Below are 72,089 nucleotides of genomic sequence, written 5' to 3'. Positions count from 1 at the left end.
CTGCGAATGCAGATGTCACATTTACACGTGAGATGTGGAATGACAATCACCTTTGCGGAAGGTGTGGGAACAGAAGGCCATGAAGTTTGTATCTGTAGATGATATCTATGGGCAGCTAAGGCTCTAAACCACTACCTCAGATACCCTTTAGATATCTCTTTTTTCCTGCACCTTTCATGTATTGCCACTTTGTATTAGTAACAGTTTATTTTGTGGCAAAGGGAAGTCAGGCAGTCATAGCCCAATCTTTTGCAGGATCTAATATAGTCCTGGACAACTGTGCAGCTATGTAGAAGCTCAGTTTTAAAATAAAGAGAACATCATTTCCTTTCCCACTCAAACAACTTTCCTGTCCCCAATTTCTTCAGCTTATTTTTTTCAACTTTTTTTTTTTTTTTTTGCCTCTTAAGTTTTGGATGAAAAAGTTTGTATGGGGTCCTCAAAAACACTTACTTTTCATGAAGCCTGTTCCAGTAGTTCTTGACAGGAAATCACTATTATAGGTATTACTAATACTGTTGGTCCATTACTTTTGGTGCTTGGTGAACATGGAGGCTGGGGATGGCACTGGAATTTATATACGAAGTTAAGTTCTCTTGCTTGTGAAGATGCTCATTGTTATTCTTCCCTCACCTAATTTCAACAGTCTCAATAAGGTTTCTGCTTTATGGTTTATATTCCTAAGGATAATTTAACCTTTTCTGCAAATCAAAGAACAATGCTAAAGGGATAAAATCCAAGAGTGGAATTTAAAATTAAGTCTGAGTGATAGTTATAGTATTCATTTGAGCAGAACCTGCAGAACCCACAAAAATCACAGCTATGTGGCAGTCAGTTCTATGTACATGTTCTTTCACAGCTTTATGTAAGGCAGTAAAATGCACTATTTAAATAACACTGGTAAGGGGAGCATGGGTAGCTTAGTTGGTTGAGCATCTGACTCTTGATTTTGGCTCAGGTCATGATCTCAGGGTCCTGGGATCCAGCCTCCTGTGTTGGGCTCTGTATTCAGCACAGAGCCTGCTTGGGATTTTCTTTCTCCCTCTCTCTTTGCCCCTCCCTCTGCTTGTACTCTCTATCTCTAAAATAAATAAATAAAAATCTTTAAAAAAACCAAATAAATAAATAGCTCTAATAACATTTATGGAGAGCTTGCTTTGGGCCTTGCGCTGTTTCAGGTGCTGGGTTTTAGTGCAAGAAAGATCTAGGTTCTAAATTCAACTTCCCTATTTGCTAGCTATGTGACTGGGGCAGATTTCTAACTTTACTGATCTTCTGTTTATTTCTAAAATGGAGATTACAAGTACTAGCCTAATAGGATTGCTGTATGGATTTAATACATGATGTATTTAAAGTGTTTGGCATAGCACAAACATCCTGCACAAAGTAAACATTTGCTAGTATTTTAATTACTTCCCACAGACTGGCTTCAGTATGTTTTCTTGGTATTCTAGTTCATGACTCAGAAAATCCAGCTAATTTGCTTCACCTTGGTCAAAGGGTAAGTTAATGGTTTTTCATTTTTACACCTTCTTTAAAGCAATTATGTTTACTTTAGATTTCTTTCATTCCCCCAGTTCTTTATATATTCCTTACTGGCTTTGGAATCATGGATCCTCATACCAAGTTGATGAAATTTCCATTTAAAAATGGAAAGAGCTATGTAACTTTTCAAGTGGCTTAAAAAAATACAGCTCTCAATTTTATTACACCAAACACAAAAGAATTACTTCTACTTACTGCTGTGTTTTCGATGAAAGCTATGGTTGCACAGACTTTCATTATATGATTAGTTCATCCTCAAACCTTGTTTCATATTAAAAACTAATGCATTTATATATTGCATATAATTCATATTTTCACATATATATGTATTTGTTAGCTTATTGATTGATTTTTCAGTAAAAGCACATCCAGGCACAATTAGAACAGAAGAGAGGAGATTACCCCTAACCTGAGGTCTCTATTGTCCCTGCCAGAGTGGGCTGTGTAGGCAGAGTAAGTGTCTCATTGAGTGAATCAGAGGGTGCTATTTAGCCGAAGGATACCACTTCATGTTAGGCTTTCTAAGGTCACTGAACACAAAACTACTTTCTGGAAAGGTGTCACATAAAGAGAAGCGAAAATAATTCGAGGGAGAAAACGTTTCCAGAACATTAAGATCTAAAAATGTTGACACCTTCAAAATTTAATTTTTCTAGAGAAAGCAAGTCTTTTAAGGCCAGAAGGTGTACTTACGGTTTGAAGTAAGGACTGAGATAAAAGAGATATGATGGTTGATAAGGGAGAAACTGTCCTGAAAAAACACAATGCCTTGTTAAAATTACTGCCCCCTCGTCACTTGAATATGAATGGTGGAAAGGGTGCAGGATGGGGTGGAGAAGCATGACCTCCAGGAAATATCTATTTACAAACAATATTCTGTAATTGAATTAAAGTACTGCAGTTTCTCTGTGACCTTCATTGACCTTATCACAATGCTTTACATGCCTAGCAGCTAAGGTATCTGGCCGCTAAGTAAGGTCTGGGGCACTTGAGAAGTTTATTTTTATAAATTGAAGGCTAATTACACGGTGATGTGGATGGCTGAGTTAGAACTGATGGTGTCTATTTCATGTAATCCCTATCACCACTCAAGTGAAGCAAAATTGGGTGATAGGAGTGGTTTTACTCAATTTATCTGTTTGTGAGGGTGAACATGGGATCCTAAAAAGCAGATCTCAAGTTCTTGTTATTTAAGAAATTTTATAACCTAATAGGACAACAGGCTACACTATAGAATCATGTTCATAGGTGGTCTGGAATGTATCTTTGTTAAATGAATGACTGAATCAATGAGTGAATGAATGCCATTTCTAGTTGAATGGGAATTGTGTAGTATATTATAATTATGGCATAGTTCTATTTGTTCTTAGTACGCATTAAAGAGTCTTCATAAAGACCAAGATTACATAAGACAGAGTAGGCAGTTGCCCCATTCCTTCCATTGTGAGGCTTTTAAGTAGTGTATCTACAGAAATCAAGAGAAAGGTAAGGTTCTTTAAAACAACTGTCTTAATCAATAATATTTTACCTCTAGAGGTTCATACATTTGAACCTTTAGAATTCATAGTGTTCTCTTTCAAATGGTTTCATTCAGCCTCTAATTTCAATAATGTGCTCAATCGTGTCTAGATAGATATTGAAAAATATTATTAATATATGTGGTTTGTGAAAATCAGCATGGAAAATTATATTGCTGAAATTATAGCTTTGATGAGGAAGAAAAAGTATACAGGAAGACAGTGTTCAAGTATTTGGTCATATAAGGCCTACACAAAGAGGGGAACCCTGTTGACAGAGGGCTCAGGCTTTATCAGTCATTCCAGAATATATGATTTATATAGGTTTAAATGGATTAATAACAGCACACGAACTCTAACTGATCGATAATGAGTGCTGACAGTTTCATATTCAGAATGATTCTGAAGTCACATGTGGGTGTATCCTGAATGTCAATTATAGCTGATTAATTAATGGGAACATGGCAAATGGCACTGTACTTGCTGTCCTTATAACCGTGCTTTCTAAGGGATGAATATTCAGTGTTAACAAAAGGATGACACAACCCCAGGGCAATGCAATTGAAATTGCATAGAAAGGGCAACACAGGAGGCCCAGACCGCTTTTCTAACAGCTTTGACCTGTGTACATCTCCTCAGCAAACAACATTGCAGATGACACCAGCCCCCAGCCATAAGAGGTATTTTCTGTGATGAATTGGTAGCCATCGCTACATTTTTACTTTTTACCTTTTGTATTCAATTGCACAACCCGAGGACAGGGATTTAGCTTTTTATCTGGATGTGTATTGGGATTTGCTATGTGAAACGTCTTCATTATTCTCAAATAACCTTTCCCTTGAATATAGAAACCGTCACCCTCAATAAAACATAGCAGTCCAAAGAGATCAATATTCAGTCTCCTTTCCAGATGTTGTAAAGAAATGAGTGAGTTCCAAGAATGCTCTGGACTAATTTCACCGTGAGATGTAAAAAGAATATTTTTTTTTCCTCACCCCAGCCAGCAATCTGTTAAAGCTCTGAAGCATAAGGCCAGGTATTTCGTGCACAGTGGTTTTTGTCCTATTGACTATCACATACGTGCTATTCTTATTCAAGGCAATGACTGAACCACCTTTAACCAGCCAACCAATTTTCTCTATGAACCTTGAAACTGCTAATACCTGATGGTGAATTTTATACTACTGGCAGGATATTTGCTTTTATATATTTTTAAAAAATTTCCATAAATCTGTAAAATACATGGCAGTTACAGCTTGGTGAGGGAAATTATCTTTTCTTCATCTCTGACTTCATCATATAGTGGACCTTCTTTGTAGGCATTAGCAGTGTGTCTCTCCTGTGGTATAATTACTCTACGCCAGAGTTCCAACAACAGTGCCAACAAAGACCCCAGTGGATTAATCTAGTTGATAGTTACTGAAATCTGGACAGGTCATGTTATTCTTAGCCTCTTATATAGCAGAGCTAAATTTAATTGTAAACTAAGAATAATCTGCAATTACACTTGACCTATTTAGTAGCAAAACAGGTTCTAGAAACCAAATCACCAAGTCAAATATTCTTTCTATGCTATGCCCACTGTTAACGTTAAGTCTTACCACCCAGCCTTTCTTTGGAAGTAGGGAAGGGGAAGAAAAAAATGAAACTGTGATGTGTGTGTGTGTGTGTGTGTGTGTATTTGTGATGGATAAAACATTACGTTAGATATTACCACACATATACACCCCAATCTTTGGAATGTCCCTGCAAATTATGTAGGACTATCACAGATTTTTATATTTTAGAAAAAGTAAAATCAGAATGTTTAAGTACGTTTGTCCAATGTCTCACAGTTATTAAATAACCAAGATTCTACTCTGTACAATACTGTTAGCAAAGTTCAACTACAAAAAAAAAAAATCCTCTGGTTCTCTCGCAGGGACATCCTAGGGTATTCTGATTAAATACTGAGGGTAAATACTGGGGTTTACTGATCTTCTTTGTTGTTGTTATTACTCTGACTCATGGTTTCCTTGCCCATAAGTCAGGTAGAGATCAAAGAGAGGGTCTGGGTAAATTAGTCATGGAGAGTGAATGTGCGTTGTCTGTTGTGCTAGCTTTCGGTGAGGTCACTGTGACTCTGTCTTCATTTTGGCTCCTATCCCCTGTGTCTCAGTGGAGGTCACCTCTTCTACTGGCTGGTGCTATCCAGGTGCTACAACCTTGTTTTTCACTACTTAAGGTCTGCTGCAGAATGACATAACTTCACTGATTATCATTGCTCATGACTATAACGTTCCCCCATCAAGTCACTGCCAACATTATTCCTGCCTCCGGGCCCAAACCTTGCCAGAGTTAAACCCTGTCATCATGCTTTCCTTTGTAGCCATCATTCCAGCTGCCTCTGCTAATGTCCATTTTACTAGCTCCTTCAGAGCTGCAGAAATGCTCATAGAAGTGAGAGTATGCGCTCTCCCCTGATCCTTTAACCAAGATTCAAAAAAGACCCTCTCTTTCTCTTTTCCAATGGAACCCCTGGGGTCACAAATAGTATATTAAGCTTGGTCTCTCACTTTTGAGTAAATCTTGCTGGATAAATTTTCAACATGTCTCAACATAGTAAAGGACATTCAGTTGGTACCATACACTATCTCAAACAAACACTTCCTATCCTGGTCCAGTGTTAAAGCTCTTCTTTTCTCTCTCCTGGGATGCCTTTCATGCACTTCCAGGGCTCTATTTCTAAAGACTAGAAAGAGATTTGTCCGGAGATTCACTTATATTCCTGACATGATTCTTATAATTTTTTCTTAAATATCCATTAAATGCTCATGCATAGAGAGCTCCTATTACACCATCTGACTTTTCAGCATCGCTTTAGAGAGTATGTCAATTACAATTCCATCTGGGAGTCTCTCAATGCTCATTCTGGCCACAACGAAATAGACCCTGTGTTATTTGGCTGTTTCTTGATGCTATCCACGTTACTAGAATTGTTCGATTCAATGAGTAACTACCTTCACATCTTATGGTAACACAGTGGCTAATGTTTGCAGTCACAATCACATGATTGAGTAAATCTGAAGCGGTTCTTTAAATGAGGTTGTTAATAAATAATATAGATTATGGTAAAGGCCAAAGTAAGGGCTCTTCCAAGGGCAGCTATTCAGTATGGCTGTCATAATGGTGAGACAGGGCTTACAAGAGAATCTTATCAAAGAATCCAGCCAAAGATAGAGAAACAATAATGAATAAAGAGATTGAAGGAAACAAAACAAACAAACAAAACTTCCCCTCCAAATCTGGATCACAGTGTGTAATGAGTTTTAGTCATAGGATGATACTACTCCAATGTGGGGATGGTAGTGGCCAAGGGACAGTTTTGATTTTAATTAAGGCACAAGATAACATTTTATCTTCTATTGGAAAAAAACAGAACTCCGAGGTTGCCTCAAGCTCCCTGCTTATTTTTCCTCCTCCTTTTTCCCTGATGTTCCTTCTGATAGTTTTCCTTTCTAAGTTTTTTCTCAGTTTGATGTGTCCTTTGCTATGGCTGTGGGCTAGATCCCACCTGGCACCCCCAAATAGGTTCATTAATGTACTATCATTTTATTTATTTATTTTTAATTTATTTTTAATTTTTTTTTTTTTTTGCATGTGCACAGCTGCAGTCAGAGTCTGGTGTCATTCAGATTATAACTATTTAATGATTATTCACTAGCAGTTGTTCTCTACCATGTCATAGAGAAGGCATGAGCCCAGCCCGTGGAGATAATGGGCTTAACTGTCCTCCATCCTTCTTGGATGCAACAGCATGCGTTTAAGCACCTGTGTGTGATGCTGGTTGTTGCTCTTTTGTCCTGGAGCTGTCAGGAAAACAAGTGACAGCAGATATGGCCTATCAAGACAGGGTTGAATGTCAGTAACATGCACCTCCTTGCTTTTGTCCTACCTCTGCTGAGAATATCCACCATGTCCTTCATCTTCAGACTCAGTTCCACTTCTGGCAAACTTAGTTCAGCTTTTTCTCTACTCAGAATCCTATTGTGACAAATGAGCTAAGTTGTGGGCTTGCATATTAACCCTTTGTTATGTCAGTAACTTCAAGTAAGGACACACTCAAACTACTTGGGAAAGCCCAAAGTCTCTCCTAGGAGCAGGAGAAGGGATAATACTCTGGATCATTATTGGTTAAAATCCAATGTAAGCCATAACAACACAAAAGACTGAAGATGACTGAAGAAATCAGAAAGACTTAAATTAAAAGTCTGCTCTTCTAATTCCTCATGGGGCAATGTGGCTGTGGTTATGTGAGCTTCATGTTCCTCTTTGTATTTACAGAAACACATGCAGGCATATAGGACTATTGTGAAGACTGCTTATTACAATGTAATTCAAGTGCTGAGCACAGGCTTAGCACAGTTAAGCACTTTTTAACTCAAAGCTGTTACTATGACAAAGATTAGGAGTTAAAAGCATCACTTTTCAGGTCACAGTGTCTACAGTGTCTCTCTGAATATTTGTTCTCCTTTTGCAAATACGTCCTTTGAAAAGTGGTTTCTCCTCATGTAGTCTGACAGGTGAGGCTTTCTTGTAACTAGGAAGTTACCAGGGGGTAACTTAGGGGTTATTGAGCTCTTGTTTACTCATGACAGACAGTCTTTATTTCCTCCTGGTGGGATTTTTGCCCGAGTTCTTTCATTGTCTATTCTTTCCATAGAAGAAATAAGACTAGAAGGGCCATAAAGATGTACTAGCATACATGGAAACACCAAAGAATTGCTCATCCTGCTTTTCAGGCAACCCTCCTTCTGGAGCTTCCAAAAGATTTTTAAGAACCATGAAGTTTTAGACAGCTTACTAAACTACACTGCGTTTGCACTAGGTCACACAAGTGTCATTTTAAGCCAAATGTCTCAGCACAATAGTTTCCAGAGGATTGCTTTTATGTTCTCTCTTAGGACTCTCTTGGGATTGGGTAAGGGTCATTGTATGTATTTCAACAAAAATTCAGAGATCTGGAAACTTGTCCAGATATAATTCCAACTTCCATGATCAACCATGAAAAGCTGTCACTGAGCAAAATAATTGATAGTGGGCTAAGAACTTTGAAAGTTACTTGATCATTAGAAGTTAATATATTCTAAATTTAAAATCAAAGCAGACATCCATCATTGTCACAAATTATGGTTTTTTTGTTTTGTTTTGTTTTTTTGGTAAGTTCCTTTTAGATTTTTTTTGGTAAGTTCCTTTTAGGAAACATTTGGATTTTGTTTAAACTGAATCTCTTTTGGGGAAATTAACAGGCATTATCTAAGAAGGTCTTGGGAACGAAGAAGAAGGAGAAGAAGAAGAAGAAGAAGAAGAAGAAGAAGAAGAAGAAGAAGAAGCAGCACTTAAAGCACAGCATATGGTTTGAGATCCAGGAGGGAGAAAATCATTATCAGGGCACATAGAAAATACCAATTAAATTAAGGTTACCACCTGCCTAGTTTCAATCAGGGTATATCAAATTGAAAGGTCTGTGTCCAATGTCTTGATTGAGTTTATTTCTGAACCGATCTTTTCCTTTGAGATTTGAAACCTTAAATTTCTCTATGTCTTTCAATTACTCTCTATACTCAGTGCCATGTCTAACTTTAAAGATTCTTATGCTTTCTCTATAGAATTGTTATAATAGATTTCTAAAAGGACATTTGCCTATATCTGGTTTATTCTCCTCTATCTCCCATATTCCTTAAAGAGCAATCTTTCTAAGTTGCATACATGATCATGTTAATCTTCTGTTTAAATGATTTGATTACCCCAAATTTTCTTCATAAGACATTTCTAAGCCTTTTGAAATGTTGATATAAGGCCTTCATTGATCTTCTTTATGTCCTGTTCCTTTCCCACATGCTCCTGTAAGCCAGACATTCCAGATTATCTGCCCTTCCTCACAGCCAACATGCAATTTCTGTCGCTACTTGCTCTGAACCAAATGCCACTCTTCCTTTCTTCACAAGCCTCTAATTCCTTAGGTCACTAGGCTATATGAGGGCAGTGACAGTGTGGGTGGAGCTTACTTTTATATTCCCTGCACTTACTATAATGACTGCTGTATAGTGAGTAGTCAACACTTTTTCTTCTGAACAAATGACAAATTACTCAGTTTAAACATAACACACTCCAGGAAATTCTCCTTATGGTATATACTATAAAGTCAGAATTTTAATAAAAGTTAACAAATGTTTTTACTTACTGATTATAGCTTTGACTTGATGGCATACCACCCTTCTAGATCATGAGCTCTTTGAAGATGAGTTACAATTATTTCTGTACCCCAAGTTCTAGCATGTGACTTGTTGGTCCAAACATTCTTGTTCCTTGTTTTGCCCTTCATGTCTTTAGTCCTATCAAAGTTCAGGGGAGGAAAAGAGTTGGAAGAATTCTTGCCATACTTTGCATAGTAGAATTTATAGAAAGAAAAGAACCGGAGAAATGATTTAGGAATGAAGTGCTAGAGCAGCCTGGGACAGAAACTGAAATCAGGAAATGTGTTGAAACAAGTCTGATCAGGAACAAAAAGGTCAAAGAATGGGTAGTCACATCCGTAAGCTTATGCATGTGTCTATGAAACATGGCAGGCACTATTCCAGGTGCTAGGAAAAAGCTGTGATAGGATAAAAATCTCTGCCCTGTTGAAGCTGACATTCACAAACTTCTATTAATCCTTTAAGCCACTAAGCTATATTAGGGCAATGATAGTGTGGGTAGACTTGTGGGGGAGATTGATGATAAAAATAAATAAATAGGGACACCTGGGTGGTTCAGTCGGTTAAGCATCTGCCTTCAGCTTGGGTCATGATCCCAGGGTCCTGGGATAGAGTCCCATGTCAGGCTCCTTGCTCAGCGGGTGCCCCTCCCCCTGCTCATGTTCTCTCTCTCTCTTTCTCTTTCTCTCTCAAATAAATAGATAAAATCTTTAAAAATAAATAAATAAGTAAAGAATGTAGAGTGTCACAGGGTAAAGAAAAAAAGAAGAAAGAAAAAGAAAGAAGGAAAGAAAGAAAAGAGAGAACAAAACAAAACAAAGCAAAACAAAATGAAAAGGAATGAAAAAAAAAAAAAAAAACCCAAGGCCAGAGGGAAATTTATTGCCAGAGCAAGGGGCTGATTTTTTTTTTTTTTTTTTTTTTTTAATGTGGTAAGGGCATCTCTTTCTTGGAGTGATACTTGGTTGAAGAACTGAAGGACAGCTATGTTATTCAGAGTAGTGATAGTCTATGCTTTAGTAAAAAAAAAAGTAATAATAATAAAAAAAGAAATAAAGAAAAGAAAATTAAAATCTCAATTAGATAAATCAATCAGAAATAATCCCTTGCTTTCACTGCGTGTTCAGCCAGGGTGGGTAAGGTGCTCTGTTCCACACTGTCATTGAGTCACCAAGGCTGATGGCAGCTCCACCTCATTTGGGCTGAGCAGGAGCACATAACCTTGGATGTCTCTGTGCTATGGGAAGAGAGATGAGAGAGTCATACATCAGCTTTTCAATGCTTTAGCCTAACAGTCATTCATGTGTCTTGCTCACAGGCTACTGGGCAGAACTAATCCCATGGCTCAACCCTACACTAAAGAGGCTATCTGGGAAAACTTGATATATTCATTTCCTATGACTCTTGTAACAAATTACCACAAACTTATTGGTTTAAAGCAACACAGATTTATTGTATTATAGTTTTGATGTCAGAAGTCCTAAAATGGAAGTTGATAACTTTATTTTTTCTTGAGCCTCTGGGGGACTATTCATTTCCATGACTTTTCCAGCTTCTATAGGCTCTCCTCATTCCTCTGCTTATGGCTCCCTATCACGTAGTATTCTCTCCGTCTGCTTTCATCATCCTATTGCCTTTTCTCCAACTTTGACCCTCTTGCCTCTCTTTTATTAAGATCCTTATGATTATAATGGGCCTTCCTATAATCCAGAATACTCTCTCCATCTCAAATCTTAATTTAATCATTCTACAAAGTCTCTTTTATCATTATAGGTAAGATATACAAGTTCTGGGGATTACAATGTGGATGTCTTGGGGGAGCAACATTATTCTATCTTCCGCACTTGATATGATAAGATAAAAATAATTTCTATTGCTGGGATTGAGCCATGTGTTGATTTGGATCAAAAACATTATATAGATAAAGGAGCAACACATAAAAATTCTCTGTGTTGGGAATATATTCAGGGCTCAGCAAGAAAGCCAGTATAGATGAAATGAACAAGGGGGAGAATAGTAAGAGAGAAAGTAAGAGACAAAGGAGGAGTAGGTGGGAGGAGATCATAAAGGGTCTTTTTTGTAGGGACTCTATCCCAGGACCCTGGGATCATGACCCAAGCTGAAGGCAGATGCTTAACCGACTGAACCACCCAGGTGTCCCTTCATGCTAAGTGAGTTGGAAAGCCATTTGCCTGTCTTTTTTGAAAATATTTTTCTTTCTTGGCTTTTCAACTTTATGGGGGTAGCAAGCATCCTAATTTTGCTTCTTACTGTATAAAATACTTGATTTATTTGACCTAATTTTAAAATCATTCTGGTATCCTGGGATTTTTGTGATCAAGTTTATGCTATTTCTCCTTTTCTCTCTTTCTTGATTTCATCCAATTAATTATATCCCCCCCAGACTCCTTATTTTTGGAATTCATATGCCTATATTTCTTTGATCAAGTATTGGCATTTAATGTTTGTATATATATATATCTCCACATATACGTATATAATATATATGGATATATATGTATACAATATAAATAATACGGGACATTATGTGTATGAATGTATACATATAAATAATATGGAAACTTGTAATCTCACATAGTGTGATTAAATGCTTAGAATCAACATAAAGACACACATGTGTACAGACAAAAACATACATTAACATTGCCATTGAATATTCAAGTAATATGTATTTCTGTGGCTATGATCTTTAATGAAATATACTGGGTTTGATACCAGAGAAATGGTTCTTGCTAAGAAAAGTGGACCTTATTGTGTAAATAATTCAGTAAAAACAAAGAACAAGGATTTAAGTATTATCCAAGGATTTAAGCACCGTTTTGGATGTGTGTGTGTGTGTGTGTGTGCGCATGCATGTGTGCATGCATGTTAATTTAGACCATTTTATTCAGGGCATAAAAATAAGATTTAGGGAAAAAATTCATGTTTTATTTCTACAATAATGGGAAATCTAATGAAGAAAAGGGAGTGTGTATTTCTTTTAAAATCAGAAAAAAGTTTCAGTAATTTTTATAAAACTACTTTTAAAAAGTTAACATCTTTTTCAGGATAAAAATATAGCACCCGTCTTTTATTACCCAGAACTCAGTGATCCTTATCACTATTTCCATATAGTGACACACACTCTAAACTAGCTCTTGCTTTGGTTTCTGCTTTTGACGAATCTCACCTGTATTAGTTTCTGTGCCCACTTCTGAAAACAGTTAAATCAAAGACTTAGATTCTTAAGTCAAAGACATAAAATCGTTCCTGAATTCTTTCCAATCATGTATGGAGTTTAAAGAAGTAATTGTATCCTGTGCTGATGTTAGTAGTCAGTTGCTTGTTTGAGACAGAGCTTTCCCTATCCTGAAATATTTAAAAATTTTGAATAAAGAAAGAAGCAAGACTGATGATAGGGAACCTACATCTTCTGCTGTGTGACCATCCTGTCTCCCTTTCATGGGCAGCCGAACAAGTGGATATGAACTCACTGATTGTAGAGCAATGAAAAGAAGAGGGATTACAAAATTAAACAGCTTTTTCCAAAGCTTGGTGCATGGTTTGAATATTCGTGTCTGAAGTTTGGTTCCAAAATTCATATGTTGAAGTTTTCTCTTGCTTAAAAAGAGCCGGAGCCTAAGGTGGTGACTTTTCCTTTCAGGAATCCAGCATTGAGTACAAGAAGGGAGTAGTCCACATGTGAAATATATCAGAGGCAATAAATAGATATACCCAAACTACCTCTCAGTATTTTGCATGTGAGAAATATGATTTGATACTGAAATGAAGATAATTTGGCAGGTTCACAGAGTGAGGGATCAGGTGCCCCTAGTATAGAATTGACAGAAAGGGGTAAGCTGAGAAATGAAAATAAAAAAATTCCATACACTGAATCAACTGTGCAAAGCCCAGGGCTAAGGATGGACACATTTCATGATGAAAAGCACAAGAAAATTTCTATATCTAAACTAAAGCCCTATTTTGCAAAGATAGAGGAAATTTAAAATAAGCAGGATAAGAAAATGAAAGACAAAAAGACAATTGCCCAGAGTGCTCATAACTTGTCAGAAAAGCAATTCTGCAGCAGAGTAAACACAAAGGACTTAACAACTGTGTGGCTATACATCTTTAATTTGTACAGGAAGTTGGATGATTTGGTAGATCCTAAAAATTTAGTTATAGGTAAATTATCTTTTAGAGTATGTGTTTGGGGTAAGGGGTAATTTATTTAATATTAAATTGTATGAGTCAACATTCTCCAGAAAAAAACAAAACCAATTGGATGTGTGTATGTGTGTTTGTGCATGTGTGTGTATAGAGATTTATTATAAGGAACTGGCTTACATGATTATGGAAACTGACAAATCCCAAAATCTATCGGGTGAGTAAGTAAAATAGAGGCCGAGGGGTGTTAATGGTATAGTGCCAATCTGAGTTCAAAGACATGAGAACCAGAGAACTTGTTTCAATTTGAGTAGGCAGGTAGGAAAAATTCTTCCTAACTTGAGGAAGGGTCAGCCTTTTTGTTTTATGTAGGTCTTCAACTGATTTGGTGAGGCCCACCCACACTAGGGAGGATAATCTGTTTTATTCAATGTACTGATTCAAATGTTAATCTCACCCAGAAATACCCTCCCAGACACACCCAGAATACTGTTTGACCAAATTATCAGTGTACCCTGAGGCTCTGTCAAGTTGACAGCTAGGGTGCCTGGGTGGCTCAGTAGGTTAAGTTTCTGACTGGTGATTTCAGCTCAGGTCATGGGTGATGAGATCCAGTCCCGCGTTGGGCTCCACGCTCAGCAGCAAGTCTGCTTGAGAGTTTCTCCCCCTGCCACTCCCCCCACTTGCATGCACTTGCTCTCTCTCTTTCTCAAAGAAAATAAAGTGTTTTTTTTTTTTTTTTGTAAAAAGTCGACAGCTAAAACTCTCACAAGCTGTTATTTTAGAAACCTATATGTAGATTAACACATTGATAACTTTATAAAATATCATTAAGATGACAAACTCTATAATTTGCTTTTGCTCTCCCATCACTATTGATTATCCACCATTTATTTGCTTTATAGTTGCTAATATATATCAGGAAAAAGCAACTTCAAATTCTACTGAAAATGTCAAAGAACATGTTAATTTTAAAACATAACTACTACTTCGGATTCCTTTCTTTTTAAGTTTTCTAGGTGATGAAATTTTAATTTATTTTCCTACCTAGATGAATGCTTTGACTTGAACTTGTTTGGAATTTAATACACCCACATCACCATAAAATTTCAACTCTAAACACTTCCAACAGATGACCCAGCTGTTGGCAGGATGACATTCATGATCTCTTTTCATTTTTGCTTTTTTCAAATTAAACAATACTCCAGCTGCCCTTAGTTGAGCTGAATATATTGTATGGGAAAATTACAAACACTGAACTGCAAGGGATTCAGAAAAACTTGGAAAAATTAAGTGTCTGCTTGAAGAAAAGGCTGATAATGAACTCTCTTAGCACTTAGCTATGTGGACCATTCATTTGACACTTAGTATATAGAAGCCTAGCAATGCTTTTATTGTGTATTTTATACTTACATGCATGAACTGCCTAGACAAGTAGATTGTAAAGTCCTCAAAGATGGAGAATACATTGCATTGTTTAAATGCCCATTTTTGTCAACATAGCCCACACTTAGAAGAGAAGTAAATATATATCTTATATATTAAGTGATAAATATTTTATAAGATATTTAGAAGACAAATAATATAGATAGATGATAGATAGACACACACACAGCTGCTTTAAAAAAGTATGCCTCTTATAATTTACTTGCCAATATAATGAAATGGAATTCTGAAAAACTCTCTACTTTAAATACTGAGATATGCTGAAAGAGCTACCCCAAAGCAGTTGTAAAGAACTCTACAATGACCAGAAAAGAAGAGGAAGATGAAATCAGAACAGAAGTGAGATCTGAGGTGGGAAGGGCACTGTGCATTGAAGTCAAAACTTTATACAATGTCAGCATTTAGGGAAGGCAGGCCTTAGAAAGTGGGAAATCAGACTTCTGCATTAAGCAAGAATCCTGGAAGGGTGTACAGCCTCAATAAAGATGGAGGAATGAGACAACAAGAAAATTAATCTGTATCAAACTGGAGAAAATAAAATGAGTGTCTTATAAAGCTTTTTATTTAAAAGTCTATTATAGGCTTTGGACTCAAATCTATTATTATTTATGCAGAGAAAATCTTCCAAGATAAAAACTTCGGTTGTGTCTCGGGGAACTGAAAAATTCTGCTTTTATTTTTGTAAATATAGTAAGAAATTCAGTATAACATATCTCTTAAAATCAGCATACCAGGTCTTTTATTCTGATTTTGTTTATGCCTTTTAAAATAGCTAAACTTAAAGTGTATAGGCAAGTTGAAAATAAAAACAGGAGAAGGAATGCCACATGTATATTAAACAAACAAACAAAAAAAGGATGCCTGGGTGGCTCACTCGGTTAAGCGTCTGCTTTGGCTCAAGTCATGATCCCAGAGTCCTGGGATTGAGTCTGCATTGGGCTCCTTGCTCAGCAGGGAGCCTGCTTCTCCCTCTCCCTCTGCCTGCCACTCCCCCTGCTTGTGCGCTCTCTCTCTCTCTCTCTCTCTCTCGTGCACGCTCTCTCTCTCTCTGGCAAATAAATAAATAAAATCTTAAAAAAAAAACCCAAAAAACAAAAAAAAACAAAAGCAAACAAAAAAAGGTTGGTGTTGCTATATTGATAATAGATGAACAGACTTTTTGACAATAAAGGTCTAATAGGGATAAAAGTGATCAATACATAATGATAAAGAACCAAATCACCAAGAAAACATAAGCCTTCTAAACTGTTACATACCTAACTATATAGCTCAAATCTATAAAGCAAAAATGTATGTAAGTGTAAGGAAAAATTTCAAGAAAAAAATCATCACATCCATCATCACAACAGAAAAGTTTTCTCAAAAAGAAAATTAGAATGATTGAATAGACAAAGGGATAAAATAAGGATATATAGAAGCTTTGAGGATCAGAATGATAAACTTTATATAATAATCATTCTAGAATACAATACTCCCAAATTAGATTTAATATTTTTCTTTTAACTTTTATATGCAGTATGTTTTTTAAAATGAGACATGTGGGGGCACCTGGGTAACTCAGTTGGTTAAGTTTCCAACTCTTGATTTGGGCTCAGGTCATGGTCTCAGGGTCGTGAGATGGAGCCCCGCATCAGGCTCTGTGCTGAGTATGGAACCTGCTTAAGATTCTCTCTCTGTTTCCTCTCCCTCTGCCTCTCCCTCTTCCCCTCCCCTGCTCATGGGCACACACACTCTCTCTCCCTCTCTAAAAAAAATAAAAATAATAATAATAAAAATAAATAAATAAAAATAAAATGGCACATGCAGTATGCCATATAAGCTCAATAAATTTCAAGGAACAAGTGTAATTCAATTAAATGTTCAAGAACCAAAAAATAATTGAAAAGTTATTTTCCTTGAGAATTATAAAAGTCCCTTCTAAATAACTCTTCGGTTAAGTAATAAAGGTCATAAAAGAAAATAAATTAATTTAATTTAAAAAGAAAGAAAATGAAAATACTGTATAACAAAACATGTGGCATGCAGCTAAGACATACTTGGAAGAAATTTTATCTTAACTGGTTATTGAGATGATCGTTAAATTTAAGAAGTCAGGAAAAGAAAACCAGTAAAAAATGCAAAAATAAATAAAGAAAAATTAAGATAATGATAGATAAAATTTAAATAAAAACCATTCATAGAATGGTGAGGAAAAAAATAGCTAAAATAAGGTATTTTAAAATGACTACATAAAAAAGCTTTTGGCCCTTTGATCAGGAAAAAAAGAAAGACCCTAATGATCATTATTGTGAAGGTCACATACAGTTGAAAAAGATAAGAGTTAGAAAAGAAAAGAGTATGTTAATTTAAAAAATATTTTGAATACATAGATGAGATGAACATAAAACAAAAAACCTGTATAGTGCCCGGTAATTAAGGTGGGGAGGTTTTCCACAATATCGTTCCTACCATATCTAAAGAAAGTGAATCAATTTAGGAAAAAACTCAAGGCTCAGACTGCTCTATTGACAGTGTCACAAAATTTCTAGGAAGAGATAATTCTTATTTTTTGTAGACTATTCCACGGAGTGAAGTCTTTCCAACTAGTTTTATGAAGCTAGCATAACCTTATACCAAAATCAGACAAAGACACTATATGTATTACTCAGAATACTCCAGAGACAAAGAACCATATAACCTTATAAAATATATAAGAATGAGAGAGAGAGAGAGGAAGAAACAGATTTATTATAAGGAATTAGCTCACATGATTATGGATGCTAACAAGTCCCAAGATCACCAGAGTGAGCTGGCAAGCTGGAGACCCAGGTAAGCTGATGGTGTAGTTTCCATCTGAGTCCAAATGCTTGAGACCCAGGAGAACCTCTAGTGTAGTTCCCATAGGAAGACAGGCAGGCTTGGGATCCAGGAAGGGCCAATCCTTCAGTTTGAATCTGAAGGAAGGAAAAAAACAGTGTCTCAGTTTGAAAGCAGTCAGGCAGAAAAAAATTTCTCCTACTTGGAGAAAGGTCAGGCTTTTTGTTCTATTTAGGCCTTCAGCTGATTGGTAAGTCCCACTACATTAGGGAAGGCAATCTGCTTTACTCAGTCTACCAATTTAAATGTTCATTCCATCCAAAAACACCTCATGGAAACACTCAGAATAGAGTTTTACCAAATATATGGGCACACGGTAGTCAAGTTGACACATAAAATAAGCCATCACAGTATACAAAAAGATATTAGATAATAATCCCACTCATGAATATAAATGCAGAAAATCCTGTAAGTGTCATCAAATGACATCAAACATGTACATGGGTATATATATATTTTACTTCATTTATGGGTGTATATGTATTTTGCTTTATACAGAAAGAGTTGATTAGAAAAGAAAATCTATATTATCATTATAAAAATTCAGAAAAAAATTGATAGTACTTAAGTTATATCTAAAACTCTTTAAAGAACTAAATTTGAAAAAATGTACTCTCTCTCTATAAAATTATAATTAATCAGAAATTTTTATCTTTATGGTGAAACTTAAGTTTATTTTAATTTATTTTATTTTTATTTTTTAATGATTTTATTTATTTATTTGATAGAGAGAGAGAGAGCAAATGAGCTGAGGGGAGGGGCAGAGGGAGAAGCACACTCCCTATGGAGCAGGGAGGCCGATGCCCAGGTCAATCCCAGGACCCCAAGATTATGCCCTGAGCTGAAGGTAGCTGCTTAACTGACTGAGCCACCCAGGCACCCCTTAAGTTATTTTTAAATACAGGGAATAATCAGATATTAATAACCACTATTACTGCTTTTTGAAATTTGCAATTACATACTAGAAGTTCCTTCAGTGAGCTGAGACAAGAAAAATAAAATATATGAAGATTGGAAAGATACAGAATCCAACATTATTATCTGTAGACACAATGATTATCTTCCCTAGAAATATACACTCATAAGATAATGTAGCAATATTATAGAGGATATAATTAGAAAATAAAAATTATATTTTAATTAAAAGTATGTTACTACCCTCAAAATTAAAACAATCATGAAATTATCTAACACAAATATCAATACTCTTATGCAGAAAATAAACACTACTTAAAAGAAATGGAGATAAAAGGACACATATACCACATTCATGAACAGGATGATTGTATTTTAGAAATATTAATTCTGCATCCATTGAGAGGACCATATGGTTCTTCTCTCTCCTCTTATTAATATGTTCTATCATATTGATTGATTTGTGAATGTTGAACCACCCTTGCATCCCAGAGATAAATCCCACTTGGTCGTGGAGGATGATCCTTTTAATGTAATGTTGGATCCTATTAGCTAGGATTTTGTTGAGAATTTTGGCGTACATAAGCTTCTGCACAGCAAAGGAAACAGTCAACAAAACAAAGAGGCAACCCATGGAATGGGAGAAGATTTTTGCAAATGATACTATAGACAAAGGGCTGAGATTCATGATCTATAAGGAACTTCTCAAACTCAACACCCAAAAAACAAATAATCAAGTCAATAAATGAGCAGAAGGCATGAACAGACACTTCTCTAAAGAAGACATACAAATGGTTAACAGAAACATGAAAAAATGTTCATCATCATTAGCCATCAGGGAAATTCAAATCAAAACCACATTGAGATACCACCTTACACCAGTTAGAATGACAAAAATTGAAAAGGCAAGAAACAACAAATGTTGGAGAGGTTGTGGAGAAAGGGGAACTCTTTTTCACGTTGGTGGGAATGCAAGTTGGTACAGCCACTTTGGAAAACTGTGGAGGTGCCTCAAAAAATTAAAAACAGAACTACCCTATGACCCAGCAATTGCACTACTGGGTATTTACCCCAAAGACAGATGTAGTGAACAGAAGGGCCATATGCACCGCAATGTTCATAGCAGCAATATCCACAATAGCCAAACTGTGGAAAGAGCCGAAATGCCCTTCAACAGATGAATGGATAAAGAAGATGTGGTCCACATATACAATGGAATATTACTCAGCCATCAGAAAGGATGAATACCCAACTTTTGCATCAACACGGATGGGACTGGAGGAGATTATGCTAAGTGAAATAAGTCAAGCAGAGAAAGTCAATTATTATATGGTTTCATTTATTTGTAGAATATAAAGAATAGCATGGAGGACATTAGGAGAAGGAAGGGAAAAATGAAGGGGGGGGAATCAGAGGGGGAGATGAATCATGAGAGATTATGGACTCCGAGAAACAAACTGAGGGTTTTAGAGGGGAAAGGGGTGGGGGGATGGCTTAGCCCGGTGATGGGTATTAAGGAGGGCATGTATTGCATGGAGCACTGGATGTTATACACAAACAATGAATCATGGAACACTACATCAAAAACTAATGATGTACTGTATGGTGACTAACATAACATAATAAAATAAAATTAAAAAAGAAGAAATGAGAATTCTTCCTAATTCTCTATAAGTTCATTGTTATTGCAACCAAAGCAAACTGAAAAACTAGTTCTAAATGACATATGGAAAAATAAAAGATAATGTGATTTTCAATAAAAACAGTGTCCTACTTTACTGGAGATCAAGATTTATTATTGAATGATAGAAATTAAAATAATATGGTAAAGGAAAATGATAGCTACAAATCAATATAACAAAGTCAAGACCAGACATGTTATTTTTGCATGTCTGAAAACAATGTATAAAGGAGCTGATAATGTAGACGATTAGAGGAAGAAGACTATTCAACTAACAGTGCTAGCACAATTAGGTCCTTACAAAGAAATACTAAATTAAGACAAAGTCACCACGTGATAAAAAAAAAAAATTCCAGGTGAATTAAATCTTAAATGCAAAAATAAACTTCAAAACATAGAAGAATATCTTTACATATTTGAGGTAAGGAAGGCTTTCTCAAGAAAAAATAAAAGATCTAAGAACAATTGTTATAAGGTAAAACTAATTGCACTTAACTTTAATGAAAAAAATCATTAATCAAAAGATAACAGAAGTGAAAAGACAACTCTCAATGGGGAGAAAATATTTATCACAGGTATGAGAAAGATACTCATCCAGAATATATTGAGAGTCTACAAATCAAAAAGAATCATGCACATAGACACACACACACACACACACACACACACACACACACACACACCCCTGCAGAAAACAGGCAATTCATAGAAGAAACATGTGGTCAATAAATATTTGTCAAGATTCAGAAATGCAAAATAATCAAATTATTCATGAAAATAAAATTAGTATTACATGGAATATAATTTCATTATCATTAGATTTATAGTTTAAAAAATGTATCTAGTCCAAATGTCGGAGAATATGTAAGGCACCATGTACTGTTATATATTGCCAGAATGTAAATTGGTACATTTTTTCCAGGAACTATACGGCAATATCTAGTAATATTGAAGATGTATGTATATACCCTATGACCACTAATTCTGTTCCAAGTTACAAAACTCAAAATCCTCATATACATGTTTTAAAAAAAAGAAAGAAAGAAAGAAAAGGAGAGAAAAGTAAAAACCCTAAGAGCTTCTCATGAGGAACATCAAAAAATTGCTGTTTTTTCTTGTAATGGAATGCTCTAGCATGGTTTTATTCTTGCAACATTTTATTTCTTAATCTGAGTGATAAATTTAGGTAATCACTGTATTATTTTTACACACCTTTCAATGTTTTAAATATTGTATCATATTATTCTGGGAAAATAGGTAAAAACCAGCACCATTAAAGGAAAACTAGGGCTTGTGATGTCACCCTTTTATATATAATTAGAAAATAAAAATTATATTATAGAATGGAATGGAATGTCTGTCAGCTCAAGGTCACTGCTGCTCTAAACAACTCTATGTTTTCTAGATTCCACAATTCAGAAGAAATAACCATCTTAGAGGTAAAACTCTCATTTAGTCATGTTTATTTTCCTTTGGAAATACTGCTGAAATCTGTCCACTTTTCTTTATATCTTAACCATCAACTACCATCATCTTTCACCTGGACAACTGCAAAAGTTTCTTAGCTGGTCTCTAAGCATCTATGTAAAATCCTTTCCAATCTGTTCCCTATATCATATTGTAGATGAGGGACTATTTTAGTTTAAAAGTCCATTTTTAGATTCTTATAGAATTTTCTTTTGCTGTAAAGATAACGTTAAAATATGTAACGTGTCTTTGTCTAACTCTCTTGCTTACAATTCTCCAGTTACCACCAGTCCTTTAATTTTTAGGATCATCCATGTTCCCTCCTACATCAGGGCTTTTGCAAGTGCTGTTCTCTCTACTTTAAGCATGCTTTCACCTTCCCTTTGCTTAGTCAACTTTTATTACTTCTTTTCTCAATTCAAGTTCACTGCCTTGGAAAGCCTTTAAATCTCCAGATGATATCTGGTTCCCGTATAATATGTTTTCATGGTTCCTTATCATTTTTCTTCATAGCTCTAATTTCAGTGTGTAATAATAATTCAAATGCATAATTGATCATTTAATTAATATCTCTCTTCCCCACCATGTTGAGGTCCCACATGAGTAACAAGTTATGTCTGCTATGCTCCTCCTGATAGTCCCATTACCTAGTACAGTACTGACCAGAACTGGTGCTCAATACGTATTTTCTGCATACGAGATAAAATTGTATTCTATTCTATTGAGAGGAAGCCCTAGATTTTTTAAGAAAGACAATTTAGAAAAATTTTGTGTCTATTTGTGGAAGTGAGTATTCTATGGGTGCCTGAATATAGAAGATATTTCTTTGGAGGAGGACAAAGAGAGTGAGGAGAGGAGGTGAGGGAAGAAAGGGGAGAAGGCAGAGATGAGGTACAGGGAGAGGGAGAGGAGCAAAAAAAAGTGATAGGAAGATCAGTGGGAAAAACATGGGCTGTTATTCAATTATTCATCTACCTCCTTACCAGTTGGCTATAAGCTCAGCTACTATTCGTTGCAGATATAGCATGTGATAGGTATGGGGCAACAGCAACAAACAGCAATAAACAAAACAGAAAACGCTCATAGCATAGTGATGTAAATATTGCAGAATAATTGAGTAAATGAACAATGTCAGTTCAGACAGTGCTATGCTATGCATGATACAATAAAACAGAATGTACTGTGATAAGGCTATACACAGTATTGGGGAAGGAGTGTGTGATGCTCTTACCTCTCCATACTGAGTAAAAGTCTTTAAAAAACCAATAAAGACAGTACAAAAACAGAATTCTGCAACTAAGATTACTGTCAGTTAAACTGAGAGAGCACAAAAGCAAGATGGATGAGGTAAAGAGAAGAAAGCCAATCATGGGAATGGATAGAAACAATGGACAACATGCTGGGTTGATATAGGATTAGAAAATGGACTTTGAACCAAATTCACTCATATTTCTGAGGGAGTAGGGAGCTGTAGTTAATATGAAGTCTATATTTGAATGAATAAATGTTATCTAAGTTATCTAAAAGAACTTACCCAGATCAAAATATTTTTGTGGGCATCTGTAGTAAGGAGGTTACCATCTTACACCTTCTTTCATGAAACAATATGAAAGGAATTTAATATCTGGATTTTGAGGAGATCAGAGTTAAAGTGGGACAAATTTAATGTAAAAGAAGAGCATTATTACTTTGATCCTGTCTCAGCTTCCCAGTTTCATAAGTGGAAGGACAAAAGAAATTCAGTAGAATTTCAGAAGTGAATAATTTGCTAGCTGGGGAAAAGGAGTGGCATTTATTGAGGACTTAATAAGAGAATAAAGAAAGCAGTTAAGTAAAAAATAAATGACTACATTATTTCTTCACTTTTCTCTGAAATCAATAAAGAAAACAAGCACCAGATATGATAAATAGCTTCCACTTGATACTCCAATTCCTTTTTCTATCCTCTCTACCTTGCTTTGGGTCCATTCTAATTGATCTGTGTGAATTATATGCACATCATTCATTTGCCACTGGGACTTCAAAAGGGTTTGGGTACTGAGGATTCTGCCAAAAGATAAGAGAGAGGAGGCAGAAAGGTTAGGTATTTGTTCCCCTGGCTCTTTTGCTGCAACACAACTTAGGTTGGGAGGGCCATATAATTTTTCTTCCAAATTTGGACATATTTGAGAGGGGAAAAGGCACTACTAATGATTACCCTGTATAAGAGTTTGTATAAACCTCAACTGGGCAGGCAAACTTGTACTTATGTATGCCTAATTTGAGCTATATTCCTCAGTTAAAGGTCCATACTCCTCTCAAGGCATGCTGTTTGACATGATTCTCTCCTCTTCTGTTTCCTCTAGTCCACTGTTTCTCAAATATTAGCATGCATTAGAATCACTGGTTAAAACATAGATTGCTGAGACCCAATTTCAGAGTTCCTGATTCAGGGGTGGAGCCTGAAATTTTGCATGTCTACCAAGTTCCCAGGTGATGTTAGTGCTGCTGGTCCAAGGTTCATACTTTGAGATGCGAACCACTGCCCTCATCGTTTTGGGCACAGGCTGGATAAGAGCTTTGCTGCTGCTAACCATGAGTCTGCACTATCCCAGTTGATCCTCTTAAACATGTTCACACCTTTATACATAGACTCTCTGCAAATAATTTTGAATTATTCAGGATATTATGCAATGATGAAAATCAGAGATTATAAATTATAACGTCATTATAAATTCTTAAAGTTCTCTTTAGATGAAATAGATTCAAGGCTGGCCCTTGCCTCACGGTGAGAAGGGTGATTGGTTTTGTAGGGCATTACAAGATTCATATGCTTCCTTACCATATTTCTTGCTTTGGAATAGACACTACTAAAGAATCCATGTCCTCTGGCATTTCCTGATTATGTCTATCAAGTCGAGGTTTATGACACCATGATGAGGAATGATTCAGAAAACAGAGATCTGTGGAAATGGACGCATACTGAGAAAATGACCCACAGCCTTTGGATGATTAATTCAGCAGAGTGCATCCTTGTCAAAAGCCATAGTCATTTAAGGGAAAAAAATAAAGTATTATCAAATTTTATCTGGTGATTTCAGGTATCTTAACGGTCACCAGAACACCTTAAGAAACATCTTATTGAAGTCTACTCAATGAGTAATTAAGATTTGAAAATACCTGCAGTTGAACCAGCAACTCTCTTTATCTACTCAGAGAAGGGATTGCAAGTTTATGTGTAAGTATAGGGAGAGGGAAAGAAATATAAATTAAAAGGGAGCAAACTGATTTGTGCCTTCAAATGGGTCCTGACTGCCACTTCACAAATGTAATTTTCACATCAGCCATAGCTGGTGAGAGTCTAAAACCGCTCTGGGGTTAGAGGTTGGCTGGGGTGGTAGAGGAGATTTAAAGAAGTCTACTTTATTCTCTTAAGGAAAAAAAAAATTCTCAAAAGCAATACTCAAATCTAATAATATCAAATGAACTAAAATAAATCTCCATATGTATGTATCTAGGACTTTTTTTTAACGTTGTGTTTCCATCTCTGAGTGATGGCAAAAAGTTCACCTGTCATATACCTGCCAGATATTCTGCCAGCACCAACATTTTCTTGGTTTTCCAAAAACCACTGTGCAATTCGATTGCATCTATATGGTCTTCTCAGTTATCTTCTGCCTGTAATTCTAACACTCCCATGCAGCTAAGTTTAGATAGCTGGAGGTAAATGTTAGAGTTAGGATTCAAATCTAGGTATATGCAACTCTAAAGCCAGGGCTCCTAACCATCAAACACCTCTTTGTCTTCAGCCCCCATATGTCTTTCCAGACTTTTCTTTCTTGTTTATATAGAATATCCATTCATTCATTCACTTACTGCAATCATATTTGCTAACTCATTCTCATGCCAGACAGCATGTTACAGCCACAATATCCAATTCTCTGAGCAAAAAGACAGGCACCAAGAAGCTTTGAAGCAATAAGCAGCTTGAGAGAAGAGACTATGTCGTCTGTATGTCTATATTCTTGGGATGAGCAGGACACCTATGGAATTGTGGTCTAATCTCCATAAAAGTACAAGCAGAAGTATCATTGGTGAAGCTTTTTAATAATGATGGGCCTGGGAAAAGCTCTCACAGAGAATGTGTCATTTAAGTTAGAGACATAATTAATGAAGGATAATGTAAGGTCAAAGACAAAAAGAACTTATCACAAACACTGTACCCTCATTGGTACATTTGTTACTCATAGGGGTACAGTTAGGAATTCTGACACCACTTTATCTGTATACTAAGTAGATGATAGATAGATAGATAGATAGATAGATAGATAGATAGGTAGATAGTAAATAATTGTTTATAATTGTAAATTATAAACATTGTAATGTTTATAACATTGTAAATAATGAGATCTGGGTTTCTTAATGCTGGAGAAAGAAGTTATACTTAAGGAAAGGATGGAAGCCAGAATAAAGCCTGTGGTATTAGACCACAGTCAAAAGTATCAACATAGGGTGCCTGAGTGACTCAGTTGGTTAAGAGTCTGCCTTTGGATCAAGTTGTGATCCCAGAATCCTGGGATCAAGTCCTGCATCAGACTCCCTGCAAGTCTGCTTCTCCCTCTCCCTCTGCTGCTCTCTCTCTGTCAAATAAATAAAAAAATCTTTTAAAAAAAGTATCAACATAAACTTATTAAACACACACACACACACAGATACAGAATTAAAAGTAGATGTGTATAGGCATAATTAGTGTGTGTATGTGTGTGGAGGGGGCAGTTCATTAATGCTATCAACAGAGAGGGACCAGAAGCACTGATATCTAAAGACAACGAGCATTATCTAGCACATCTTTTTTCTAATTCCATTATCTAATACAAGTGGAAAATATACTCCTTACACAATATAGCTCCTTAGTGAACTGGGTGATTCCAGGGCTTGAGCAAGGGAAATAAAGACAAGTCTGGGGCATCTTGCAATTCCAGAGCATAAGGAAGTACTAAAATAATAATAATAAAAACAAATACCCATGAATTTATATTTATACAAAAATATTATGTAAATGGGATGGGGAGGTATGACAAGTCTTCTTTGCAAAAGAATCCAAATAAATAAATAAATAAATAAATAAATAATAAGGAAAATAGAAAAATCACCATTTAGTATATCACAGTACATGATTTCCTGGGCAAGATCCATTGGTGAATGCATAAATGAGTAAGTGAAAATCGAAGCAGAAACATAGTATTTGCAAAATCTCAGAAGTATGTTTACTTAAATATTTAGTGATTTCAAAGGGAAAAAAATGAAATTTACAATACAGGCACCTATCAGACATTACCTTTGTCAAGTCCTGAGTATAATATAACTGGTGAAACATACCAACATCATGTACCCTGTGCAATGATGCACCGAGGACACATTGACTGTTGCATTCTTCCCAGGAATGTGCAGCCTCAGTCTAATGAGACACATCGGACAACCTCAAGTTGAAAAGCATTCTACATACTAACTGACCCTTCAAAAGTGACATGGAGAATATAAAAGTGAAAGCACAAAAAAATGTCAGGAAAGACAAGACTGAAGAACTCTTACAGATCAGGGGAAACTACAGTACATGACAATCAAAACATGTGGGATCCTGAGTTAGACTGAAACAGAAAAAAAGCATTAGTGGAAAAACTGGTTACATTAGTTAACATATTTTGCCATGGTTAATAAGGTAAATAAATATTCTATAGTAATGTAAGTTGTTAAACAAAGGAAATTGGATGGAGGGTGTTTGGAAACTGTACTGTAATTGTGATTTATTTGTAAGTTTAAAATTAACCTAGAAAGAAACAAAAGCTAAAAAAAAAAATCCCTGTTTGCTCAAGTTTAGAAGAAGGCTGCTTCCAGACTCTTGATCCTGACTCACAGTAAGGGCTATAGCCAAGAATTGTTAGGTCACAGAGAATCTGGCACCAGTACCCTCAGTTTATTTATTTATTTATTTAAATATTTTATTTATTTATTTATTTATTTATTTATTTATTTGACAGAGAGAGACACAGCGAGAGCAGGAACACAAGCAGGGAGAGTGGGAGAGGGAGAAGCAGGCTTCCCGCTGAGCAGGGAGCCCGATGCGGGGCTCGATCCCAGGACCCTGGGATCATGACCTGAGCCGAAGGTAGACACTTAATGACTGAGCCACCCAGGCGTCCCAATACCCCCACTTTAAAGGATATCAAGGGGACATGAGTGAGCCTCCTCATGGAAGATAATAATTTACAGGGAAATGGGAGTATACCGAGTACTTGAAGATGGTTGTAACCTGGTTTATCCACTCAGTGAAGGAAATGAAATCATAAAACAATGTTTACGAGTCCTTGTGATAACACAGAAATATATTCAGTCTAATGTTACAAGAAAACAAAAATAAAATATACACTATATCATAATAACTGTGTAAAAAACAAAACTACTCAGAAGGGGGAAAAGGGAGGAAATCAACAACCACTGTTAACATTTCAGTATATATCTAGATAATGGAAATAGATGGTTCATTTTTTCACTTCAACTGTTATGAATTTTATTTATACCTTTACCTTGTTCCAAAACATGACTTAAGGTAGCGTGCTCTGAATTTTACCTTAATAAACATTACTTTTAAAAATGCAAAGAAAAGATTGAGGATTTTTTGAGTCATGGGAAGAAGGCATTTCAGGAAAACAGAACTGTATCAACAAGGACCTGGAAACACATACCACAAATTAGAGAAACAGTGAACAGGTCAGTATGATTGGAGCACAGAGTGAATGAGATTAGATAATGAGGCTCCCATGTAGGTTGACAAAAAAATTGTAGCAGAACATTCATGGACATCTTAAGGAGTTCTGTACAGGTATTGGCATAGACTTCACAGTGGAGAAGTGGTAGAGTCTAAATATTAGGAAATTAACTAAGGTGGAGATGGATGGAGTCGGGGATATGGCCCATAGGCTGAGAGTAGTTAGGAGTCTGTAGCCTTAGAATGCCCTCTGGAACCTAGGATTCCTGCATGGGCTTGCCTCTGAACCAGAATTCATTATTCTGAAGTAAATCTCCTTCTAGTCAAACCTACTCAGGTGTCATGCTGGAAAATGTGTTATAAACAAATTCACATAACAGTGTTAATGTATCCATTATGGTGAAATTGCAGTTCTCATTTCCAAGGACAGCCTTTTAGGCCAATTTGAGTACCAGAATAACTTTTTGAAATCTATTTTGTAAAATGTGAGAATATAAGTTGTTGATATTGACATCAAGACACTGGAAAATATTACCACTCTTCTTAGTGGGAAAATGCAATATAATTAATTTTTAATTGGAAGAGATGTAGACTAAATGTTTTATTTTGTGTATTAGCCACCATAATTTCTATTGCTTCTAGCACATTAACAGCTTTTAATCCTGAAAAAAAAAATATTAGTAAGTGGTTTTAAAAATAGGTTCTTATTTAAAGTATTATAGGTTGCTTTAATTAAACCAAACTGTCATTAAAGTGAATAAATATGACAGATGACAGGAAGGAACTATGACTTATTAAAGGAATTCAGAAGTAAAATGATCATGGCTCTGAATTTTTTACATAACCTCCAATGATGAGTGGAGGTTAATATCTTGTGTTTTATGTATTTGATGTAGCTTATTTGTATAAATAGGAAGCCATCAGTCTCTGTATCTGCTGGAAGTAAAATATAGTTCACTTCTGTTAAGGACCAGTCAACGTGACAATTATGTACACAGGGAGGATAATTTTTAACTCTGGTGCTAAAACACATTGTTACTATAAAGACAATCAAAACCCTAGAGTAGGAGATAAAATTCAATTTGACTCTTAGCCCTAAGAAAGGAACTAGGTTTGGCAAAAAGAAGAGCCATGATCTGACTTACATTTCACTAGGCTCACCCTGGCTGTGGTTGTAAGAATATCAGCATTGGTCTGAGAGTCAGAGGGAACCAGGGTTAGAAACTTTCGTAATATTTCAGGTGAGAGCTGTGGGAGGCTTGGACCAGAAAGTAATTGGTGGTGATTTTGAGAAGCTTTGAAAATTTGACTATTTTTTGAAAGGAAAGCCGGTGAGATTTGCTGAGAGACTGAATGTGAAATATAAAAGGAAATAAATAACAATTACTGAATGCATCTGGTTAAATTAAGAGAATGTTATTTCTTGGAAGAATATTCTACAATAGAGGCACTGCATATAGGTTATTTTCCTAGGGGTCAGATTTAATAAAATTTTATTCTAAAGGAGTGGATAAGATTAAAAAAATAGACAAGCTCACTATTAATAGGAAAGGTACTTGATTCCCTCTGTTTCAAAATACTACCTGGCTTGGCCTAAGATGATGTGTATTTTGGAAAACGAATCAAGATAGACAAGTTTCATGGGGTGCCTGGGTAGCTCAGTCCATTAAGCATCCAACTGTTGATTTGGCTCAGATCATGATCTCAGGGTCATGAGATGGAGCCCCATATTAGGCTCCCTGCTCAGTGGGGAATCTGCTAGGGATTCTCTCCCTCTCTCTCTCACTCTCAAATAATAAATAAATAAATCTTAAAAAAAAAGAAAAGTTTCATGTATGCAATGACTACAATATCAAGAATGTTAAAAGAGAATGTTAAAAATAGTTGTCTTTTATTATCTCCATTATAAACAGACATTTAATATATTTTTCACATTGATTTGCTTGGTTTTTGCTAATTCTTTATTCCTTACTTGCTTCTTATTTATATATTTTTAAGTTTTACCCTAAATTTCATTACCAATTTTTTTTCTTCATAAAATTCTCTACTCATTTGACTTATTGAATCTACTTTTCTTCTTGTTTTTAGGAACTTCTCAGTGTCTTTCAGCGGCTATTCTGTCTCTGCTTGGGCCCAAATTCTTTTCAACTGAGAAGCAATATTTATGATCATCTCTTCCATAAAAACAAATATTAAGTCTCTATTATACACTAACATTTTTGCCAATATATATGTATTAGATTCTCAATAAATATTTGTTAAATAAACAAATGAATATAACACAGATTCTGAAGGTGATAGTATATGTAGGTGGGATAACGTCAGGCAAAATTTATGCAAATCCCTTTTTAAAACTGTAATAAGGATTTTGGGAAATTGAGAACTGCCATCCACCCCCACTCTTCTAGCTCATTTGGAATGGAGAGGGAAGGCTTGCATGTACTCTTGTGGGGTGATTGGTCTACTGTCTTTGACTTGGCCATCTCGTTTACACTCGGGGATTTAACTGCCACCCAGAAGCTAAAAATATTCAGATCTCCATCTCTAACCCTGACCTTCCCGTGTCCTTCTCAGTATCTGTTATTAATTAAATCTGTTAATTTATCAGACTTCTGGATATCCTTAACTGAATTATGGTAGGCAGCCTCTAAGATGATACTTATCTCCTGATATATTCATTCTTGTGGGGTACCCTTGAATGTTGTGGTCAGGATTGGTCTTTGTGATCAGGAGCTTATGGCAGAAGTGATGGCATGTGATTTCTGAGAGTAAGGTAATAAGAAAATTTGTGGATTCTCTCTTGAGTTATCTCTTCTCTCTTTCTCTGATCATTTGCTCTGAAGGAAAGCATGTGAGGAGCGGTCTTATGGAGAGGTGTTCATGATGAAAACTGAAGCTATCTGTTAATAGCCACATGAATGAGCTTGGAACTGGAACACAGACCTGCTCCACAGCTTCACAGCAACGTCATGACAGACTGAGCCAGAATCACTCTCCTAAGCCATTTCCAGATAATTGAGCCTCACAAAATGTATGAAATAACAAATATTTGTTGTTTAAAGCTGCTAAAACTTTGGATCATGTTATGTAACAAGAGATATTAATAAGGCATCTAACACTCAAGCAGCTTGAGCTGAAATTATTTTGTTGAACACAAACTTACTTTTCTTCCTGTATTCTCTACACTGATCAATGATGCTACCATCAGCACAGTGGCTCATAACCCCTAATTTTTTTTTCCCTCAAGTCATCATACTTAATTAGGCTCCAAGTATATTAAATTTATCCTCCTTATTTTTTCTTAAATCTCTTTCAAGTGTACTACATTTATCCTCCTTATTTTTTTCTATGTCTCTTTATTCCCTCTACCATTGCTGTAAGGCCCAGGACTGAACCATGTGAGATACCACTTAAAGTCTCATTACATTAATAATTTAGAACTCACTGTGCTATGTTAGACACCTGCATGAGATTCTACCTCACAGTTCTTCATTTTTCCTTTTATTAAAAATAATTACCTTTCTGAATTTAAGATACACTTTGTATGCTATTTCCATAGTTTATCAGGGTAAGAAATTCTAAAAAACGGAAAACTTAGAGTAACCTTGTTATTAACTGTAACTTACTCTTGTACAACACTTCATAGCTTGCAAAATATTTTGTGTCCCTGGTGAATATAAAACTCAGTAAAACCTCATACTTCAATCAGGTTTTATTAAATACATTTTATAATTAAAAAGGCTAAACTTCAGAGAATTTGTAGATGAGGTTACATAGAAATAACATTTTAGTGAAGTTAAACTGAAATCCAATAATCATTCTATTTTTTTCTTCAAATGCATGTAGTATAAGTCCCCAGAGGTCAGGAGATTTGTCTTTCTGATTCTACTACTGTTGCCTAGAATTAGACCTGGTACGTAGAAGGAGTTAAGTACGTATGGGATAAGCGATTGCTCAAAATAACAGGTCATACATAGATGAAAACTTAAGCTTAGACTATGGGTCTACCTAAGGGCTTCTTTCTAAGTAAACAATGCTGAACAAAAGGATCATCAAGAAAATTATATTTATCCTGGAAAAAGCAAATTGTCTTGGTGTTCCCCATCCATTATGACCCTTGCACAATCCATTGAGACTTAGGTGAGAAAAGACTCCAGGAATCACTTAGCCAGGGCCACTTCATTAGAGAGTTAAACAACTCACAGAAGGCACACTAAAACACAGATTGGAACAATAATTCTGAAAGAAACTCATTTCCAAATACAGGTGCACAAGACCACAGGACAAAGGTAAAGGCACTAGATGGCCCCTAGTCATTTCTCTGTATTTTTTTCGATAAATCAACCATTTGGACTATTCTCTGTTCCTCAAATAATACCCTTACAAACTTCTGTGTTTCTATTTATAATCTCCAGTCTTCCTGGAATGTTCTTTACAGCCAATTCTTTCTCTGTTTACCCCACGCAGGTCTCTCTTACCTCTTTGTCAAATCCTTGCCAGATTTTCTCAATATAAAGAAATCCATTTCCCTCAGTGCCTCCATATGTCTACTATATTACGGAACTTACTGGATTATGCTTTATATTATAATTGTTTGCATCACTCTTTCCCCTACTAGAAGATCGTAATTTGAAGAGTGAGTATGCTATTTTTATGTTTTTAGTCTCTAAGTGGCTATATCATATTTGACATGATAGAAGTTCAATAATCTCAATATTGCTGGACTGAACAGAGCTGAATGCTGAGAAACTTCCCAGTTCAGGGAAGTCCTTGTTTGTTTGTTTAAAGGCACAATCCCTGCAACAGAATCAGCCTTATTTTTGAGAAATCCTTATGTGCTGACCTTTGATTTCCATCATATCCATCCTTTTATGGGAGGACTGCAACGACAGCAAGAAAAAGAGGAATGAGTGTCCACAATTTACATGGTATCTTCCCTTTCTTGTGTTGAGTTCTAAAAGTGACTCAGCATAGGCAGCTCAGAAGAAACCTGACCAGCAACTAAGGGGTGGGGTGGTTGAAGAGGAAAGGGGAGTCACATTTAGGAGGGATCAAATTTAGCACACATACTTGGTAAGAGCTCCAGGAGCAACACCAGAAGCACGGAGGTGAGAAAACCTCTGAATCTGCTTTGATTTCTCAGGGAAAAAAAAAAAAGACCTAATAACAAACAAGGTAAGTTATGCCTGAAGCAGAGGTTCTGTGTTGCTGTACCTACACTTCAGCTATATGGCAGTTAAATGGTCTGGATTATAGAAAAACTGTGAATCAAACAAGCAGCCTCTTATGCCTACATGTTTGGAGATCAGGTATACCAACCCAAAGCTACAACTCTATTTTTCTTTAACAATTGTTACTCTTTTCTTTTTCTTTTAAAGATTTATTAATTTGTGTGAGAGAGAGAGAGAACGAGTGAGAACAGGCTCACATGCATGAGTGGGGAGAGGGGCACAGGGAGAGAATCTCTAAGCAGACTCCCCACTGAGCATGGAGCAGATGCAGGGGTGGATCTCAGACCCATGAGATTATGACCTGAGTGGAAACCAAGAGTTGGAACTCCACCAACTGAGCCTCAGGCACCCCTAACAATTGTTACTCTTAAGTCAAGGGTGGAAGTGGGACATTCTTTCCTCTTCACTTTGACAAAATCTGCATTTAGTTACAATACTTATATTCTCATTTTCTGAGATTGTTTCTAGAGGTTCTGCTGCTTCCTTTGACTTGAGACTTAAAGGTTATGATGGCCTTAAACAATCCATGAACCTGGCACATAGTCCCAAGGCAGCTGGCCAGTAAAAATTTGATTGACGTGGGTTTGCACCAGCTCTGCACCAAAATGGCCATTTTCATACTCACAGATTCAGCCACGAATTTCCTTCAGAATGCTTTCTCCTGCATCCTATTGTTTCAAGTGTTTCTCTATGTAAAAACCTCCAAATCCCTCTTCTTCTATCTTTTTAGACCTTTTGTGCCCTCTGATGGAGTCAGGGAGGATTTGGTATTTTAGATGATTTCTTATTTATCAAGACTGCCTCACTGTGGAACTGGATATTGGTTTGTTTGTCATATGCTGCAAATTACCTTCTGTTTTCATACCCAGCCCATGTTTCATTCTGAGAATCCCATCCCTAATGTCAGTATCTTATCCTAAATTCCCTAATTCATATAAAAGAGATGAGGGTAAGCGTTGCAGCTCATTATGTTCAAACATGTGCTTCCTTATTGACTCTGGAATAGGTTTATGTACATCGACTCTTTAGAAGGCTTAATTCCTTCCTCATTTAAGAATTTGATTTGAGATGTTGAGAATTTAATTTGTGACTTTAATATATGGCTGATTTTTTTTTTTTTTTAAGTGATGTCCAAACCCAGAGGCCCGGTGTCTCCACTACTGTAGCTACTTAACTCTTTCTCTGGGGTTGCAGTAGAGAAGCTCCTATAGACCCCCTGCCAGGAATAAGTGTTGTGATGTTCAAACATGCCCAGTGGCTAATAGCTCAAGCAGTCATCTCTCTGAGGCTGTGCTTTAATGTGTATGTGTGAGATGCTTTACACGAGCCTGCTTTCTCCATGTGCAGAAGGCTGTATACATCAATATATGTAATACATGTATAGAAACATGGGCCTTGGAAACGGATTCCCTGGTTCATCGCCCAGAACTAACACTGTCCAGCCTTGTGACCTCAGGAAAATGAATTACCTTTTCTGCATCATTCCTATGTTTCCTAATGTGTGGTGAGGAAGTACAGAAATTCAGACATCAATCTGGGTCCCTCTAAGTGAGTGAGAAGATGGAGAAGGAGAGAAACTTCAGGGCAGAGAACCTCAGGCACAGTATGGAAGAAAACCTCTGGTCTTTCACTTGCCTTTCACTACCAGGAAACAACAAACTGGAAGGAGGTAAGTAGGTCATAATCTACCTGAACCTTCTGAAAATCTGAAGGCTTTCCTGACATAGGCTTGTGTGTTTGGAAGGGAGGGAGTGAAAAAAGCCATCCAGAGTGCTGACATTACCTCCTCATCTCAGGAAGGCTTTGTAAAACCCTAATTCCACCCAATCCAGAGGACTGCCCAGGCTAATGATTTCTGTGTGAAAGAATAGCCTGCACTGACTCTTCTAAGGCAACTCTAGGAATTGGTAAGAGCTGAACTTTTTTTTTTTTTTTTAAAGATTTTATTTATTTATTTAATTGACAGAGAGAGAGAGCGAGAGAGGGAACACAAGCAGGGGGAGGGTCAGAGGAAGAAGCAGGCTTCCCGCGGAGCAGGGAGCCTGATGCGGGGCTCGATCCCAGGACCCTGAGATCATGACCTGAGCTGAAGGCAGTTGCTTAACCAACTGAGCCACCCAGGCGCCCCGGTAAGAGCTGAACTTAAAAACTTTCCTCCTAAAAGGAGGGAGAGTTTCTACTGCTTCCCCCAGGTCTCAGCTGCAGCCAATCATCCCCATTTCACCTCAAGAGCACATACTAAGTCAAGAAACCCATCTGTCTTATTTATTTATTTATTTATTTATTTATTTATTTATTTATTTATTTTGGTATAATTTCTAAGATCCACGCGTCTCTTTTCCCTCTCTAGTTTCAGTGGAGCTACTGGGAGGAGGAGGATCCAGTAACGTGTATTATTTCTTCATCTTGACAAGAAATTATAACTTGTTCTCCTAATTCTTGCCCATGTTGCCCTTCCTATCTTATCTGACTCCTTCTTTCATTTTGCTTAGCAAATTGCTGCTCGTCTACAGAAGACATCTCAGGTCATTAGTGACCTACTCTTTGAGAATTTTCTACTCCATAGGTAAGATATGTCTGTTCCTTCCTTGTGCTACTGTGGTACTTAGAACAAGACTCCATCGTTGTTCTTTTGCATTGTGTTGCCATCCTGTCTGAACTTGTCTGCCCTTAGGTGAGGCAACAGTTATTTATCTTTGTATCCTGAACTTTAAGTACAGAGCCTAGGTCATACATGTATTCGGTAAGTGTTGTTCAAGTGAACTAAAAAGAAAAAAAATACACCAAAGTTATCTGTGATGGGAAAACTTGGGATAAAACCTAGGTCTCTTGATCCACCTGGCCATCCACCAGAATAATTTATAACATCTCCAGGATGCAATCTTTTTTTTTTAAGATATTATGGCAAAAAGTTTTAATAAGTTGTTTGATCCCTTATACTTAAATGTCAATTGGGAATTATAATAGTAATACTAACCATACATATAACGAAAAGAATAATGGAAGAAGCTGAACATAACCAAGATGCAATCTTGAAACAATACCAGTTCCTTAGTTGAGGATAAAATGGCAAGTGCCATAAGAGCACTTGAGTCTGAATGGGCAAGCTGCATTGCATGGTATAATTAAATAGAGCATCTTTAATATAAACAAGTGTCACAAAGAACTTTAACAACTCATATGATGAAATTACAAGTGTAAATAAATTGCAACAGAAGTGATGAAGAAATTAAAGAATAGTAATCAGGGTGATGAGGACAGAGGTAAATGGCTTGAGATTACAAATTCAAAAATATGGAGAGGTGGATGGGACTCAGGGTTTTAGAAAGGCCATTACCAGTACAACAGCTTTAGGAAAAAAAAAAAGGCAGTCACTCTAAGTGTGAAAAAAATTTGTGGGCATATGGAGAAGAGGTGAGTGCAAAGAGAAGAGACAGGTTGAAAAATATTCTTGGATGTGAGCTAAATTCAATCTGGTTTTAATACCTTTCTATGTTAAGGTCAAATTTAATATCAAGTATTTGAAAGCTAATTTAAGCAGGAAAAATCCTTTGTGTATTTTTTCAACTTTCTTAGACTATGTTACAATGCAGACAGAGCCCTTGCAAACTTGGGAAAAGAGGAAACAGATAACACGTCCCCCAGATTCTCATTTACAGTAGTAAGAGTTCTGGTCCCCCTAGGCCTGGGTTTTCCCAGTTTACTGTTAATCATTCAGAACTCGATTCTATTCAGACTCAGTGTTATTAATTTCTTGTAAATCCACCTATCAAGCTGGTCAGGAAAGGATTAAAGATCAATCCTTACTTTGCAAGTGAAAATGCTGTGGTGTGGAGAGTACAGGGTTTTGCACAACCTGGGGCTGCAAATTTCTATGTGCCTTAGTCTATCAACATTCTGCATTGTGTTCTCCATATAACACAAATCTATCTCTTGCCATACTTTGACATTGGTAAAATGGAAGTTCAGGGGCCAAAAATCATAATCATTGAAAGGAATTCAGGTCTAGAAGCCATCTTAAGGGATGTCTATACTAAAGTCCTTAATTAGAAATGAGGAAACTGAGGCCACCACAAGTTAAATGGCTTATCCCCTGTATGGAGTTAGTTCATGGTATAGTCAGGACTAGAATCAAGTCCGCTGATTAACAGTAATGTGTTGATCTTAGAAACAATGCTACCTCTATATCCTGATTAAAGAAAGTTTAATTCATATTCCAATGAACCCTCATGATCCTCTATCATGACAAAGCTGACATTGATCTAGGCAGACTTGGGTGATATGAAGGATGCCAAAGGATCTTTCCACCACTGAAATGATACATAATGAGCTATGAATTAAAATATATATATTACTTGATTTACCATCTGTATGGATTTCTGTTTAAGATTTTAAAGAACTCTTCAAAAATAACTAATTCAAAGGAGAAGAATTGTTTTTCTAAAAAAGGAACCCATTAATAACTTAGGACAAATTATTATATCTCAGTCACTGACCCCAAAGAAGATTAGAGATGAGATTTGCATTTGATGTAGAAGTGAAATCAGGAAATATGAGGCATTATTGAGGAATGTGTATTTCACTGGTAGCAAAAGGCTGTGATGGCTCCCCTAGCTGTGTGGTAAGTAGACCCAATATTCTGGCTTCTTCTCCATTAAAAAAAATGATGAACCCTAATATTTGGGGTTTCTAGAAATCTTAATATACTTGGAATATCTTATATTTAAAACACTATTTCATAAACCTCTTATTATATACTACATAGAGAAGGATCATGACATTGAAAGATCAGTAGCCAGCCTCTAAGATGGCTTCCAACAATGACACCTCTTGCTCCTCACAATCTCCTAGAGTCTCCTCTCATCTTGTACCAAACCACAGTGTTGATCTGTGTGACCAGCAGCACGGGCCGGAAGTGAGGGTGTCTCTTCTGAGATTGGGTTATAAAATGTCTAGCTTTCATCTCGGACTTTCTCTCTTCCTCTTCCCCTTCTTCCGTCTTCTACCTCCTCTACCTCATGTTCTCTGCCCCCCTCCGCTGTCTCCCCTCCTCTTGCTTCTCATTATTCCTCTTTTCCTTCTTCTCCTCTCTCCTTACATCCCTTCCCTTCCCTCTTCCCTCCTGCCTTTCTCTCTTACTCTGAGGAAGGCAGCTGCCTTATCTTAGGACACTCAAGTAGCTCCATGAGCTCTTTTGCGAGGCCCATGTGGAGAGGAACTGAGACTTCCTGCCAACAGCCAGTGAGGAACTGGGAACTCTAACCAACTGCCATGTGAGTGCACCATCTGAGAAGCACATGCTACCTGCGGAAAGGCTTTAGAGATTTTACAGGAGCTTGATTCCAACCTCATGAGAAGCCTTGAGCCAGAACCACCTAGGTCCTGGATTCCTAGTGCTCAGAAACTGTTAATAAGTTTTGTTGTTTTAAGCCACTATGTTTTGGGGTAATTTTTTAAAATGCAGCAATACATAACTACTACATATATGTAGTGAATTTTAGAAAATCATTAATGTAAACATAATCATTTACATTTAAAAATGTAGCAAAGACTGCTGGTTGGCCAAGGAAATCAGTTCTACCCTTAATCTAAAGCAACAGAATTCTAGCTGGAAGCATGACTTCCCAGGAAAAGAGAGTATTTCCTTGACCTCCCTTGTATTTTAGATTTGGATATTTGACTAAATGTGCAGATGTAACATTTGTAGCTTCTGACTCATCATCAACATAAAAATTGTAAATGTGGCCTGGCTCATCCTCTCTTTCCTTTCCCATGAGATGCAACAGCTTTGGGGATAGCAGAGTTTCAAAATGAATAAAAACTGAATCCCTGGATGATGATTAGGATTAGAACCAGTCTCGGGATTGTGAAACAGAAATAAACTTTTTTTTTTTTTAACTCACTGTATTGTTGAGGTTACTTATTTACAGCAATTTTCTCTTTACTTTTATTAAAACAAGATGCTGAAAGCTTCAAATGGAAGGATCAGCATTGTAAGTGTGTAAGGAAATGACAGGGAGGGCAGATAGAAAAGAAACATACAAAAACTGGTTAAGATGGTCAACTGAAAAAAGGAAACTATAAATAAGAGGGAAATTCAAGCTACTAGGTACCTTGGTAACCCTACTGACATACGGGACAAAGATAATGCAAGCATGCAATTCAAGATAGTTATTTATCTTCAAGACAAGGGTACTTCTCTTAGGAGTTTATTTCCAAAATAAGCAGTAACTATTTCTTGCCACCAAGTGCAATGTAAGACTCAGAAATAATCTTTTTCTAGATTCTTCTCATTTAATTTGGAAAATATCAACTTCTCTTAAAGCTTCTGTTCCTTTGCTTCCTTTTGCCAATTTATTCCCATCTTGCCTTATGCATCCGAAACGTTATTTCTTATCCTTATTCAGATCTCAATTTAATATTGAGGGTGGCTAATCTGGTAGCTAGATTGTATGGGTTAGCATAGAACAAAACTGAGAAATAGGTTTCTGTTCTCATAACTACCACTTGTATTTCTGTTTCTTTTATGGCCAAGGTAGGGATATGGGGGTAGGTGAGGGTGTTTTGGTCGTCTTTAAGGAAAAACAGAAAATAACTCATAAAGAAGATAGGGTAGATGTGAGAGAAGAAAGTGGTAACAGCAACTTGAGGTCTTGAGGTTAGACAACAAAAGGCACAAATCTTACATAATAATATTAATTGACATTTTCTTCTCAAGTAATGTTATGAGTCCTAAAGTCTGTTTATAAGGAAATAACTTCACAATTAATTTTATCATTATGTGTTCAGGTACACTGTGGTCTTCTCATTGATTGGAAAAATGAGAATCAAATCCACAGCTGTTACTGACTAGTTAAAGGTAGTGGGTTAATGATTTTTTAAAAATTATCTTTGCCAAATGGCTCACTATTTCATTGGTAAATGTAGAATTCAAAAGGAAGCTCTATCTCCTGTTTAGTGTTTCTTAATATTTTCTCTTGATCTTACCTTAACAGCAGGATAGGACACAATTATTTCAAAGAAGAGTAGCTCACTTTCACAGTATTCTTGAGTAAACATGGATGCCATGCTCAGGTCTGCTCCAATTGAGAATCACTATTCTGGGACCCCCAGACACCTCACTTATGAGCATCTTAGGTAATTAGTAGAATCCCTCTTTCTTAATTTAAATTTCCCCCATTTTTTTCATAGTTTGGAGCAAGCTATACAAACTCATAAAGATTTTGTCCCAACTCCTTCTATTTCCCACTTGGATTTCTCTTTGGCAAATAACTTCTTTTTAATGGCATGGATGATATAATTCATTAGTTCTGTGCTGTGTCTCATTTTCCCCTCAGCCATTCTATGATCCAGAATGACATTGTCCTCTTCTCACATCTAACCTTTTTGTATGACAAGCTTTGAAGACAGTTGACTAGGATGAGGAATAGAAATAGGACTTTGACATAGAGTTGAGCTAACTAACTCATATTTGGGTGGGAAAGAAGTGTCAATTAGACTCAAATAATGCAGGTATTGTTATCACTGGGGCTTTGATTTTTAAGTAAGTCAAATGGTCAAAGACAAGGTATTTGCTAGGTGAGTCCATTGGGTGGTACATCTCTAACTAAGAAGATGCTCCTGGCAGCTCAAGAGAGCAGTGAGTATTTTCCTGATGATTGTGTAATTCAGTTCTTTCAGATGAAAAAAGAAAGTATCAACCTTTTGAGGACTTATATTCTCTGGACTTTTGGGGTGTTCACTGACATTATTTGGAACCAAGAACACTTAATAAAGAGGACCTGTGATATACTCTCATAGCTCATCCTATACCCACTGATAAGTGCTTTTAATTGCTCTATCAAGGTAAAGGATAGTACTATTCACAAGCCCATCCATAAATTCTTATCTCATTTCTCTCAGGACCAAATAAACATATTTGATCTATTTTAGTAGAGCAGGAGAGTCAGCCCATGACTGTGCCAAGTCAAGGAGCTCCTGTGATCACTGGATCATGATAGCTTCATTAGCTCAATAACTGAGCTACCCAGCCATAATGAAATCAGACTTAGCAACTTTAAGATTACTTCAAATATTTCTCATATCTTGGGAAAATTATTTGCCATTTAAATGGGTATTTATAAGAGAAGGAAATTATTTTAATTAAGAGCACATTAAAAATAAAAATAAAAATTCATGACAGGGTAACAACTCAAACAGCAGTAAGTTCCATGAATAATGGCTGTGGTACTCAGCCACCAATAACTCATGTCTTTAGCTGTAGCTTATTTTATTTTTCAGAACCATCTCTAATTAGACTCTTGAAACGAGACCCCACAAACAAACTCTAAATTACATTTGACAAAGTAGAGATTCAATTCCAAATATCCTACATGTCTAATACACAACAGAGTCCAGAGAGACATGTCTAGCATAGTAAGTGATGGCAGGGAACATGAACAGAATGTGTAATGCAAAATCCACACTCAGTGGTTAGCTTTTTTGTTTTTCTTTTATAATTAATGAATACTGGAAAATTCTGTTTGTGAAGAAGTTGGATTAAAACCATAAATTATTACTGAAGCAGTCAGGTACAAGTTTGATATTATTATGCACAATGAGAAGTGCTTAAGCATTAAACTGATTGAGGTACCATCACCAAAAAACTTTAAATTTTTTTTATATTTTAAATATCCAGATGAATCCACATATTTCTTTGGAGCCTACACTTTATGTTTTATATTTTCCTTAATAATTTCAAATATTATGTTTATAATATTTAGAGTCCTGGCTCTGTGGATTCTTCCTCCTAAAAGCATCCTTGGGACTCTGCCCATAAGCAGCACATGCCTTAAAACACTGATACTGTAGAGACTTTTTAGAGTTGGAGCAACTAGCAAACAGTTGGTGTTTTAAGTCTGGCAGTAATATTGTTGAGGTAGAACTTTCAGGATGCTTTATATCACATCATGCAAAAAAAAATAGATCTTCATTGGCTCACCTGCTCTTTTGGAAGAATGGGATTTGATCAGAGCAGGGAAAATAGAACCTGGATTATGGCATTTTGTGATTTTTTGTATACCTCACAAGGTCAGTGTTTGGTGGAATATTGGCTAGAAAACAAAAAATCATCAACATTTTTAAGGTTGTATTTTAGAACTCCAATTTCTCCTTTTCTTTTTACACATATTTAGTATGTACTTACTATGTGCTAGACAATGTTCCCTTAAGTAGTTGAGCAAGAATGGGAAAGTCCATGTGCTCATAAAACATTTTGGAAGGTAAGACAGATAATAAGCAAGCAAACAAGTAAGGAAATATTATAGTTTTGGTATTTGTAATGCTATGAGAAAAAAAATAAAACAAGAAAATGGAAGAAGTGGAGGGTGTCTATTTTACAAAATATAGACAGAGAATGACCAGTAAAGGTGATATTTAAGAAGAGATCTGACAATAAGCGCAGTAACAATGTCACAGTCTATGTAGCCACTTTATTTACTTCTCTACTTTCTAGGCACATCACACCAAAAAAACCATTTAACCCTCATCACATCTCTCAGAAGTAGGTGCAAATATTATCTTCATTTTTGAGATAGACTGAGAGTGTAAGGGACTAGGTGATGCTCCCATGGTCATGCACTTAGTAAGTGCCCAAATTAGGCTCTTCACTAGGACATTGTACTTCACAGTCCATATTCTTATCCACTGCACTATCTTGCTGAGAGAGGTGTTTACACAGAGAAAATAGAAATTGTGAGACTGTAAATACATCAGGGCCATTAGAAGTCATGTATTCCATGAACACTGTGCATCTCACTGTGGCTGGAGAAAAATGAGTGAGGAGGAGAAGAGCAGCCTTGGATGAAACCAGAGAAGGAGGCAGGGGCAATAAAGGTGGGGTGTTGCAAATAGCTTGGAGCTTATTATGAGCACAGTGAGGAACCTTGCAAGCATTTAGGTAGCAAAGCAACATTACTTATCTTAGGTTCTGAGAAGGTCACTTTGGCTATTTCCTGGTAGACAGATTTTAGGTTAGGAAGTTTGAAAACTGAGAACAATTACAAGGCCACTGTGACAGCCCAATGATGACGGTCAGTGTTTGCTCTAATGTGGCCATGTTAGAAGCTGTGAAATGTGATAACATTGGGATGTATTTGAAGGAGGAGCCACCATGATTGCATAGATCATATGTAGGAGGGAGGGAGGTAAAAAGACATCCAAGTTTTAGTCACACTGATGTGCCAGTTAAACTTTAGTAAGACCATGGGCTAGACTAACTCATTAATATGCCCAAAAAACTGATTTACAAATATTAATACAACATATTTCATCAACTCTAATATGTACACTTTTTTACTCTTTAATAAATCTAAAATTCTTATGCCTCTTATTCTTGATAATAGTTAAGTTTACTAAAATATTATTCATTGAACTTGATTTTCTCATGGGAGAAATTACTAGCATTTGGTGGTTTGCTATGCTTTACCTTTCCCTGATATTTCCACATTGATAATTCTGTTTCCCAGGAATCTCTACCAGAATATCATCAATTTGTTAACCAGTTTTACATTGTTCTTTAACCATGCACTCTATGTATGTGTGTTCAATACTAGAACACAAACTATTTTAGAGCAGGAGTTTCTCTTTATATTTTTGGTATTCCACAGAGTACTCAGCCCAGAGTTAGAAATGGAATAAAAAGCTCAATAAATTACTCTTGAATTGACTTGACAGGTGTCAGTGGGGTGCTACACCATCCAGCATTTCTTTTTATAATGCAAAATCCGGCTAAATGTCTATTTTTTGTTCGCTAATTGGTTTTGGGAGTAAACAGAAATATCATCTTTATAATCAAAATTCCAACAGGACAGCAAGGGACAAGGGGAATAAGGAAATGATGAATGAAGACTGAAAAGGTTACTGGTGAAAGGAGCACAGAGAAAAAGCCCTTTCACGAGAAGCACAGAGCTTTAATAGACACTGGCAGGGGAAGAGTTGCCTGACTAAGATTTATTGTTTCTCCTTTTCCAGACAAGCTCTTCCCCCCTCTTTTTTTTTTTTTACCTCTTAACATTAATTTATTGCATAACAAGACTAAACAGAAAAAATATACCAAAACAGTGAAGAAATTCAAAACACCCACATAGTATAAATGAGATGAATTACAAAATATATTTTGAAATCTGTACATGTAAGACAGACTCAGCAAGATGTTATATTAACAGTGTTCCTCTGAGTAAATATAATGTACATACTAATTTAAATATATGTACAAATTAAGTATATACTATCCTGACTATAATATCAGTGTAATGAAATCAGCACTAGGAAGAACTTTTGGAAAGGTGAGTACATGCTTTTCCCTCAGTGGCATGGTAGGCAGTTAAAGTGATTTGGTGAAAAAAATTGGGATAGATAGAAATTAATAAATCAAGAAAGAGCAGAATGTGGTCACAGTGAAATACCAGTAAAAATTTATAGGCATGAAACAACAACAGAGTTCATTAGGCTGCATACTTAGCAAGTTGCTTTAAAAATTTAGTCTCTCTGACTTTGATCTGTAGTCAAGTGTCCTAGTGTTGGGCATTCAAAGGTAACCAGACCTTGGTGCATTCTGAGTATGGGTAATAACAGCTGAAATCAAAGTCTCTCTTTAAAACAACCATGTCCACAGTTACCTTCACCCTTTTAATATGTATAAAAATCACATGAATTATCTTAAAATATTTTTTTGATACATAAAATGTAAGACATAAAATATGAGATTCCCCCCCACACACATTTATACCTGTTAAATCAATACATCTTTGGTTTAAAGGCCACTGTTAAATTGAAGAATATCAAATGACATATTCAATACTATTCAGTGTGTTTAAAAATACAGTATATTGAATGAATATCTAAGCATATTATCTGGAATATCACCATATGGAATAAGCAGAGTAAAACATTACAATAGCCTGACCTAATTCAAAACAAATAGAATAAATGGAATAAATGGTGAGTCACACTTTCTTCTTGTTGAGAATTTATCTTTCAAAAGTCAGCAAAGATACAAACTGTTCTAAGTCATACAGTGTCTGGAATTTTTATTTAGTATGCAGGTCATTATGCATGTCATAGTTTATTCCAGAGACTACTGCATGGAGCAAAATACAAAATGAATGTAGAGGCTCCTCTGCACAGAGCTCCGTAAATTTGGGAATGGTTGCATTAAAGAAATTCCATGATAGCTTTCTGATCTGCCCCAACACCACCCAGATCAGTCTGCAATATATAAACTTCATTCATGAAGGCTATCTAAGGAATTTGGGCAAGAAGAATGAAATGAGGGCCAAAAAGAAACCAAAAGACTCAGGAAAGAAATGAGCCAGGTTCCAAAGGTACTTGCAAACCACTGAACAGAAGTTGCCATATAACTAAATAGGTATAAAAACACATACTCTGAAGGTCAAGGTGAGACAAGGTTTAGAAAAAAGGTGAGTAGAGACTTTAGGAAGGAACACCTTGAATTTGAGTTAACCCCTCCTGAAGTCCAATGAAATGGGTAAAATATAAATAAAATCAAACAAATCAACTGTACTATATTGAAAATGGTCACAGTTGTACACCATATGCTGGAAAATACTGCCTGGCAAACATGATAAAATTCAACACAGAAGTTAAAAGCATCTTTAACCTCCATGTAGGCAAGGAACAGCCTGTTGAGTTTTCAGCTCACTATTGTGAACTCCTTGGCACACAGGGGACTCTTAATCTCTATGTATTGAATGAAGGGCACCATCATTTGACTCAGATCTTCCATAATTCCAGAGCAATGCAGCCTTCTAGAAATAAGTGAGGGGTCCTCATAAATACCTTAATTTGGGGTAAAAGAAGCAGGTGTAGCATCAGACCAGAGCAAAAAGACGTTTCTGAGTAGGGTCTGTTTCTACTAAATCTAAGTGCAGAGGAAAAGCAGCTGAAGAAGAGACCAGGCCATTAATCTTCAACTACTATCCAAGACAGCTAGGGGAGCCCACAGAACAGGTAAGTATAGAGGAGGTTTGAAAGAGTAAGTTGCGGCTCAAAGTTGACTGAGCAGATATAAATGCCCCTTGACACTCCAAACAAAAGTCTGTGAGAAAATCTTCAAAGGAACATTTCACAAAAAGGAATTTTCATTGCAATATTTTAAGGAAAAGATAACTTTCATGCTACTTAACTGTTTTAATTACTAAAACAAAAAGAAAGAAAACCTATTTCCCTAAGTGTTTTTTTACAGAAATGTACCACGTTCACAAACCATAAGCAAAGTGATAATAACCAAATAGCTGACAAAAAACCCTAAAAAATTAATATTTATTTTTAATGAAAAATAATGTAGTAACTCTGTAGTGATGGTAGTGGAGATGGGAAACGTATTGGGGTGAGGTGGGCATGGATCTTTCCATAAAAGAAAATATTGATTTTGGGTAAAAAAAAGTTCTTTTCATTGGGGTGGAAGAAGAGGCATTACCACCAAAGTCAGGTATAATAAGTATCCACTGTGATTAATAACACAACATTATTTTGGCAATCTCACCAATGGCAATTAAGATTTTTTTTTGGCAATTATGTTTTTTTAATGGTGTTAATTATTTGCGGATGACCATGTATGCATCCGTAGGAAACCCAAGAGCAACAACTAAGATGTTGTTTATAAAATTAACATGACCATCAGTATTGTTACTATGTATAATTGCAACGCCCCGATATATTGTGATAAAAGGTTATTTTTGTACCATCATCAATAATATAAAATGCCTAAGATTAAATAAAAAAAATAAAAGAATAAATTTAAATTTAAGTTGGCCCTAAGAAAGCCTTGAATAAATGGAGAGTCACACTTTGGTCTTGAATAATGTTTTATATTTCAAAAGCTCTGATATTATAGATTACAATTTTCTCTAAGCTCATTTATGATATCAGTGACATCCCCCACAAAATCCTACTGTGTGTAGGGAATAGTTTAGTGTTGTGGGAGAAAATCACTAAAATGGTCCCCTTATAGTTAAATTATTTCATAATATAAGCAAAAAAAAAGTCAAGTAATACAACAATCAACTTATAATGAAAAGTGACAAATTTCCTCCCCACATCTGTCTCCAATCCTGTGTCTCAGATGCAATCATTTCTGTTTACATTTTTTTGTTGTTATTTATGTTATTTCTTTATTAGTCCTCAAAGCTACCCTGTGCAATAGGTATTACTGTTCTTCTTCACAAACACGGAAATTATCCCCCAACAGGAGTTTATTAATTTATCTTAATTTTCACAGCTGGGAGTTGCAGTGGTAGTTCTCAACCCCCAGGAGACCCTTAGCAATATTGGGAGACCTTTTTGTCACAACTAGGGGGAAATGCAACTGGAATCTAGTAGGTAGAGTCCAGGTATGCGGCTAAACATTCTACAAAGCATAGGACAGCTCCCTACATCAAGCAATCATATGGCACAAAACATCAGTAGTGCTCAATTTGAGAAACTCTGAGTTGAAGAGAGTGGCAATGAACCCAGGATTTTTGATTCCTAATTGAATGCTTGTTTCTCTACTAGGTTTTTTTTTTTATGTTATGTTAATCACCATACATTACATCATTAGTTTTTGATGTAGTGTTCCATGATTCATTGTTTGCGTATAACACGCAGTGCTCCATTCAGTACGTGCCCTCTTCAGTACCCATCCTCCCAACCCCCTCCCCTCTAGAACCCTCAGTTTGTTTCTCAGAGTCCATAGTCTCTCATGGTTCATCTCCCCCTCCGATTTCTCCCCTTTCATTTCTCCCTTCCTATCTTATTTTTTTTTAACATATAATGTATTATTTGTTTCAGAGGTACAGTTTTTAAAGATAAGAGTGTAGTAGAACTATTGTTGATCATAAGTTACTCCAAACTGATGTTGCTCTGGTACATGCTAGTTTCAGCTAGTACTATTTTGATAGGTCACTGTATCCATTTCAATGGGTTCCTGAAGAGCAAGTTGTTAACTGCTTTGAATATCTGTTTACATTTTTAATTCTTATAGTAAAATGAACCATTATCCTTAAACAATGGCCTGGATTAACATAAATTGACCTATCTGCTTAATAAATATTGACTTTTACAATAAAGGGTGAGTTTAGCTCACTTGCCCAATATCATTAAAATCCTATTTTTACTTATATGGGTTATCATTGTATAGCTGAAATGACTAGTTTCATACCCAACATCCATTTCCCATCTTCTGTAAAAATAAAACAACAATAACAAGAAAACCCCACAAAAAAGCAAAATTAAACTGCAGCAGTAATATTCCCAGACCAAAAAAAAAAAGAATTTTTAGTTGGAAGGGGGATAATGCAACATGAGCACAAATCCTGGAATGGAACTTTAAGTGGTTTCTTAAATGATGGTGACTTACCTGGAAAGCAGGCGTCTAGTTTTGCTTTTATTTCTTCCTCTTTCTTCCTGCTCAAATGATTGCTAGAGTTGGTGGTCTCCATATGGCTGCCATGAAGTAGTCTTGAGGATGGTAACCAAGCCCTAGAGGGCATAACACATAGAAGGTTCCCGAACACCAATGACATTTCTGCATCTACGATAACTTGCCTTGGATCATTATCCTCAGGACTTACTGAATGTGAGAGAGAGAGAGAGAGAGAGAAAACTATCAATATTGTCAAGCCAAAGAAATTTTGGATTTCTGTCATAGCAGATGAACACAATTAACAATATATTATGTAACTTTCAATAATGCATGTATAGCTTTACATCTGGTTCCTTCATCCACACATGGCATTTCTTGAGTCCCCACTTTTTTATGAATAAATTGTGTTTTTATCCCTCTTAGAACATCTCCTTCTTGCACCCTTTTTAATCTGCCAATCTCTTTATCTATTTTCATATTTTAAAACTCAATCATATTTACATTTTGTTCTGTGCCACAATTAGATATTTTATACTTCATATAAAATATTCATATGTTGATTTTAACAGATGAAAAGCAATGATCATGTGTGTATTTCTATAAACCTGCTAATATCATTCATTAGTCAAGTTAATCACTAAAATTGTCATTTTTTTGTGCAGTTTTTTCTAATATTAATTGACTTTTTAATTTTTGCATTGTATTTCAATCATAACCAAAACATCTTCAAAATTCTGAAGCATACCCTTTTGCTTATGGAATGCTTTATTTTTCTTAAGACTCCCTCCTGAAGTTCCTCTCGACATGTCTGGCTATAATTCTCTCAAGTCCAGCTGTGCAGCTGACATTGTGGAACCTTACTAATGCATGTGTCTAAACTCATTCTTCCCTAGATCAAATATTACTATTCTATTTTATATACATTCCTCTTTCTATGACTTTCTAAGCAAATTTCTCTGTTTACTTTCTGAGACTTTGCATATCAGTAAATGTCATCACATTGCTCACACACTGATAATTTGACTTGCATATCTAATTCTTGGTTCAAAATCTTCTCAAAATTGTAAGGGAATTTACTAATTGTGTTCTAACAATCAAAGTATTTTTTTTTAAGATTTTATTTATTTATTTGGCAGAGAGGGAGAGAGAGAGAGAGAGAGATTGAAAGCTCACCTGCAAATGCACATGCAAGGGGAGCTGGAGAGGGAGAAGCAGGCTCCCCGCTGAGCAGGGAGCCTGATGCTGATGCAGGGCTCCATGTGGGGCTAGATCCTAGGACCCTGGGATCATGACCTGAGCTGAAGACAGACACTCAATGGACTAAGCCACCCAGGTGCCCCTAACAACCAAAGTATTAATCAAATACCTGATCTCCCTCTTTATTTTGTTTTTATTTTTTGGATCTCCTTTTTCCCCCCCTCAGTATGGAGAAATTTTTCAACATGTATTCAAGTGTGAAACATAGGTCTTTTATCATCTACTTTGCTTTTAACTTGGTAAAATTTTCAATTTTTAGATACATATCTCCATTTCACTTTGGAAAATAATTTCATATTGTTTCTTTGATAAATTTCTCATTTTTTTCCACTGTTCTTTCTGAAACTCCCATAAATCCCATTTTGAGCATCCTGAATTAATGTACTTTTCTATTAACATTTCTTTTTTTATTTTTAGTCCCCTTGATATTTATTCTACGTTTTGGGAGATGTTCCCAGATTTACTACTCAGGTTCCTATGCCTATAATCACAATTATATTGAAAATCATAGTTAAATTTCGAAGAACTCTTTTATTTTGTTCTGTGCTTTTTTGGTAGCATAGTATTTTTGTTTTAAGGATACTCTATATTTTTCTAATTACTTTGCAGAAAATTCTAAAACTTTAGAAATTGATCTTCTCTTCTCTCAATAGTCTTTGTTACTTTTGAGATTTACCTTGATCTTTCTTTTTACTATGGCAAGTTCTACTCAAATATTTGTTAATTCTTGTTTGTATATATGAATGATGCAAAAGAAAGTCAGAATGAGAAATAACAAATGAAATCCTTTTTTGGGGATGAGAAAGGAGAAACAAAGCATGATGTGTGGTTCCACAAATTCCAGAATATAAAGGTTTTTACTCTGAGGTTTACACATTCATTTGGTGAGTTTATTTAATCAGAGATAATTTATTAAATTTGTATGGAAAATAATATTTTGTTGCTGTTATCTCATAGCTTAAACAAATATTTATTTCATTTTATTTATTGCTAGGTATATTGCTCTATTGAAATTGATAAAACAGGTAAGGAAGACAAAAAATGTGTATGGGTGTATATACACTGGGGAGTCAGGAGAATGCTTTGTTTTATTTTGTTTTGCTTTGCCTTCTCTTTGTTTATTTGATAGTTTTTGCTTAGGGAGTAAATGCTGGTCTATAAGAATTACTTTCTGAAATGGAAGTGGACAGTTTTCTATTAAAATAGGCTCTTAATTTTGAAAAAATGGCATAGCTAAAAGTAACTAGCACAGGAAGCACTCACTGTGGGTTGGATGGTATTTTTACCATTTCAGATACACCTAAAATTTACATATATTTTTCATTTAATCTTCACATTAACCCTAATAAGTAGGTTCTAATATAACTGCCTTTTTAATGAATCTTACATTGAAAACTAGGGATAAGGATGGCCTGAGTCTTATACGTAATCATACTCCCCTACAATTAAAGTAAAATTAACCCATAGTCAGAAATGTACGTTAGTTTATAAATTTCATACTATGCTATTATAATTAATCCATACATTAGATGTTTCTGGTTTTGTCAGATGCTAAATGTAATAGAAGTGTCTTTTCCCCCTTCATGAGGTCCATTTGATCACCTTGTACACACACTCTCTTGCTGTCTAGCAGTTTAGAAAAGGGACAGATAGATTCTAGAAAATGCAACTGAGAGGATCCCTGGGTACTGAAGAATTTGTGGTATTTCAATACATGAAGATGAGAAAATGCCTTCTGCATTGTGAATGTAGCAGCAAAACACCAAAAAACAGGAAAACCAAATAATCATTTGAGGAACACTAAATCAATCTGAACTGAGCAGGACTCATAGAAGAGATTAAAGGGAGAGAACCTGAAAAATGGATTAGAATAATACTATTCAGCTCAGCTCAAGAGTGTGTGGACTTTAACAGTGGGAGTTCAGGAAATGTTTTGAAAATGGCTAGTGAGGGAATGAAATGACATTTTTTAAATGACACCTAGTTTCCCATAGTAAAAATAGCAATTATAAAGCAACAGGGTAGAAAAAGATCTTACATTTCCTTTGCATGAAAGCAGCAAAAAAAACAAAAAACAAAAAACAAAAAACAAAAACCCCACAAAAAGCTTTAGACACCCTGGAATGCACTCCTCTTCCTACCTTGACTCCTTTCCACCTAACATCATAATTGTCTTTGATTGACTCCAAAATAAAATATCTTTACATCCTTGATAAAACTTGCTGAATGATTGAAGTAAATGCCCAATGGCTTGTAAGGAAACAGCCTGGAAATCTGGTTTCTGGACTCCTAATCCATGATTCTTCACGTTTCCAATTATCTTTACACAATGAGTAGTAAACGCCTATGCCCAGGTTAATGCTTAATAATGATAAAGACATTTATGTACTCACCACTATCGTAAGATATAGAAAATTTATTGCTCTGGGGATCTCCCTGCATGCCTCATCTAGATCAGTGCATTTCATTTTTTCCTCCCGAGGAGTTATAAACTTGATTATTTTTTAAAAAGTATTTTAATAAATAATGTATTTAAGGTAGTTTGTTATTTTTCTTTTATAAGTTATCACATGTCTTACAGATATAAACAAAAAGTTCATGTATTATCTCTTTTATATATTGCTACATACAGTTTGTGAATTTTACTTCTATGATATAAACTTATTTTTCCTTGTACTATTTATAGTTTTGGTGTCAACATTTTACTAGCATCATAACATGCACTATGTTTTCTTTTACTTTATTTACATTCCTACTCTGCAGAAGATTTTGTTTAAAATTGGAATTACCTGTGAATATTTAGTTATACTTAACCATAAAGCAACTGAGTTTGATAGTCTCTTTGTTGGAATATTTTCTTTTTCTGACTACATTTCTTTTTTCTTGTGTCAGTGATAGTAAATTTCTAGAACGTATTTATTTTATTTTAGTTTTCACATTAATCAGCATAAAATTTTGATAGTATGCTGAGTTCTTTTAATTGCTGATATTGTTTATGCCTTAATTTAATCAACATAATCATTATTATTATTATTTTTTAAGATTTTATTTATTTATTTGACAGAGAGAGAGCATGAGAGCAGGAACACAAGCAGGGGGAGTGGATGAGGGAGAAGCAGGCTTCCTGCCAAGCAGGGAGCCCGATGTGGGACTCCATCCCAGGACCCTGGGATCATGACCTGAGCCGAAGGCAGATGCTTAACGACTGAGCCACCCAGGCACCCAACATAACTATTTTTTAAAAAAGAGATTCTTTTTGTATATTCGTTTTTAAAAATTATTTTATTGAAGGTAATTGACATAACATTAGTTTCAGGTTCCTAACATAACAATTTGGTATTTGTATATATTGTTAAATGATCACTACAATCACCATACATAGTTACAGAATTTTTTCTCTTGTGACGAAAACTTTTAAGATCTGAATCTGTTACTTATTAGAAATGCATGACCCTTGCCACGTCATTAAAATTTTCTGTGCTTCCTCATTATTTGTAATTTTGGATTTATAGCAGCAATTGTTTCATGGGGCTCTTGTGAAAATTAAATGAGTTAATATTTGTAAATTCTTTCCAACACTGTCTAGAACATAGTAGACACTATATAATTGTTTGCTATTATTATTTGAATTAAATGTCTCAACACTTTTCTTTTGCTCATTTTTTGCTTTATTGTATTTTTATTTTATTTGCCCCACTGTTGTTCTTTCTTATTTTTTATTGATTCATTAAAATTTTTTTATCACATTCTATTTGCTTTATTATCTTTTAAAAAAATCCATCATGATTTTCCCAAGAAACAGTAAAAAGGCAAATTCAATAATTATGTTTCCAGCAGATGAAATAGCAAATCAAATAAATTACTCATTAAACTTCAATGGAAGCCATGATTAACAGATACCTTATGTGATAATTTCCAAAAACTAAGAATATGTGTGTAGTCCTTTCCACTTTGCTAAAATTCAATATAAATATTCCATCAGTTGAATATTAAAAAGAACATTTTTTTTAAAGATTTTATTTATTTGACAGATAAAGACTTAGCGAGAGAGGGAACACAAGCAGGGGGAGTGGGAGAGGGAGAAGCAGGCTTCCCGCGGAGCAGGGAGCCCAATGTGGGGCTTGATCCTAGGACCCTGGGACCATGACCTGAGCTGAGGGCAGACTCTTAACGACTGAGCCACCCAGGTGCCCCTAAAATAAACATTTAAAATATAAGCTGGGGAATTAGGAAAAGAAGCATACTTTAAAATGGGAAGATAGGGTGATTCAAGGCAAAACTGATTGATAATGAATTTTACAAAGAACTTTAGGCACTCTATTAGGCCTTTTTGGTTGATGTACCTTAATTATAATGTATTTATTTTTTATTTTATTTATTTATTTATTTTAAAGAGAGAGCGAGCAAGCGGGAACAGGGGTGGGAGGAATAGAGGGAGAGGGAGAGGGAAAGAATCTCAAGCCGGCTCCACCCCTGGGGCAGAGCCTGATGTGAGGCTCCATCTCAAAATCCTGAGATCATGACCTGAGCTGAAATCAAGAGTGGGACACTTAACTGACCGAGCCACGCAGGTGCCCCTATAATGCATTTAAATAGGGAGAAAAAGGCCAATTCTCAGGAGAATTCCAATGCTACCAGTGAGAAGTAGCATTTTTGGTTATTCATATTTCTTTAAGATCTGAGTTTTCTTTCTTTCATTTTTAACATGCCATTAATACGTTCTATTCTGTGACTCATGTCTTCATCAGTCTATGTAGCCCCTATGCGAACTACCTCCTGTGATTTAGGTTGGCTCCAAGCATAGGTTATTTTCCAGGGGGTTTCTCCACATCCAGAAGCTCTGAGTGAAAATAAATTTACCTTTGATGTGCAAAACCAAATGCTGAGTCTACCCAGACTCAGAGCTAATACTATTCTGCATCTCAAAATAAGGAAATTGAGACTCAGAAACAGCAAATCTGTAGAAAGTTTGAACAAACTCTAAAGATAGAAATATCAGTACCAGCATGCACTTTGGAATTCCAAATTATAGTTCTTAGAATTTGCAGGAAACTTGGATATTTTTTGGACCAATCTTCTCATTTTACAAACATGGAAACTGAGAGTCTAAGGGAGAATACATGATTTGTTTACTGTGTTAGAGATTGTCAGTCCAGAGAAACACCATACCATCCTGTTTCTCATTTGGCCATACTACTGGTTTGACACACCTAAATATATCAATTACTCATTATTGTTTTTTGGGGGGAGGGGGAGTTTATTATATACAACTTTGCTTTTGGACTAGATTGTAAACTGTTGTGGAAAGAGCTATATCTTGTTACAATATGCACAGCAGCCCCAAATCCTTTCTCAAATTGATGCCTAATCCCAGGTATGACACTTATTAGAAATTCAGTAAATGGCTGAATAATTTATCTCTGGTGAAGCAACTGTAGATACCTTGCTTTTGTAAACTGAAAAGCAATAGAAATGAATAGTAATGTTCTAAATGCTGGTGACAGAGATGAGAGATTAGCAACACCATTTCACAGAATGCTGCAGAAATCACTTATAATGTCATTTTGTATGTGGAGATACCTAATAGTTCTTAAAGTAAGAGGCATATTTACCAAAAATTAGGGAAAGAAAATGTTACGCTTTTATGAGTTATAAGCAGAACTCTGGCTAAGGAAATCTGAGGCTTCAGTTAACTAACTCCCATTTTAAAAAATTTTTATTCTTTGTTGTTTTTATAATAATCCTGGTTTTTACCTTATCTTCTCATGAATCCACTCTTTTAGAACTCTGAAATATGTAAGGAAGAAGAACAACTAGGTCCACTTTTTTAAAAAAGTCTTAATGAAAAGATGAGTCACTGATCACCTTTCCTGAAAACAGTCTGATAGGCAGAAAGGTAATTCTGGAAGCTGCTAGGAAAACGATTACATAAGTCAGGCTTACTTTGCCTATACATGAAAATAAGCAGCCTTCAAAATTGTGGTGACTCAAAAAACAAAGGCTTATTTTTTGTTTGTGCTTAGTGCACCGTGTATTCAGCTTACTGTTGAGAGCTGCTCTCATGCATGGGAAAGCACAGCCGTCCACCCCACACATCAGCACATGCTTCCTCAATCCCAGCAGCCCTCACACTAAATGCTTAGCCTGGAAGTAACACAATCACATTTCACTGGTCGAAGCAAGTCACACGACCACACCCAGTTTGAATAGCTTAAGGGAAGTATCTTTTCTCCTGTGCTCTGAAAGAGAGGAAAACAATATCACTGCATCTTGTATTGTCTGTGACAGAGATGTATTTATATCACTGTCTTACATTTGCTTAGGCTTAAGGTGAAAGATGAAGGCAAATATGTTCCTAAGAGGAAATCAACCCTCTCCCATGAATGAAAAGAAATATATCTCCCACAGTGACCTCAAATTTATTTTGAAATAAAGAAGACAGCCTCTTGGTTCTCAGTCTCAGTTCAAACATGGCTATAATTTCATGACATTTCCCATAAAGTTAAAAGTTCCTCATTGCATGTCAGGGACAAAGAGTGTTTGTTCTCCTCTGGTCTGAACACTGTGAATAACTCAGAAAAAGGCAAAAGTATCTTCTTTGGCAATTTAAAAAGAAATCAAGTTTCCCAGTTTTTTAATACAACAAGGCCAATACAGCTAGAAATCAACCAACTGCTAGAATTCAAATGAAGTGTTGGTATTAAGGTGTGTGTACGTGTGTGTGTGTGTTTTAACACAACCCTTGGATCAAAAAGGTAAAAAGAAAAATCATGCTTGTCTGGCATGAATACAATAAATATTTATAACCAATTACTGATAAACAGAACCTATGGTGCACCTAGAACTTTTAGTTTTTCTTTATTTTTGCCATGGTTGTTCCAACCACTTTAGCAGTTATGGACTTTATATGGCACTAAATACTTTCTATGGTCTCAAATACAAATGTTTTATCCATAAAAGTAATAGGGTATTCTAGGTTTTCTCTTATTTGGGGCTGTGGTCTCAGCTTATAGGACAAATTAGCATAAATAATATGTGAAACATTAACAAAGTAGTCTGTGGAATTTGAGGCTTTGAGGAATTAAATAACTTAAAGTAGATGGCAGATTTAGATTCAAACCCAGATCTCCTAAATCTGAATCCAGCAAATACATGTTTAAGTGATAATCACTTTAGTTTGTTTTTAATTTTTCCTGTAACTTCTCTAAGGCCAAAAACTGATACTTTCCTTCTTTAAAACAAAAATGATATACTTAAGAATCTTTAAAAAATATGCCCTTGTCAAATTGGATTTTTTTTTTGAGCTGCATAATACTCAGATCTCTTGTACATGTAATAAAAGTAATTTTATTTCATTTTATGCTAAGAATAAATGTCTCCAAAGGATATGCAGAAGAAATATGTATGACATGAATTTCTTAAAATTCCCTACTTGTAGCCATCAGGGATTTTTGAATTTGTGGAATAAAACATCTTAAAACACTAAAATTCTCTATCCAATTGAATGATTCTTCTAAAGAATCATAATAATTTCTTCCAAATAGTATATTATACTTGCCTTAATTAAGTAGAAATAGGATGTTAAATTTATTTACTTGCTTTAACCCAATCATTATATATTGAAGTATATACTGAAGTAACTAAAGGAGACATGAGTTAAATTTTTAAGGTACTGTATGAAAAGAAAATATTATGACTACTTTTGGATGACAAAAACAATTTGACAAGGAAAAGGAACATTGCTTCATAAGGTTATTTTGTATGTTCTTCTTGAGAAAAAGACTTTGCAGGCAGAACTTATTTATGTATTCGAAATTGCATCTTATTTCTCACCTCAGGTATCTCTCCATAGGTGTCAACTGTAATATATCAAGAGCAGAACAGCTCACTGCCCTAAAGTGTTCTTGTTCATGCCTGACTGAACTATCAAAGAGGCTGCCCAGATTTCAGGCCTTGTAGATCACTGGTTCTGGATGATGTCCTAAGTTTGGTTTCTTCTCAATTTGTGCTTTCTTCTATCAAAGGGCCACTGTCAGGTTAGTTCAGTAGAAACTGGTGAATCAGGCAATTAACAATCTGTACCGTCTGTACAAAGTCAAAATAAATTTAAAAAGTCCTTAAAATTCCAGGGTAGAAACATCTACTATTTATTTGAATTGAGTGATTGAAGATACCCTATAGGTTATAGTGTGTTATTTCTGAAACAAAACAAACAAAAAACCCACATTGCGACTATCCTGAATGTAGTCACATTTTGACCTATTTCCAATGCCTGGTTCGCTGAGATCATAAAATCTCTTAAGATTTTGTGCCACACTTTCTCTGTGTGTGACATTTATGTTGATCATCATATACTTCCAGGCATTATAGCATTTCATTTCCTTGTTCCCTTTGAAGGTAAGCATGAGTATATGGACTTGCTTTGGCCAACAGAAGTGGCATATCTCACTCTTGAATGGAAGCTTTAAGAGCTGGTATGTAATTCCCCGTATTCCTTCTTCCTCTTTCAATAATCTTGGATATATACATCAAAATGGAGCCTCTGTTATCTTAGATTCTTGAGTAACTATGAACCTCAAAATCCCCATTTGAGTGTGAATGCATGGAAGAAACACAATTTTGTTTTACTTAAGCACTAAGATTTTATTTTCCTTTCCTCAGCTTAACCTACTATCTTGACATATACACTTTATTCTCCTAGAGTTTGCTCAATAACAAATAAGTTGGAGTCATGAAGATGCACTGGAACTCTACTGAAATATAGCACTGTGTATGCCTCAGGTTTTATTCACAGAAATTCAAAGAAATTTGTTGTTGCCAGTAGCAACTTGCTCCTTATTAACCACCCAAATGATGTTAAGAAACCAAAGCATGCTCAATAGAACAGTGAGCCAGACCATCTATTAAATATGCATGCTGGTCCTGTCTTCTCCAACTCTTCCCATACTTCTGACTACTCTTTTTCATGGAAAACTTTATGGAGTGGGAATCTGTGTGTGTCCTGCTCAAAGCAGCACTGTTTTCATAATGGTGCCTAGTGAACTCCATTCTTTGAAATTTTCCTTCTCATGACTCTAAAAGTTACTTCAAGCAACATCTCTTTTTTGGGGTAGCTTTCTCTTGATCTCTCATTTACACACTTCCTTTCTCCCAGAAAATAACTTAAATGCAGTTTTAAAAGAGCTAACTGTGCAGGGGAGCCTAGATGGCTCAGTTGGTTAAATTTCTGACTCTTGATTTCTGCTCAGGTCATGATCTCAGGATTATGAGATGATTGAGCCTCATGTCAGGCACCTGCTGGGCTTGGAGCATGCTTAAAATATTCTCTCTCTCTCCATCTGCCCCTTCCTGTCCCCCCGCCCTGCCAACACCTAAAAATTTTCAAAAAATAAGAAAATAAAAGAGCTGACTGTGGAGCCATGTTTCCTAAGTCCAAATCTTGATATTTGCTATTTGCTAACTTTAGGGCACTGGACAACTAAACATTTGTTTTTTATATTTACATAAGAACAAGGAAATAGTACTCTCTAACTCATAGGGCTGTGTTGAATATTAAATGAGACAATCAGCATTAACAGCTTTACACATTAAGTGCTATAATTATCATACATGGCAACACTGACAATTCATGGTGTTGGCTACTTGGTCCCTCATTATATTCTGGGAGAACACTATTACAAATATACAGTAATTTGTTTATTTTATACTATTTGAATAATAACTCCTTAATTATAGCAAATAAGCCTTTTTCAGTGCTGTTCCAAAATCCTTGTCACACAGACCCTTTTCCATAGCTTACTGACTAATATAATAATAGAACAAACTAATTCAGAAGGCTTTTGGCATGGGTAACTCTGGTGAGGTTCTATGTCTCAGGCTGCTTTTACTCAGAAAATTCAGACCTAATTATGTAATCTTGCCTTGTTTGACAAACCTCTAAAGAAGTATATGAAAATTAATGAATTATTTTATAATACTGTTAAGGTCTCTGGCTATAGTAAAATAGTATCTCCAAATCCTTGGTTATTTAAATACAACTGTGCATTTCAGTAGAGCAAGCCTAGCCTACATGACTGTAGGGATATTTAAAAATCAAGTATGATATCCTAAAAGGGAAAATTATTTTTTTCTGGCTTTATTTTTATAATTCCTAATTCATAAGTTTTTAAAATTTTAGATATAATAATTTCTTGCTATAGGTACTATTTTATCCAATTAAATATCATTTAAATCACTGCTTTGGAATGAGGTAAACTAAAGGTCAAATGAAGACTGTCCACAAATCTTAGTGTACCTGTGTCTTTGCAGATGTAATTCCCTAATGTAATTGACTTTAAAAATCTTAATGTGCTTGATGTACAGAAAATATTTCATTAATTTACACAATTTTGGGTTTATATCTATAGCATAAAATGTTTCCAAGATGAAAAAGTACAGGAGACACTAGCAATACATGGGAATCTGACATAATTTGTAGATGTTCTTTATATAAGAAAGGACACTTTGATTTAGCCGATATTTTAAAAATAAAAATCTACTTTCCATTCAGAGGCAGAATTGTAATGAAGTTATATAAATAGTCTCATATCAAATTCATAGTGGCAATGTTAGATTGCTAGAATGTCTCTTCCATGACTCATTATCTTTTCAAGAAAGAAATGGAAATGTAATAAGTAATAAAATCTATCTGAAATAAAAGCATCCACTAGAGTATTTTCTTCGTCCAGCAGGTCATATGCTTGACAGCTTTTAGATTATAATTACTGTGGGAAAAACTGGAATCTGTGTGATCATTGGTAATCTGTCTTTTTCCCAGCTATAGAGATTATGATAGTATTCCATAAATCAACATACTTGGCTCATGAATCAGCATAATTTCATGCAATTTGTGATCCAGGTACATAATTTCATACAATCTGTACTCCGGGTACACTCTAAACAGGGTTTGGAGAAATAATGATTAAGGTTTTTTGTTTTTGTTTTGTTTGTTTTTTTAGTTTCCAAAACTACAGGCCAAAATTAAGCAGAACGCAGAAGACAAACATCCAGATTACTAAATAATATGTTTGTGGCTGTCGTCTCTCAATGATCACTTGTCAATACAGAAGAAGTGCTGAGAGGCTGGCTTTTGACAACATCATGTGGTAGGGTATAAAAATTGAAGTTGAAGGCTCATTTAGATATGGTCCTAGTAGAACCCTCGTATTTTGGGTAAACATCCAAGGCAGTGCATCCTTGAAACTAAGATTAAATAGCAATGAACAGGCACTTGCACAAATTGCAGCCCAGTATTGAACAACCTAGGATACACTAGAGAGAGCTCAATCTCAGTGTTGGATAACTGTACATTCTTAGTATACCTGGGCACCAGAAAGTCAGTATACCTGGGCACCAGAAAGAAGCAAATAAAAATCCTCAGTGGAGTAAATAATAATATCTTAGGTCACAATTTTTTTTTAAAGATTTTATTTGAGAGATACAGAGACTGAGAGAGAGCATGAGCGGGGGGGGAGGGGCAGAAGGAGAGGGACAAGCAAACTCCCCACTGAGCAGGGAGCTCAACGCAGGGCTTGATTCCAGAACCCTGAGATCATGACCTGAGCTGAAGGCAGATGCTTAACTGACTGAGTCACCCAGGCACCCCTGTGAGTCACAATTTTTTAATCACATTTTTTCAAATGCAACCAAAATAACCAGGGCACCAGGAGGAAAGGTGACAATGAAAAGAATCATATGTAATAGACAATGACTATTGGCAGTCATAAATTAGAACTATTTCACACAAAAATTGGAACAACTCTGATTACTATGATGCAAAACAAAATACCAGATCAAAGCAGTTTTTGAGAAGCTGTAAACTATTTTAAAAAACTGCATAACAAATTTTAAAGAAAAACAAATAGGATTTCTAGAACCTTAAAAAAATTAATAACAATTAAGAATACACCAGTTGATTAAAACAATGAATTAGACATCTCTGAAAATGGAATTAGTGAACTGAAATGCAAGTGAGGTGAAAATATCCAAAATAAACCTGATAGAAACAAATGTATGAAGTAGAGAGAGGTTAAGAAAATGTTATATAATAGGAAGGTTACACTTCTAATTATTTTGGAGTGCTACAATGAGAAGAGAGAATGGATAATAAGTAATACTTGACAAGAAAATATCTGAAAATTTCCAGAATTTATTAAAGAAGTCTAAACACATTTTCAAGGAAAAAAATATCCCTCAAGAATGCTAAATAAAAAGAAACTACATACATAAACACATCACTGAAAAATTGTAGCATATTTAAGAGAAGGACAGGTTTTTACTTTAAAAAAGCTAGGGAGAAATGGAGAGAATATGAGAATATCTCCAAAGAAGAAATATTTAACTTGCCAGACAACATTTTTTTTTTTTTAAGATTTATCTATGGGGGGGGGTAGAAAGCATGCGCACACGTGAGAGCACAAGCAGGGGGAGGGGCAGAGGGAGAGGGGAAGATAGAAACTCAAGCAGACTCCTCCTCACTGAGCCCAGAGCCTGACACAGGGGTTCCATCCCAGGACCCTGAGATCACAACTTGAACTGAAACCAAGAGTTGGACGCTTAACCAACTGAGTCACTCAAGTGTCCAAAGGATTCAGGTTTTAATTTATATGCTGTTCTTTTCAATGCTGTAGTAACTACCTACTTAAACTCAGATGTAAACTAATTAAAATCCAATTAAAAATTAGGTTCTTCAGTCACACTAGCCACATTTCATCTGTTCAGTAGATATATGTGGCTAATGGCTACTATATTGGACAATACAGATACAGAAAATTTCCATATGACAGAAAGCTCTATTGGAAAGCACTGCATGCACAACAACACATAAAATAATGGGAGACTGTGTGATGTCCCAAATAACTGAGAGAAAACGTAATAATTAAAAAATCCCCACAATCTTAAAGAGGTCAAAAAGTAAAATGTATAGAGAAAGAAAAGTAGAAATAGAAAGCATATATTAAGGGGGTAGATTTAAAATCATAATATTGAGAATTACCTTAATGGAAATGTACTAAAATCTTCTAACAAAAAAAATTAGATTGAATACAAAAATAAAACTCAACTATATGTTTCTTCTAAGATAGCCAACTGAAATATTAGTTCATGCAAGCTTGGAAATACAGAACAGAAAACACTATATCATGACTACAAGCAAAAGAAAGCAGTTGTAGCTATATTAATGCCTAATAAAATACATATTGAGGAATAAAGCATTGTTAGAGATTAAAAGGAACTCTTATTAATCATAAAAAATGTTTTATTTCACTGGTAAGCTAAAGCAATTTTAAATGTTTATGTACTTAACCTAAATTACAATATGTAAAGCATAAATTCATAGAACTTTAAAAAATTAAAAAGAGACAACTTCAAAATTACAATAGACAATTTTAACATAGCTCATTGATTTACAGAAGAGCAGAAAAAATATCAATAAATTTATCAATTTGAACTATAAAATCAACACATATGGCCTACCAGAAAAATGCAAAGGACTACTTCCTATAATTGTAGAAGATAATAATTTTATGCACACACAGAACATTTAAAAAATTTTCTATATTATGGGAAATAAAATAAATATTACTCATTTTAAAGGAATCAAGCCACAGAGAGAATTTTATCTCACTACCAATGCCATTAGGCCAGAAATCAGATTGCAAGTTTCCCTAACACTGCTATATATTTTGAAGTTAAGAAAGGTACACTTAAAATCCCTTATCTACAATAGCCAATACATGGAAGTAACCTAAGTGTCCACTGATAGACGAATAAAGAAGATGTGGGTAACACACACACACACACACACACACACATAATGGAATATTCCTCAGCCATAATAAAGAATAAGATCTTGCCATTTGTAACAACATGGATGGACCTAGAGGATATTGTGCTAAGTGATATAAGTCAGACAAATATAAATACCATATAATTTCACTTATATGTGGAATCTAAAAAAAAAACAAACAAGCAAAAGAATAAATAGACCCATAAATACAGAAAACAAACTAAACTGATGGTTGCCAGGGTGAAGGGAGGTGGGGGGAGGGGCAAAATGAGTGACGGGGAGTGGGATATACAGGCTTCCCGTTATGGAATGAATACACCACAGGGATGTAAGACACAGCATAAGGAATGTAGTCAATGGTGTGTGATAGAGTTACATGGTGGCAGATGAGAGCTACACTTGTGGAGAGCAGAGCATAATGTATACAGCTGTGGAGTAACTATGTTATATACCTGAAACTAATGTAATATTGGGTCAACTATACTTAAAAAATCCCTTTGCCAAAGAAGACATGACAATGAAGATCATAAAAACATTTTAATCTTTATGAAATAGGAAAGTTAGTAGAGAGCCGAAGAGCAAATTAGATACAAGAAGAGTCGAAAAAATAAATTCGTGAAATGAGAACACATTTAAAATACAGAAGATGGACATGTAATAGAAAACATCAACACAGCAAAATTCTTTATTTGAAACAAATAACAAAATTGATAAGCAATGATGAGATTGATCAGGAAAAAAAAGGAGAAGGCCCAAATCACCAATATCATGAATTAAAATGGGAAAATCTTTACAAGTTTTCAAAGAGGATATTAAGAGCAAGTTTATGCCAATAATTTTATTTTATTTATTTTTATTTTTTTTAAGATTTTATTTATTTATTTGACAGAGAGAGAAATAGCGAGAACAGGAACACAAGCAGGGGGAGTGGGAAAGGGAGAAGCAGGCTTCCTGCTGAGCAGGGAGCCCGATGCGGGGCTCGATCCCAGGACCCTGGGATTATGACCTGAGCCAAAGGCAGATGCTTAACGACTGAGCCACCCAGGCGCCCCATGCCAATAATTTAAAAAATATAAATTGAATTGACAAAATAAAATAAGTCCCAGAAATTGGTAAGATAAATTACCTAGTGGAAAATATGTCTAAGACATCTAAATAGGCATTTCAAAAGATAGAATTTCTAAATTACCAATGAATATATGTGAAGATTCTCAATCTAATTAGTAATCAGAAAAACACAGAAACCACTAAACATCCAGTAGAATGGTTTATCTTCTAACTAAGTAATTATACCCCTATGTGAACTAAGAGACATGTGCCAGCAGGTTCATAACTGCACTGCATATGATGAGACTAAACTAGGAACCCAAATATTTATCAACATTAGAATGAATAAATATATTATGTAAGACTTTTCTAATCTTGTATTAGTTTTCTATTACTGTGGAATAACTGCAGACATTTAGTGGCTTAAAACAGCACACATTATAATCTCACAGTTCAGTGGGTCAGAAATTTGGATTGGCTAGATGGACTTCTCCAGTCAAAGTCACCCTGACCTCTTACCTGGAGACTCTGGAGAAGTACCTACTTCCAACCTCGTTCAGTTTGTTGGCTACATTTGGTTCCCAGTGGTCGTAAGACTAAAGTCCCTCCCAGTCTCCTTGCAGCTGTCAGCAGCAGGTAGCTCTAAAAATGTCAGGCTCACTCTTAGGTCCTTCTACCTCAGCAACAGAGAAACTTCTTCCTGTCAAATCCCCCTTATGCTTTGAATTTCTCTGTCCTCTTCTAGGGCTGGCTGGAGAAAAGTCTCAGCTTTTAAAGAGTTCAAGTGATTAGAATGAACCCACCAAGATAATCTCCCTTTTGATTAGCTCACAGTCAACGAATAGTAAGTTTAATTACATCTGCAAAATCTATTTGCCATGTATAGAAAAATAATAAAATAATAAATATTAATAAGATAAATATAAATAAAATAATAATAAATATAAATAAAATAGTCATGGGGGTTATATTGTTATAGGATTATTTTTTCTCCATCCCTGCCTGTGGTTCTTAGTCACACTGCTTTGAAGAATGAAGAGGTAGACCAGACAGAGTGGTGGGAAGCAAAACAAGGATTATTGAGCAATAGCAAAGTGATAGTATAAAGTTCCTGAGGAGGGAGAGGACCTAGAGGGTTGCCACCAGGGTTTCTAAATCTGGGGGTTTTTATGGGCTTCTTGGCAGGCTGTTTTAATCTGATTAACCCACCCTGTGCCTATCATCTAATCAGGTTTTTGTCACATGAGAAAGGGTGGAGGGCTCCTTCCAGGGTGGTGTAAAATCCTTTTAAGGGTGGTTTCCTCTTAGAACGTTGCAGGGTGGGGGAGGTGGGGGGTGGGGGGGTGGGGGGTGGGGGGTTGGGGGGTGGGGGGGTGTATTCTCCCTGCCAGCCAGCCTTCTAGCCTTCCAACTATCCTTCGTTAATATATCAATACAGTCCTGGGAATTAGGATATGAAGTCTTGGGGGAAGGACATCCTATGATTCTACCTACCATAGTTGTAATATACCATACAAAAAGAAAAGGAACAAACTACATTTATATGCAATAACATAGCTGAAACTAAAAATATAATATTGAGAAAATGAAGCTCAATGCAATTAATGTTTACTATTTGAATTTGTATAAAGTTTAAGAATAAACAAATTTAGGTTAGAACATTTAGAAAGGCATATTTGGTGCAAAAACTGTTAGTAAAAGCAAAGATATAATTATAAAAATCATGATAAATCATTATCATTAGTGCACAAGGTGGGGGGTGTTCGTCATGCTATAGGAATTTTCTAATTACTAAACTGGGTTTGGCTTCATTGTTATTGGCCTTATAAAGTGATACTTAGGGCGCCTGGGTGGCTCAGATGGTTAAGCGTCTGCCTTGGGCTCAGGTCATGATCCCAGGGTCCTGGGATCAAGTCCCACGTCAGGCTCCCTGCTCCTTGGGAGCCTGCTTCTTCCTCTGCCTCTCTCTCTCTCTCTCTGTCTTTCATGAATAAATAAATAAAAATCTAAAAAAAAATAAAATAAAGTGATACTTAGTTGGATATTTAAGTTTTGTGCCCTTCTCTCTGTCTTATGTTCCACAAAAGAAAAGTTTGAAAAATAAAACAAACAAAAATCCTTAAGTACAGTCAGGTTATCCTGTTCCATTATTCACAAGTTCTTTACTTATTAAATGTCCACTATATACTAGTCTCACTTGGTGATGGAATTACAACAGTAAACAAATAAAGAAAAAAATGCCCAGGTGAAATTTAGTCTAGTGATAAGATGCTTACAGTTTTCTCCCTTAATTTAACTCTGGGTTTAGAGCACTAGCTCTAAAATAATCACAGTAGAATAACTAAAGGGTAAAGTATTAATTTCATTCCAGTACCACCTGACATTACTTTTCTATAATAGTATCTCACCGAGATTTAGAGATTGATGTGATTAAATCTGAAGATCTTTAATTGAAAAGACCTGAAGTTCCACTGAGGGGTGGGGATAGGGAAGGGGCAAACAGCGCAAATACTCTTGGGTAGTACTGAAGGCAGAGGCGAGGCTGATCATTGCAGACACTAGAAGGGTCCCAAACAAAAATCTCTACTTATCATATTTTTGTCTTCACTGGATATCCAGGCAACCTTACCATAACTTTAATTAAAAAAAAAAAAAAAAGATGGAGAGAAAAATATCTTTCTTTCCCCCAAGTACCTGTATTGTCATGTTAAAAGAAAAAAGAATCATGGAGTGTTTACTGAATCACCCTAAATCTTGATGTTTTAAAATACTGATAAACTTTCATTTTTGAATGTAAAATTTATAATAAAAAGCTACATATCTTTCAGAAAACAGTTTGTAAAATGCATTGGCTGCTGAGAACTAACAGGAAAAAGAACCAAAGGATTTAAATGTTACTTAGAGTCTACTGAAGAGGGGTATCTACTGAATCTTTAAGAGAGTTTTATTTTTTTTTTATGAGAAAGAAAGAATATAAAGGAATTTACCTGGGAATTTACCGGAACAATCTTGTTTCCTCATAGTTTACCGACCCAGAGTTCACCATGGATTCTCATTATCTGCCATATGGGCGTTTGCTACTTATAGCACCAAATGTACATATATACATATACATATAGAGAGAGAGAAAGAGAGAGAGACTATTCACATATATGTACTATATATGTTACTATTACATATTATACACTAAATAAATACACACATATATACTATGAAAACAGTGTTAAATATTGATATAATTTAATTAATTTGCTTGTTTAATATGTATTTGTGCCAGATAGTGTGATGCATACAGAGAATGCTGCTATAATTAAAATGATCATGGTCCCTACCCTTATGGAGAAAGGCAGCAAGTAAATAGATGATTACTAAACAATGAAGTAGCTACCTCTGGATTAGAGTTAAGAAGTAGAAATAGAGAATTGTATTAATTTATAGAATCTCTATGAAGAAAACAAATGGAAACTCAGAAAATGGATTATCACAAAAATGTTCATCTCTGGACATATTGTAATGGCAAAAAAAGAAAGCAACAACTCAAATGTTAGTATAATATTGAATATAATAAAATACATCAATTTTCCAAAGCATTGTTCTTACCTCAAATTATGTTACATAGAATTTTAATAAAATGCCAAATGCATATATTTACCCCAATGAACTGCATAGAAATATATAAATGTCATCAAAGCTATTAACAATAGTCATGTACAAACACCAAGAAAATATAACATTATAACTACACTGACATCCTGTGAAAAATGTAATTAGATACAGAGGATTTCTTTAAATGTCTTTTAAAGAACATTCATGATACTATTATCTATCTCAGCTAAAAATACAAGTTGGAAAACTGATCACATAATCTGTTGCTTCTCAATCCAACACCTTAGTACAGGCATCATCAACTTCCCAGTAGGTAATGGCAAAGACATCCTAAGATAATCTGTATCTCCAACCCTTTTCACCTTCTTTCACCTGGACATTCCCCACATTGCAGACTTTTTTTAAAAAAAAGATTTATTTATTTGAGAAAGAGGGAGAGAGAGAAAGAGAGAGAGAGAGAGAGCTGGAGTGGGGAGGGGAGGGGCAGAGGAAGAGAATCTCAAGCAGACTCCCCACTGAGCACAGAGCCCAAGCATTTGATCTCAGGACCTTGAATCATGACCCTGAGATAACAACCTGAGCCAAAATCAAGAGTCCCATGCTCAACTGACTGAGTCACCCAGGTGCCCCTCCACATTGCAGACTTTTATGATCTCCCTTAAATGAAAATATTATCTTGTTATTCTCTAAGAGTGGCATCGGGCATTATTGTTTTTCCATTCTCCACTCACACTCTCCCACTTCTTAGTATTAACTTTAAGTTGCCCTTTGCTTCTACATGGATAGCATGAAGTTAGAAAAACTGATTATATATTCCTCCACTACTTTACTTGTCATCAAGGGGTTGACTTGATTGGTCCTAGTTAATCTTACTTCCCTTATCGTAATCACTAGTTCCCTAAACCTAAGATTTGCCTTATTGACACATTTCCCTGGTAGAGACATAGTCTCAGAAGATGGAACCACATTCAGGCCAGTGGACTATGAGGGATTTTTTTTTATAGTCTTCAGGAAAGGAAGTTTTAGTGGGCCTACAAAAAAGTCACTAGATGAGACAATCTTATTCTGGATATTGTGGAATGCTAGAGCCATTTATTCACCATAAGGAAATCCAGAATCATGGAGAAATCCACCTAGAGAGGGGAATACACAAAAGGGGTCTTGGGGAAACAGTAACAGAGAGACTAGGTTGAATCACTCCTGAAACCCTCTCAACCTCTGGACTTATATTTTCACCAGTCCACATGTTTCTACATAGTTTTGTGTATTTCAATGGAATTGCCAGCTTCCTACATGTAATAGCATCTAAACTAACTTATAATCCTTCCATGACTTCCTTTTGGTTTTAAACAAAACTCTAAGGAGATGGTACTTCAATATACTTTGTTTGTATTTCCCCAAACTTTCCAGGCTTTCTGTCAATTCAAGGCTTTCTCAAATGATACTACTTTGGCCTAGAACTCCCTTCTTGATGGGTCTATTCTTGACTAAATCCCACCTGACCTTCCAGTTTCATTTAAGATGTGTCCTTTTAATGCCTCAATTAAGTCCGCCTTTTCTACAGACTCCCATGGTATGGGAAGCTAAGCTCCTTCTTATCAAAACACCTAAAGAACAAGATCACATAGACCTGTGGTTTTATTCTATATAATCTCCTGCAATGGTCTTACCACCAAGCACTTTTCATCATCAACCTAGTATCCCTTGCTCTAAGCATTGAAGCTAGAATATTATAGCATCTGAATAAATAATACCAAGAGAAAATATAGGTAAATGAATGAGTGGATTATATGCACATTAGAAATTAAATTTTTTGAGTTGTTGAAGTTTGAATCTATAAATCTATGTTATAGTTAGTTAATTGGATTGAGAAGGAGAATTGCTTCTTTTATACAATTTTATATACTCTGCTCTCTCTGTCCATGCAGGATGATGCTTCTAACAGCAAGGAAACTATTGCAACGCTCCATTCTCAGCCTTTTGCTAATTTATGTATCCAGTGGCAACATGGCTCCAAAATTTTTAGGACAGTCACCAAGATTGCGTGCTGATAGATGTTCAGGAAGTTGTCACCACTAATATCTCTCAAATCTTCAATAGTGACAGGCAAGTACTCAAAACACAAAAGAAGTTGTGCATATATACAATTTATAAATATGTATGTGGTTTATCTTAGACATCTTGAAATAGCAACTTTATTCCTTTGGCAATAAGTCCTTTCATTGAGTGAAGTCCTATGCTATAGGTTGATTTGTAAATGTTAATTAGGGCAATAATGGAGCAAACTGAGTAGAGCACAGCAATGAGAACTAGGCATTTCTGAATAGGAATTGTTCTTTAGAATTTTGCACACTGTGTGGCCTCAGACATATAAGTTTATTTCTTCTTCTAAAATATGAGTTTGTGATATTTAGGACAGTTCCTTCTACATACATATAAAATATTTAGGACAGTTCCTTTTACATAATAAACTTTTGATAAAGAGTGGGTTTTGTGATTGTTTTTATTGCTGCTGCTGTTATTATTAAAGATAACCATCCAGTGAAAAATGGCTGTCATCTTATAATCCTTAATATAATCCTTCCATATGTTCATAAAGAAAAGAAAATACTAACAGAACCAAACATCTCAGCTGTAAAACTGAAACCAAAATTTATCCTTGTCTTATTTCAGCTACTTGGGAAAATGTATGAGGATAGGAGCTGGGGAGTAAGGAGTTTATTAGAAAGTATAAAAATAGGGTGAGGTGTGGTTGTGAGGGAAAAGGTCGACTGAAGAACAACAGGGGAAGAAACTACCATGGAGGCTGCTTTGACATGTATTTTACCTGTTTTTCACATGACATCCTTCTAAGTAGGAATTATAACCATTTTACAGATGAAAAAATTGAGTCTCACATAATTAAAATAACTTTCCTTAGATCACACAACTTGTAAGTGTCAAAGGCATGAATTAAACCTGGGTCTTTACAAACCCCTAAAGCTGTGATTTTCATACATTTGTCTTCAAATGAAATATTGGGAATCATTGTTCATTAAACTTTCATGGTGAGTGAAGACAAATGTAACAAATGTTAGTAGATTATCAAAAGCTAAAATGGGAAAGAAATGCTAGTAACCGTTTTGACTAACTCCCATCTAATGTA

Source organism: Eumetopias jubatus, unplaced genomic scaffold (assembly GCF_037043125.1).
Source record: "Eumetopias jubatus isolate StellerSeaLion01/CBP00866 unplaced genomic scaffold, mEumJub1_p1.0 scaffold_9, whole genome shotgun sequence".
Taxonomy (NCBI): Eukaryota; Metazoa; Chordata; class Mammalia; order Carnivora; family Otariidae; genus Eumetopias; species Eumetopias jubatus.
The sequence above is the reverse complement of the archived record's forward strand: the minus strand, read 5'-3'. Positions refer to the sequence as shown.